We start from the raw sequence: 69065 nt of genomic DNA, 5'->3' as shown, positions 1-69065 counted from the left end.
ATATACATTCTTCTCAGCACCACATCACACCTACTCTAAAATTGACCACATAATTGGAAGTAAATCACTCCTCAGCAAATGCAAAAGAATGGAAATCATAACAAACAGTCTCTCAGACCACAGTGCAATCAAGTTAGAACTCAGAATTCAGAAACCAACCCAGAACCGTACAGCTTCATGGAAACTGAACAACTGGCTCTTGAATGTTGACTGGATAAACAATGAAATGAAGGCAGAAATAAAGATGTTCTTCAAAACCAATAAGAACAAAGACACAGCACACCAAAATCTCTGGGACACATTTAAAGCAGTCTCTACAGGAAAATATATAGCAATAAGTGCCCACAAGAGAAGCAAGGAAAGATCTAAAATTGACACCCTATTATCAAAACTGAAAGAGCTAGAGGAGCAAGAGCAAAAAAACTCAAAACCTAGCAGAAGACAAGAAATAACTAAGATCAGAGAAGAACTGAAGGAGATAGAGACACAAAAAAACCCTTCAAAAAATCAATAAATCCAGGAGCTGGTTTTTCAAAAAGGTCAACAAAATAGACAGACCACTAGCCAGATTAATAAAAAAGAAAAGAGAGAATAACCAAATAGATGCAATAAAATACAATAAAGGGGATATCACCACAGATTCCACAGAAATTCAAACGATCATCAGAGATTATTACAAACAACTCTATATGCATAAACTAGTAAACCTGGAAGAAATGGATAAATTCCTGGACACTTGCCTGAGTCCCAAGCCTAAACCAGGAAGAAGCCAAAACCCTGAATAGACCAATAACAAGGTCTGAAGTTGAGGCAGCAATTAAGAGCCTACCACCCAAAAAAGCCCAGGTCCAGATGGGTTCACAGCCGAATTCTACCAGACATACAAAGAGGAGCTAGTACCATTCCTTCTGAAACTATTCCAAATAATCCAAAAAGAGGGAGTCCTTCCCAAATCATTTTATGAGACCAACATCATCCTGATACCAAAACCCAGCAGAGACTCAACAAGAAAAAAAAACTTCAGGCCAATATCCATGATGAAGACAGATGCAAAACTCTTCAATAAAATACTGGCAAGCCGATTGCAACAGTACATCAAAAAGCTTATCCACCATGATCAAGTAGGATTCATCCCAGGGATGCAAGTCTGGTTCAACATACACAAGTCTATAAACATAATTCACCATGTAAACAGAATCAAAGACAAAAATCACATGATTATCTCAATTGATGCAGAGAAGGCCTTTGACAAAATTCAACAGCCCTTTATGCTAAAAACCCTCATAAAACTAGGTATTGATGGAACGCATCTCAAAAAAATAAAAGCTATTTATAACAAACCAACAGCCAATATCATACGGAATGGGCAAAAACTGGAAGCATTCCCTTTGAAATCTGGCACTAAACAAAGATGCCCTCTCTCACCACTTCTATTCAATATAGTACTGGAAGTTCTAGCCAGAGCAATCAGGCAAGAAAAAGAAATAAAGGGTATTCAAATAGGAAAGGAGGAAGTCAAATTGCCTCTATTTGCAGATGACATGATTGTATATCTACCCCATCATCTCAGCCCAAAATCTCCTGAAACTGATAAGCAAATTCAGTAAAGCCTCAGGATACAAAATCAATGTGCAAAATCACAAGCATTCCTATACACCAATAACAGACTTAAAAAGAACCAAATCAAGAACAAACTGCCATTCATAATTGCTACAAAGAGAATAAAATACCTAGGAATACAACTAACAAGGAACATAAAGGACCTCTTCAAGGAGAACTACAAACCACTGCTCAACGAAATAAGAGAGGACACAAACAGATGGAGAAACATTCCATGTTCATGGTTAGGAAGAATCAATATCGTGAAAATGGCCATACTCCCCAAAATGATTTACAGATTGAATGCTATCCCCATCAAGCAACCAGTGACCTCCTTCACAGAACTGGAAAAAACCACCTTAAACTTCATATGGAACCAAAAGAGAGCCCGCATAGCCAAGTCAATTCTAAGCAAAAAGAACAAAGCGGGAGGCATCACACTACCGGACTTCAAGCTATACTACCAGGCTACAGTAATCAAAACAGCATGGTACTGGTACCAAAACAGAGATATAGACCAATGGAACAGAACAGAGGCCTCAGAGGCAATGTCACACATCTAACACCATCCAAACTTTGGCAAACCTGACAAAAATGGGGAAAGGATTCCCTATTTAATAAATGGTGTTGGGAAAACTGGCTAGCCATGTGCAGAAAGCAGAAACTGGACCCCTTCCTGACACCATACACTAAAATTAACTCCAGATGGATTAAAGACTTAAACATAAGACCTAACACCATCAAAACCCTAGAAGAAAATCTAGGCAAAACCATTCAGTACATAGGCATAGACAAGGACTTCATGACCAAAACACCAAAAGCATTGATAACAAAAGCGAAAATAGACAAATGGGACCTAATCAAACTCCACAGCTTCTGCACAGCAAAAGAAACAGTCAATAGAGTGAATCAGCCACCAACAGAATGGGAAAAAATTTTTGCAGTTTACCCATCTGACAAAGGGCTGATATCCAGAATTTACCACTAACTAAAGCAGATTTACAAGAAAAAAACAAACAAGCCCATTCAAAAGTGGGCAAAGGATATGAACAGACACTTTACAAAAGAAGACATACATGAGGCCAACAAACATGAAAAAATGCTAATCATCACTGGTCATTAGAGAAATGCAAATCAAAACTACATTGAGATACCATCTCACGCCAGTTAGAATGGTGATCATTAAAAAATCTGGAGATAACAGATGCTGTAAAGGATGTGGAGAAATAGGAACACTTTTACACTGTTGGTGGAAATGTAAATTAGTTCAACCATTGTGGAAGACAGTGTGGTGATTCCTCAAGGATGTAGAAATAGAAATTCCACTTGACCCAGCAATCCCATTACTGGGTATATATCCAAAGGATTATAAATCATTCTACTATAAGGACACATGCACACGAATGTTCATTGCAGCACAGTTTACAATAGTAAAGACCTGGTACCAATCTAAATGCCCATTGATGATAGACTGGACAGGGAAAATGTGGCATATATACACCATGTAATATTATGCATCTATCAAAAATGATGAGTTCATGTCCTTTGTAGGGACGTGGATGAACCTGGAAACCATCATTCTCAGCAAACTGACACAAGAACAGAAAATCAAACACCACATGTTCTCACTCATAGGCAGATGTTGAAGAATGAGAACACATGGACACAGGGAGGGAAGCACTACACACTGGGGCCTGTTGGGGGGAAATAGGGGAGGTGACACTGGGGGGTGGGAAGTGGGGTAGAGATATCATGGGGAGAAATGCCAGATATAGGTGAAGGGGAGGAAGGCAGCAAATTACACTGCCACGTGTGTACCTATGCAACAATCTTGCACGTTCTTCACATGTACCCCAAAACCTAAAATACAATTAAAAAAAAAAGAATGCAAAAAAATGCAGTTAAGCCATTTAAAAAATGTATATATAGACTTCAAAGGAAATAAATAATGTCAAACATTTAATTTGTTATGTTGCACTTTGTGTATCCATCTTCCCACCTCCACCTAGGCTGTGCTATCCATGTGGTCCAAGGAAATTTCATTCTTTTTTCTGAAACTGGTCCATAGAGAACAGTACCCAGAATAAGACAGGTGCTTGATGAATCTTTACCAAATGAATACATTACCTGGAAATAATTGGCAGACCAGGAATTGTGATGCATATGCACAACTCAAAAGCAGCTGAGGGAAGTGACAGCAGAGAATGTGGTGGCATAGGGAGCTCCAAGGGCCACTACTCTACAGAGACCATGTGCTCATCAAACATCAGCACACACACAGAAATCTCAGGGAGCTTTTAAAGCACAGATTCCTGGACTTCATGTAGGGCTGTGGAGGCCCCACAGTGTCTTGGGGTGTCCCTAATGCTGTGGTGAGGTACAGGATCCAAGAATTAAAGAGACAGGACACTGAAGAACTGGTCAAGAGCATCTGGACTCAGGGAGTCACACCCCCCTTAGTGGAGATCAGCGGAGGCCTCCAAATGCCCAAGAGCATCTGTATTTATTAGATACAAGCAGGAGGCAGGGTCGTGAGTGAGGTCATCATCTATAGGCTTAATAATAGAGCATACATAATCACATGAGTTACAAGCAAGGGCGCTACCCCATTATGTCATCTGGGCAGAGAGGTGGGCCGTGCACAGCAGGAGGCTGTGCCATGCACAGTAGTAGATGGTCATGTACAGAAAAGGGGTCCACCCCCATTAGGTTACCGAGGCAAGGAGGTGGGCTGCGTGCACCAGGTGTCCTGTGCAACACTTCTTATCTGGGGGCTGGAGACTTCAAAGGATTTCTAATAGAAGGATACTGTAAGCTTAATGCAGTGGGAGCTGACAGACTTGTGCTCTTCTCTTAAGATATTTATAGGAGGATGATTTGAGCTAGCACAGAAGCGAGAAAAGACTGACAGGGTGTCCAGCCGCCATGACTGGTCACACCAGTGGGATTCTTCTCCCTCAGTTACTTCCAGGATCTCAGGCCTGAGGCCTACTTTCCATGGGAAGTGGATGCAAGGTACTACAACTCCTTTATCAGGAGGAGAGGCACTTGCTCCAAGCCTGCCTTTCCAGGCAGGGACGCCACTGCCTAGATCTTTGGTTCTCGTCCTGGTCTGGCTGTTTTCCAATGTACTGTTTCTCTTCTGTGACTGCTCTAGGCATTCCTCCTACTACAAACTACTCTATGGTTATATAGAAGGATTATATAAATCAGCACTAAATGTGTCAGTACAGCTCCGAAAACATTACCTATAAGACTATATAGAAAGATTATATAGAACTAAGTATGCTAGGTATATGTAAGCAGTAAGTTATATTTCAAGCACTAATTCTATAAACTAATATCTAATTATATATGAAGGATTATGTAAAGGAAACAGCTGAGCAATAACACTATAAACTGAGATATTTTTCAGGCACTAGTTGTGCCTGGGGTCTGGACAGTTCTCCTTCATCGGTGCCCATGGGGGTGTTACCCACACTGCACCAGCAGATGTTCTGATTGTGTTGACCAACAATTAATTGCTGACAAGTTGAAAAATACATTCCAAAATCTTTTGCATGGTAAGCTCCTGAGTTATCTTAGGAATCTGTCCCTCTGTCTTTTATCCTTCAAACAGAGCTCACCCTTGATCCTCTGCAAGTAAAAAGTCTCCTTTTAAAAGACAGTCCCAGATCTGCCAGGTTCAAACCCCAAAATGACTTTCTGTCTTGGATCCAACTGCTCAGATGCAACTCTGGGGCTAATTTCAGGGAGAGTTAGGAGATTACTTCATTAAGATGATTAGTAAGAGGGCCAATAGTTTACATTAATGTTAGGGAAGTCATGTTTGCATTTCTAAAATGAATCTGCCTTTTTGCATTTCTAAAAAGAATCTGCAATTCTGGAAAGAACTGCTTACCAGTGAGTATAGAGTTTTTTCTCTGTAGGGTAAAGTTCTCAGCAGAGGAACTAACAGTAGCTATAAGTTCCACCATACATGTCACATGTAGCTGACTGACCCCCTCAACTTCCTCCCCAGCTGAAGGAAAAAGCTGATCTCTAATGTCAGCCCATCCTTCAGCGGCATTCCACTGGGTGTGGACTCTCTACAAGTGTGAATGTTCCTGGATCTCAGTTGCTCCTTCTGCTGTTGTGGAGGCTCCATTGATGTGGTTTATGCCCAGGTGAACCTGCAGGAGGCTGAGCGTCCCCTAAGTCTCAAGGCCAACATTTTCAGCAATCCCAGACCAACTCTTCAGGTTCTCAGTGACTCAGCTTTTCATCTGTGGAAGGGAAGAATCCATCTCCCTCTCTAAGGTATGATGGGAATTATGTATATTTAAATAGTAATATATAAGTTGATGGCATTCTTCGGGTTGCATTGATTGCTCAGCTGAACTCCATAAAGAAAGGATGGAGCATGGAGTGTGGAGGAAGAATTCATTTCTTCTCTCTGAAGGACTCATCAATAAGATTTCTACCCTGTGGATTGCAAATGAGAAATTTGCTTTAGGAAGGTGTATGAAGGAGATCTGGACTTGCTTTTATTGTTATTATTACTTTACAGACGGGCCTTGCTATACTGTCCAGGCTGGAGAGCAGTAGCTATTCACAGACACAATCATAACATACTGCAGCTTCAACCTCCTGGCAGAAACCATCTTCATGCCTCAGCCTCCCAAATAGCTGGGACTACAGCCATGCACCACTGCCCCTGGCCACTTATCATTATTTTACTTCAAGTATTTTATTTTGAATGTTAAAAATATATGATTTTTAGAGTATAAGACTCAGAATCTATTTGTTCACAGAAGACCTGAAAATGGTCAGAAGAAAGACACAAATACCACTTAAATCTCCACTTAGAAAATCCCAGCAACCATACTCCTGAACTTTCTCAGACTGCAGTGTGAGTGGTGGTCCCTGGAGCGGTCCTATACAATGGTGCTGACTTTCATTCTGTTGTTTTCTATGTATATATACGTGCTGACAAAAAGAGTCAAACTCTGGAAAATATTTAAAGATATTTATTCTGAGCCAAATATGAGTGACCATGGCCCATGACACAGCCCTCAGGAGGTCCTGAGAATGTGTCCCCTAGATGGTTGGTGTGCAGTTTGGTTTTATACATTTTAGGGAGGCATGAGACATCAATCAAATATATTTAAGGAAGACATTGGTTTGTTCCAGAAAGATGGAACCACTTAAAGCAGGTGGGGAGTGGGCTTCTAGGTTATAGGTAAATTTGAACACTTTATGGTAGACAATCGAGTTTTTGCTAAGGACCTTGGATCGATAGAAAGGAAATTTTCAGCCAGGTGTAGTGGCTCATGTCTGTAATCCCAGCACTTTGGGAGGCTGGGGTGGGATTACTTGAGGTCAGGAGTTTGCAACCAGCCTGGCCAACATGGTGAAACCACATCTCTACAAACATACAAAAATTAGCTGGGCATGGTGGTGCATCCCTGTAATCCCAGGAAGGCTGAGGCAGGAGAATCGCTTGAACCCTGGAGGTAGAGTTTGCAGTGAGCCAAAATGGCACCACTGCACTCCAACCTGGTGACAGAACAAGACTCCATCTCAAATTTAAGAAAAAAAAGAAAGGAAATGTTCAAGTTATATAAAAGATTGTAGAGACCAACGTTCTTTTGAAGTCTCACAGCACTGCTCCTAGAGACAATAAATGACAAATGTTTCCTATTCAGACATTTTAAAAGATGCTAGACTCTCAGTTAATCTAGTCAGAATTGGAGGAGCCTGGAAGGAAATATTCTAACTATGTTTTATTTGTTTGTTTGTTTGTTTGTTGCTTTTTTGTTTTTTTGAGACAGAGTCTCACCCAGGCTGGAGTTCAATGGCATGATATTGGCTCACTGCAACCTCCGCCTCCCAGGTTCAAACAACTCTCCTGCCTCAGCCTTCCAAGTCGCTGGGATTACAGACACCTGCAACCATGTCCAGCTAATTTTTGTATTTTTGTAGAGATGGGGTTTCACCATGTTGCTCGGGCTGGTCTTGAACTCCTGACCTCAGGTGATCCAACTGCCTCCGCCTACCAAAGTGCTGGGATTACAGGCATGAGTCACCATGCCCAGCCATTCTAGCTATGTTAATAGGGATTCTTTGCAGATGTGAATTTTCTCCCACAAAGCACAGCTTGCAGAGCCATTTCAAAATGTGACAAAGGAACATGTTTTAAGGGTAAAAAAAAAATTATTTTCTTCCTTGTCTCACAATGTTATGCCAGAGGCAGGTTAGAAATTAAGTCACAATATATAGGGTTGAATAAAACCCATCTGATGAGAATGTATGGTTTATAGGGCATGACTTTCCAGGTCCCTTAGATAGGAATTTGGGCAAGATTAAAAAATCAGAGTTTCATCCTCATATTTTTATATATGCTTTCAATTTGCAAAGTTGCATTCATGTGTTATGGTTTGCCTTGAGTGATTCTTGTTGAGTGTATTATTACACAAGTAGTTTTCATGTTATAAAGTCTGAATAAAATTTGAACACTTTCACAAGCTACATCTCACTTCAAACAAAGAGACATAACTCAACTTTTATTGGATCCATCTGCTTTCATCGTGTCTTGTTGTAAAACAATGTTTTGAGAGCATATTTATACATAAATGTTCTTCTATGTTTGGGATTTGAAAATATTCATAGATTACTCAAATGATGAATATTGGGCCAAAGGCTGAACATGTTAAAGCCTTTTCATACACATTGCCAAACTGGTCTCTAAATTGTTTGTGCTCACTTGTTCATTCATTTACTAGATAAGTACTATTGAACCCGAATTCTTTACTAATGATGACATTGGGGATATAGGGACAAGATTCCTTGTTCAGAGAACATATGTAATACTAACTGTGATGGTTAATTTTTGGTGTCAACTTGACTGGATTAAGGGGTATGTAGATAGCTGGTAATACATTATTGATTGGTGCATCTGTGAGGGTGCTTCTGGAGGAGATTGATGTGTGAGTTGGTGGACTGAGTGGGGAAGATCCTCTCTCAACGTAGTAAGGCATCATCCAATCACCTGGTATTGCAAATAGAACAAAAGAGCAGAGGAAAGTCTCATTGACTCCTTCACTCTGGAGCTGGGACACCCTTCTTCTCCTGCTCTTGGACATCACAACTCCAGGTTCTACGGTTTTGGACTCTGACACCTGCACCACGGGGCCCCCTTACCCTCTAACTATGCTACTGTCTTCCCTGGTTCTTCAGGTTCCCGATGGCTTCTGACGGGACTTCACATCCTCCATAATTGTGTAATTCAGTTCTGCTAATAAATCCTCTCTCTTCTCTCTATGGTCTATCTATCTATCCAGTTGGTTGGGTCACCCTGAGAAACCCTGATACACCAATGGACAGTAACCAAATAAAATCTAGTATTACTGATAATTGCCATTGAGAAAAATATGCCTAGGTCAGAAGATTGATGGTGGTGGGAATAGCAGGGGATAGAGTTTAGCCAAAATCATTGAACAAGATATCTCTGAGAACTTGATCTCTGGTTATTTGAACAGAGACCTGAATCCTGTGAGGAGTGAGCCATGTGGATCCCTGGGGAGCAGGTACATATGGGAGTCACAGCAGGGGCAGGTGGCAGAGACAGGACAGAGCAGGGACAAGAGGCTGCTGTGAGTGGAGATGAGTGAGCTGTTGTTGAGAGGGGTGGGATGAGGCCAGAGTTGCCAGAGGGGCGCTTTGTTGAGGGGCTTTTAGGAAATGGTGAGAGAATGGAGTTTCATTGTGCTAAGAAGGGAAGAAGCTGGATTGTCTGTGGGATGTGGTGGTGAGGATGTGCTCTAATTCCCATTTGAAAGGCTCACTGTGCCTCTGTTGTGTGGGAAATGGCAGTGGTTTAAGAGGCAGCAGGCAGCCCAGCTGGAAGGCCCTTCCAGTTTACTATCCTAGGGATGATGGTTCTGGGGTGGAGGCCATAGAGGAATAAGAAGTGATTGGGTTTACTGTTGATATTTGTTTTTAATTTTGGTTAAACATACATAGCATAAAATTTAGTTTTTAATCATTTTTGAGGGTAAAATTCATTGGCATTAAGCACATTTTTGTAAGTGTGTTTACAAAGCACAACATTGTAAGTGTTCTAAAGCCACCACCACAAATATCCATTTCCAGAACTTTGTCATCATCCCAAGGAGAAACTCTGTACCCATTAAAATATCTCTCCTTCCTCCCCACCCTCAGACGCTGCTAACTTCCATTTACTTTCAGTTTCTATGAATTTGCCTATTCTGTGTATGTGAAATCATATAATATTTGTCCTTTTGTTTCTGGCTTATTTCACTGATCATAATGTTTTCAAGATTCATCTGTGTCATGGCGTCTGTCAGAATTTTGCTCATTTGAAGGCTGAGTAACAGTCCATGTGTATATACCATATTTCTTAATCCATTCATCCATTTATGGGCCCTTGGCTTGCTCCTGTCTTTTGGCTATTGAAAATAGTGCTGCTATGAGCCCGAGTGTGCAAATATCTGTTTGCGTACCTGAGTACCTGCTTTCAGTTCTTTTTGGTATATGACCAGAAGTGGAATTGCTGGATCATATGGTAATCCCATTGTTACTTTCTTGGGGAATTACTATACTGTTTTCCATGGTGGCTGCAACATTGTACATTCCCACCAGCAGTGTAGAGCATTTCAGTTTCTCCACCTCCTCACCAACAGTCAGCCTAGTGAAGCTGAGATGTTTCATGAGTCTATTGGCCATTTGTGTTTCTTCTTTGCTGACTTATCTCTTCATGTCCATTACCCATTTTTGAATGGATTTCTTTTTAATTGATGAGTTGTAGTTTTTATGTATTTTGAATACTAATTCCTCATCAGATATATAATTGGGATGAGGAAACAGACACAAAGTGGATGCAAAAAGAATTGAAAACAAGTACTCAGGAACTCAAACAGAGATTTGTACACTCAGGCTCATAGCAGCATTGTTCTCAATAGCCAAAAGGTGGAACTCTTCCCATTCTATGCATTTTCTTTCCACTCTCTTACTAATGTCCTTTGATGCATTTTAAAATTTAGAAACAGATTTTAAATTTTGATGAAGTTGCATTTTTCATTTTTCTTTTTCTTTTTTTTTCTTTTTCTTTTCTTTTTCTTTTTTTTTTTTTTTTTTTGAAATGGAGTCTTGCTCTGTCACCCAGGCTGGAGTGCAATGGTGCGATCTCAGCTCTGCCTCCCAGGTTCAAGTGATTCTCCTGCCTCAACATCCTGAGTACTGGGATTACAGGCCTGCACCACCATGCCTGGCTGATTTTTGTATTTTTAGTAGAGATGGGGTCTCACCATGTTGATCAGGCTGGTCTCAAACTCCTGACCTTTTGATCTGCCTGCCTCAGCCTCCCAAAGTGCTGAGATTACAGGCATGAACCACTGAGGCTGGTCTATCATTTTTCTTTTATTGCTTGTGCTTTGGGTCAACCAGCCAAGAATCTACTACCAAATCCAATGTCCACAAAACTTTTTTTAATGTTTTCTTCTAAGGGTTTTACAGGTTTGACTCTTAAGTTCAGTTGTTTGATCCATTCAGAGTGAATTGTTGAGTACGGTGTAGGGAAGGCTGTGAACTTTGTCCAAAATTATTCTTTTTCATGTGGATATCCAGTTCCTCAGCACCATTTGTTTAAGCACCATCTGTTGAAATGGGGCTGACACATTTGTAAGATGCAATGAGCGCCAGTACATGGAGCCCCATGAACGTGCTTTCTTTTCTCTATTCCATAGTTGTTATGAGGAGACTTCCAATAACAAGGCCAACAGAAATGAAAATATATGAATTCTGACCAAGTGCGGTGGCTCACGCCTGTAATCGCAGCACTTTGGGAGGCCGAGGTGGGTGGATCACAAGGTCAGGAGTTCGAGACCAGCCTGACCAACATGGTGAAACCCTGTCTCTATTAAAAACAGAAAAATTATCAGGACATGGTGGTGAGCACCTGTAATCTCAGCTACTCGGGAGGCTGAGGCAGGAGAATTGCTTGAACTCTGAAGGCCAAGGTTGCAGTGAGCCAAGATTGTACCATTGCACTACAACCCAGATGTTAGAGCAAAACTCCATCTCACAAAAACAACAACAACAAAAGATACATATATCTTTATATATTTCAAAATATATGTATTTTATATATAATTATATTTGAGATGGCATCCTGCTGTGTTGCCTGGATTGGTCTTGAGCTCCTAGCCTCAAGACATCCTCCCACCTAGTCTCCCAAAGTGCAGGAAATACAGGTGTGTGCCACCATGCTCAGTCTTTATTTACTTACTATTTAACAAAATTGTATATTTAAAATTTTTATATATTCATGAGGCACGAGTTAATTTTGCTACATTGATGTATTGCACTGTGGTGAAGTCAGGGCCTTCAGTGCCTTCATCACAGGAGCAAAGAATCCAACAAGCACCACTGTGTCCACCAAGCCACCTCCCATCATCCACCCGCCTCATCTACCTCAGCCCCTCCAAGTCTCCACTGTCCATCATCACACACTCTGCTTCCAGGTATCTAAAGAGATATTAAGCAAACATGGCCAATGACAACTGTTAGATTTCATTCCACTATTCTTTCAGCTTTTCTGCTCATTTGAACATTGATATAATTACCAGTTGGAAGAATGAGGGAAAGAGAGAAACAGCTGAATCTAAAGGTCCTAGGACCTATATCCCACTAGGAAACGGAGTTAATTTTTGCAGTTCTCAAAGTGTTGCTGTAGATTACTGAGATTCTTGAGTGCCTTTCAGAGGATCCAGGAGAGAAACCTGTTTTCACAATAAGACCAGGATGCAATCTGCCTGTTACGTTTTGTGGACATTACCATGGATGGCGCAAACACCACGGTAGTTAACACATCCAGCACCTTAACAAAAATCAAGGCAGTAGCACCAAACTGCATTCCTCCTTCAGAATATTTTTGATGGAGCAGTAAAAATTATCTTTTGTTCAATTTTGATCCCAAATACATGTCTTTTTAACATTCTTTTTAAGAAAATGGACAACGGGCATGGTGGGTCAGTCCTGTAATCCCAGCAGTTTGGGAGGCCAAGGCGGGTGGATCACGAGGTCAAGAGATCGAGACCATCCTGGCCAACATGGTGAAACCCCGTCTCTACTAAAAATACAAAAAAATTAGCTGAGCATTGTGGCACATGCCTGCAGTCCCAGCTACTCAGGAGGCTGAGGTGGGAGAATTGCTTGAACCCCGGAGGCAGAGGTTGCCAGTGAACCGAGGTCGTGCCACTGCACTCCAGCCTGGTGGCTGGTGATGGAGTGAGAATCTACCTCAAAAAAGAAAAAGAAAGAAAGAAAGAAAAATTAGAACTGAGACAAAGGCTATTTCAGCAATGCAGTTTATACTTTCTGGACTGCAGGAAGGATACTTTCCCTAGCCATTTTGCCACAAGAGTACAATGAACAAAGAAAGACACACAAATTTTTTACACATTTGGGATCATTCTTACTGCTGTGCCTGATCTCAGTTGGCTGGAGTCAGACCTTACAATCTAAACTAAAACCCAATTTGCTAATGACTTAAAACTTTTCTAAACAGGTAGAAGCAATGGAGAGCTGGGACATGCCTGTGAGCACGTACAGCACAAATATCTTGCTAAAGTACAAGGACATAGAATGTACTATGTGCCTGTAAGCAGGGCATGTTTAACAGCTACATAGGATAGGGCTTAACAAAGTTATTAGCACACTGATTCTTTAACAAGAAAGGAAACTTTAAAAAGGGAACTTTCCTACTTCCCACACAAGCAAATGTGCATGTCCCACTAGCCAGTTTGTTAGTATTGCCAATGCACCACAATGTAGCAGCCTCTGAGTCTCTCCTGGTGAGGTGTTACCTGGAGTTCTTTGTCTCACCACCAAGAAAAGTAAGGAGCATGGACACAAAGGGTGAGGTTGGAGCAAAAGTTCAATAAGCAAAAGAAAAACGCTCTCCCTGGTGGAGCAGGGGCTTGGAAGAGGGTTGCCATTGTTACAGTTGAATGCAAAGACTTTTATAGAAACTGATGAGGGCTGGGTGTTTCATTTGCATAAGGAGCAAATTTCTGGTAGCTCCACCCCATCCTCCTAGTGCCCATGTGAGCTGTTAGCTTAAATTATTCCATATTGCTATGTTCCCCTTACTACGCATGTGTCGGAGGACAGAATTTTCCATTGTGGGCATATCTGGGCAAGTCTCCTATGTAGCCTTTCTGATCTGTGCAACCATGGGCATGTCTTAGGCAAGCCCTCCTGTGGTAGTTCCCTTCTCTGTGCCTGCAGGCTGTTCTTTTGTTTGAAATACTTCAAATGAAGACCCACCACAACTGCCTGCCTGACTAGTTTCTTCCTTTTCCTCTTTCAATTTGTGTTATAATGTCCTTACTGATTTCTGCCTGACCAAGACTGGCTACACCTTGAGGGTGAGGAAGGTCTATTTCCCCTTATCTCAGTCCCAGCTTGTGGGGAACGTTCCCATGTAAGGCCCCTCGGAATTAGGCCTTGCCATATGGTGAGCTTGAGCCTGGACACAGTTTCCCGTTGGAGGCAGTCGAGCTATGGGAAAGGCTGAACCGAAATCAAAGGATATATGAAAATAACTTTACTAGACGTTCATGTGATGCCTATGTGGTCTGAGAAGTCATTGTGTCTATTTTCTGTCCCTGCATTTATGACTTTGTTTACCTGCTATTGTTGGGTCCTGTGCTTGTTCTTGTGACTGCTGTTTGCAAAGATAATAGGTTTGCTGCCTCTCTGTGCCTTGTATAGATCGTTAAATTCTTAACTATAGGTTTCCCCACCCTGATAATGAGACCCACCTGCATGACTTGATCGTACCTGATTATGTATCTGATTTTACTATTGTGTTATCTGCTGCCTAAGCTTGTACCCTGAGGACTTTCTCTTCCCTTTCATGTATAAGATAATGGTATCTGTTCCTGTAAATGAGGTGGGACAAAGATATATATACTAACTATGTGCAAAATAAAGTTGCTGTTTAAGCAACTGCTTACTCACTCCTCCAGAGCCTGCTTTCTGTCTCTCTTTTCTTCCGCACACCGCCCTGTTCCAGTTGGAACCCTGTTGCTGGCCAAGAGTCCTTGGCAGACGTGCCGGCCTCACGGGAACCCAGACCAGCTCCTCTTAAAATAGTACCCAGCACACAGCAGGTGTTTGATAAATGTTTACCAAATGAAGGGATTGCCTGCAGTGACCTGGCAGACAGGAAAGTGGAATGAAAAACCACAAGCCAACATGGCTGGGAGATTTTCCAAATGCTGGTGCTGGGCAGAAGGCCACTGAAGTTCATTTTTGGAACATTCTCATCTGTCTTGTTCCTGCTGATCAGGGACATTCATTCCCCTCAGAACCCTCCTAGTCACATACTGCCTTTCAGGACCACCTTCCAGATTGGCCAGGTACAAGCCTCACAGACTTCCTGCCTGTGGCTCCAAATGCTCAGCTGAAATTCTGAGACTAATTTCAGTAGCATTAGAGGCTTATCCCTTTGGGGTGTAACCAGGAGTGACAATGGCTGGCTTTAAGATTCGGAAAGTTCACTGGACACAATGACTCACCTGCAATTTCAGCACTTTAGAAGGCTGAGGTGGGTGGGTCACAAGGTCAGGAGTTCAAGACCAGCCTGGCCAATATGGTGAAACCCTGTCTCTACTAAAAATACAAAAAAATTAGCCAGGTGGGGTGGCACATGCTTATAATCCCAGCTACTCAGGAGGCTGAGGCAGGATTATCACTTGAAACTGGGAGGCAGAGATTGCAGTGAGCCAGGATTGAGCCACTGCATTTCACCCTGAGTGACAGATCAAAACTCCATCTCAAAAAAAAAAAACAATTCAGAAGTAGTGTATACATCTCAAAAGAGAAGCCTGCTCCACGAAAAATAAAGAGTTTTGGTATGTGCAGGTCTGGAATATTCAGGAGATAAACAATGATAGTTCCAGGAGCACTGGGACCCACAGGCAGCCCACCTGTCACCACAGCCTAGGCAGGGGTTGGGCTCTCACTTTGTCCCCTCCCCTGCACACCCTGGATGTGGATGGTCCCTGAGTGCGAACTTCCCTGGGCTCTGACCCTGGGTGCTGCTCCCGCTGTTGTGGAGCCTCTGTGTGTGAGGTGCATGCACAGGGGACTTCACAGGACACCCGGGGCCGTTTAGAGTCTGAAGGCCAACAGTTTTGGAGAATCCATATCAGGCGTTTAGGCTCTCAGGGACTCAGATGCTCAAACTATGAAAATGAGAGAATCTATCCCATTCCGATGGGTGTGATGAGACTCATATTACGTGACAACGGGTAATCTATACATGGATCGTACTCTCAGCGTTGCCTTTATCAGTCAGCTGATGCCTAAAACCCAAAGATGGGTCAGGCATGGTGGAGGAAGAGTTCCTTTCTTACCTTCTAAAGGTGCCATCAACAGGAATTTCTGTCCTGTGGAGTCGAGAGGAGACTTTCCTTCAAGCTGAGTTGGGAATGAACATTTGGACTTCTTTAAAATTTTATTTCAAATTTTAAAAACTTTCTAATAGATATGTTATCTTCTTAGAAAGTAAAACCTCCTCAAATACAGAAAATGTAAAAAAGTGTAAAGAAGCAGAAGGATGGAAACTGCCTGTGTCTCCACTGGGAGGGTCAGTATGAACCTTCACCCGGCAGAGCCTCAGACTTTAGAGGGAAGGGGCCCTGGAGCTGCGCTCTGCATCCACCCCTGAGTCTCCGCCCCTGGTTCCCGTGCATGTGGTGTCTGTGCAGGACTACGTAGTGTCATCACACTTATGAGTTATTGTGAATCTTGCTTTTCAAAACTTCATTTTTAACAAGCAACTTTATATATATTACAAAATCTTCTCACATGCCGCTTTCACCAGCTGTAGGTTATTTCCAAAGGACCTAGCCACTCTTCTTTTATATGTTTTTTCGCTATGATAATTAATATCCTTATACCTAAATGTCTTTCTATATTTTGGATTTTGTTTTAAAATCACAGATTTCTCAAATAGAAGTTATTAGATCAAAGGGCATGAACATTTTTAAGCCTTCTCATACATATTATCTAATTGCTCCTCAAGAGCTGTGTGACAATTCTATTCACCCATTTATTCAACCCCTTCTCTGTACTTGGACTTCTAGATGCTGGAAATCCAAGTGGTGACTAGACAAGGTCCCTGCCTCAAAGAACATGTTGCAGTGATACAAACCATAAATGAAACAATAGTAATATTGGTGATAATTTTTATGGAGAAACATGCTTGGTCTAGAAGACTGTTGGTGGTGAGGATGGTAGGAGATACATTTTGTTGATGAAGACGTGCCTGAGAGGTTGACCACTGGATGTTTGAGCAGAGACCTGACTGGTGTGAGGGGCGAGCCGGTTGGATCCCTGGGGAACAGGTGCACATGGGGAGTTCCAGGGGGAGGTGCCTGAGACAGGATTGAGCAGTGTTAGTGGAGATGAGTTAGCTGGGCTGAGAAGGGTGGGATGAGGCCAAAGTGGCCAGAGGGACCCTGTAAGGAGGGGCTGACAGGAAATAGTGAGAGACTGTGATTTCACTGTGCTAAGAAGGGAAGAGGCTGGAGTGTCTCTGGGACATGGTGGTGAGGATGAGCTCTAATTCCCATTTGAAAGGCTCACTCTGCCTGTTGTGTGGGTGATGGACAGCTGAGTGAGAGGCAGCAGGCAGCCCAGCTGGGAGGCCCTCTGGTTTTCTGTCTTGGAGAGGATGGCTCCAGAGAGGAGGCAGTAGAGGACTCAGAAGTGATTGGATTTGGGTTAATCAGTTTTTAAGATGGTGTCAGCAGTAACTCCATGGAGAACCACACATTTATTTGCTTGCTTTAATTCTACAGCAACATTCGAAGTGGCTTACTACAACAAACCCAGTGTAGTAAATACATTTGAATTCTTTAAAAATCAACACCAAGGAAAATATACATTTGAAAATATTAAGGCTGGAGTAAAGCTAGAACACTACTAGGCAAGAAGGAACATCTGAAACATTTGCTGAAATGGAGTTTACTGTTCCCCTAGCCATAGATTTATCAGCTCATGATTTCATTGCATGAGAGCACCACGGAGGGGGTGACAGTGCAGGTCACTGGTCCCTTGTTTCCCACTTCAGGAACCGCTGCCTGTTCTACACTGACATTCAAAGCAAATTACATCACCGTAAGATATTTAATGATGACGTCAAAGTACACAGAGTCAGCAAGTAAGTGTCAAAACCTCAGGAGTCCAAGGAGAGTCTACATTTCTCCCCAGAAATGGCCTCACTGTGCAATGTTGAAGGGAGAGGTTCCCCTCATGGGGCCCCAAGATGCAGGAGCATTTGGGCTGCAGCTCTAAATAAAGATGCCCTTTCCACCTGCAGGTTCCACGACACCTCACAGGCAACTTGGGTGATCTCACCTGAGCTAGGAGTTCAGTTTTATGATGTTGATTCTCTTTGAGCCATTGCATGAGCTTTAAAACATGATGTGGAGACTTTGCTATACTGCTGCTTCTTTGCTGGAATTTGACATCCACAGTGGCTCTGGCTTCCCTGTCTGGTCCCAGAAGGAAGTGGAGTGTCCTGCACTTTTTGTCGGCATCCCTTTGAGTTGGAAGGATCAGGAGACTTGGAGTGAGGGACTCCTGCAATCTCACCTCCTCCATAAAACAGTGTCCCTTAAGCTTTCCAGGAGTAAGGGCCTTGGCACTGTGCTGTTCTGATTAACATAATTGTCCCAGCTCCTGAAATAAAAGCACAGATGCACAAAATACCAACTCTTGCAAGCAAGGCCAAGGTGGGGATGTTTCTAGGTGCCAGGTTTAGCACTTTGACTTTCTGTGTACACACACAGGGGCCAGGCGTTGTGGTTTATGCCTGTAATCTCAGCACTTCGAGAGGCTGAGGCATGAGAATCACTTGAAGCCAGGAGTTCAAGACCAGCCTGGGTAACAAAGCAAGACCCAGTCTCTACAAAAAAATAAAAATAAAAAGAATACACTGGGTGTGGTGGTTCCAGTCTGCAGTCCCAACTACTGGAGAAGCTGAAGTGGGAGGATTGCCTGAGTCCAGGAGTTGGAGCCGGCAATGAGCTGTGATGGGGCCACTGCCCTAGCTTGACCGTCAGAGTAAGACCCTGCCTCAAAAACAAGCAAACAAAACAAAAGAACAAATGCACACACAGTCAGAGCTAGCGCTGAGGGAGAGGCTGACCTCAGGGGTGGGGTCACAGGCATCCCTCAAGTCCCTCTCAGTGACCTTTGTCTCTTTTTCCTGGAGGCACGGAGTCTGTACTCCATGAAGAGAAAGTCCCCTGGAGCTGGAGCAGGAGGTACTCAGGTCCAGAGAGAGGAAAGGATGAGAAAGTGGAGACAAAGCAGAGGGGGCAGAACAAGAAGGGAGCACATGAGGAATGGGGAGCGGAGGACCTTCCCGCTGTCAGAAAAGTCACAGGCAGAATTTGGCTCTTGGTTTTCGTGCTTCATCAGGATAGATTTGAGGAATCAGCCAGAGTGTGAGCTAAGGCGTCTACTTTACAAAGAACATGTCTGAGTCTCCTCCAAGTTGGAACTCATCAGTAGCAGCTGAGAGCCGGGCCCTTGTGTGGGGCGCTTGATGCCCCTCTGCAACCAGGGTGTTTTCTGCAACTGACGGGCCGCCCCACCTGGGACCACACTGGTCCCCTCCAACCCTAACAGGGAGGGAAGGAAGGAGAGATCTGGAGGCTTTGACTCCTCCCTTGTGCTCCTTATTCTCTGAGTGTCCTCGCTTCCCCTCCGCTGCCCCGACCCCGCTACAGCAAAGCACATCCTGCACACTGGCATGGACTCCCTTTGTAACAGCCCAATGGGTTCACCTTGCCGGCTGTCTAGACAAAGCCAATTTATCAAGACAGTGAAATTGCAATAAAGAAAGAGTAATTCATGCAGAGACGGCTGTGCGGGAAGCCAGAGTTTTATTATTACTCAAATCAGTGTCCCAGAATCCTCTGATCAGTTTTTAAAAGTAATTTGGTGGATAGGAGGGCCAATGACACTCTAGAAGTCAACTCCAGAAAGCGGTTAAAAAAAATACATATATATATATATAAAGAAAGAAAAAAAAAGAAAAAGGAAAAGGGAGGGCCAGTGAATCGGGAGTGCTGATTGGTTGGCTCCAGTGTGAAATCATAGTGAGTGGGGGCTATTCTCTTAAGCTGACTCAGTTCCTGTGTGGGGGGCACAGAACTGGTTGGCAGGTCCAGATGGGGCCCTCCAGTTGTTAGAAATGCAAAAACCTGAAAAGACATCTTAAAAGGCCGATCTGAGGTTCACAATAGTAATGTTACCTTCAAGAGTAACTGAGGAAGTTGCAAAATTTATGACCTCCGAAATAATGGCTGGTAATATTTAGAATTCCAGCCCCTCTCATTTAACTTAATGGCTGGTGGCCTTTCATTTGTTTTACAAGAACAGTTTCCCACCAGGCACGGTGGCTCACGCCTGTAATCCCAGCACTTTGGGAGGCCGAGGCGGGCAGATCACCTGAGATCAAGAGTCAGAGACCAGCCTGACCAACATGGAGAAACCCATCTCTACTAAAATTACAAAATTAGCCAGGCCTGATGGCGCATGCCTGAAATCCCATCTACTAGGGAGGCTGAGGCAGGAGAATTGCTTGAACCCGGGAGGCGGAGGTTTCCGAGAGATGAGCTCACACCATAGCACTTAAGCCTAGGCAACAACAGTAAAACTCCATCTAAAAAAAAAAGTTTCCCTTTAAACTATAAATTCCTTCCCAAGGCTAGTTTGGCCTACTCCCAAAAATGAACAAGGGCCGCTTAGAGTTTAGAAGCAAGATGGGGTCAGTTAGGTTTGATATCTTTCACTGTCATCATTTCCTTAACGATGATTTTGCAAAGGCGATTTCACCTTGGCTTCAGACCCACCCCGGCGGTTTCACTGCGCCCTGTCCTTCCAGTCACTGCCACTAGGTGGAAGCAGAGACAGCACCGTCTAGATGGGCGGGATTATTACGGGCTCACTGTCAGAGAGAACATTCTTGAGGCTTAAATCCTGAAAGTCAGCCTGACTTCCAAAAGTCTTTGAAAAGCGTTTGCAAAATCAAATCAATACTCCAATAACAAGATCCACCTCAACTTTGTCTCCACCCAAGGATGCTATGGCAACGCAGGTTTCAAACGTGCTTTGAGAATAAATGGAACAGGTTCCCCCGTGTCCCCACTCGATTTGCGTTTTCCTTTTTATTACAGTCAACCCCTTTTGTAAATATTGTGACACATCTCTCTATTCCACTGAAAATATCTCTTTCAAAGGCACGTTAGGAAAGATTCAATGCCAGGAAAATATGAAGGATCCTCCTGAAACAGTTTCTCATGTTGGGTTTTAATGAACATTTTGATTTTTAAAATCCTGGAACTCTTTCGGTGTGGGCTTAGCTTCCCATTTTCCGAACTGAAATATTCTCTTCCTTAACCTTCGCATAAATCCAAGTTTATAGGTTTTCTTACTTTAAATTTTTATTTAGTTTTCTGTTTTGGTGACAGGGTCTCCTCCTGTCACCCAGGCTGGAGTGCAATGGCACAATCATAGTTCACTGAAGCTTGGAACTCCTGGGCTCAAGAGATCCTCCTGCCTCGGATTCCCAAAGAGCTGGGATTGATTATAGGCACGAACCACTGCAACCCACCCAAATCTAAGTTTATACTAAAAGATAAAATGCCAACATTTCAGAGAAAATGAAAGTCACAAAGTTATCGCAGTCTCGAGTCACTGTCAAAACTTTGGTGAGGAATCTTCCAGGTTTTCCCCTATTTAAAATACATATTAACATTATGTAAGTGATATTAGGGGCACTTTCGCCCAGGCTGGAGTGCAGTGTAAGGATCTCAGCTCACTGCAACCGCTGCATCCTGGTTTCAAGTGATTCTCCTGCCTCAGCATCCGCAGTAGCTGGGACTACGGGCGCCTGCCACCACACCCAGTTAATTTTTGTATTTTCAATAGAGATGAGGCCTCACCACGTTGGCCAGGCTGGTCTCGAACTTCTGACCTCAGGTGATCCACCTGCCTTGGCCTCCCAAACTGCTGCAATTACAGGCGTCAGCCACCTAACCTTTTAGAAAAGGTTAAAAGTATGTTGGGCACATCTTTTCACAGCAATACTTACAATGGATCTTACTCTTTTTAATGACTGCATAGTGTGTAGCTGTTCTTTGGGAGACGATTGAAATATGCTTTAACCACCGGGTGCTGTGGCTCACGCCTGTAATCCCAGCACTTTGGGAGGCTGAGGCTGGGAGGATCGCGAGGCGGGAGGATCACTAGGAGTTTGAGACCAGCGTGGCCACTATGGTGAAACCTGTCTCTATTAAAAAGACAAAAATTAGCCTAGTGTGGTGGCGGGCGCCTGTAGTCCCATCTCCTCTGGAGGCCAAGGCAGGAGAATAGCTTGAACCTGGGAGGCAGAGGTTGCAGTGAGCCGAGACCGCCCCATTGCATTCCAGCCTGGGTGACAGACTGAAACTCCGTCTCAAAAATAAAAGTAGTATCCTTCTGGAGATTTATACTTTGTGTAAAACAAAGCAAAACAAAAACCCTGTTCTTGGGCCCAGGAGACACACCCTGACACATCTGGAGGAAGAGGATCATGCTGTCTGCCACTCACCCTGACAGGCTCTGAAATAACAATAATAGCCGTATATTTACAGACTCAGAGAGAGAGAAATCTATGGTAAAAATGTTCAGAAGTAAAACTAGACAAACGGCAAAATTAAGAGAAATAATAAAACTACGTATTTTAAATTTTAATCTCTCCTTTACTTCTTCTCTCCCCTTTTCTTTCTATCTCTTCCCTCCTTTCTTCAACACACCCCTTCACCCTTCACTCCGTTTTTCACTCTCTTCACTTGAACTCGGTGTATTCCAGCCTGGAGGCCAACACACGTGACCGCGTCCTCCTGGGGCAGGTCAGGGAAGGGACGCGAGGCGGCGCTGTCTCCGCATTCTGTGAGCCGAGCGCCCTGGGCCCCGCGGGTCTTGTATCATTTCAGTGAAGGTCACTGCAGTCTTTGATGGAGGGTGTAAATTAGGATCCTCACTGAAGTGGCGAGACCCTGAGAGGCTTTTTCCTGGTCCCTTAGTTGTGGGTTTTTCCTGCGGGCGATGAAGCCTGTTTTCATCAGAACAGCCTAAAGGCGGGCGATGCCTTCCTGGGGTGACAGAGCAGCAGGAAGCGTTTTCGGATTCTAGAATACGTGGGCGCCCGTGGGAGGGGCTGAGGTGCATTTCCCTACTCACCCGCATCCGAATCCACCGCGGTGCTGTTTCAAGCGAGTGAGATTCCAGATCTCGCTCCACACCGGACTCGGAATTCCTGCTTCAGAGTCTGCATTTTACAGCGACTGGTGTGAGTGCCCCAAAGCTAGAGACCAGAAGCCTAAAGGCTCGGCCCTCCCCAGCCCAGAGCTCCGTTATTTCATTTCTTTCTTTCTTTGTTTTTTGGTTGTTTTTTTTTTTTTTTCTTTTTCCTTTTTTCTTTTTTTGACGGAGTCTTGCTCTGTAGCCCATGATGGAGTGCAGTGGCACGATCTCGGCCCACTGCAACCTCCGCCTCCCAGATTCAAGTCATCCTCCTGCCTCAGCCTCCTGAGTAGCTGGCACTACAGGCGCCCGCCACCACGTCCGGCTAATCTGTGTCTTTTTAGTAAAGATGAGGTTTCACCATGTTGGCCAGGGTGGTCTCGAACTCCTGACTTCATGATCCGCCCGCCCCGACCTCCCAAAGAGCTGAAATAACAGTTGCGAGCCGCCAAGCCCGGCCTTTTTCGTTTGCATATTAGTAAACATTTGTCATTTTCCGTAGACCGGGGCGGGGCGAAAGGTGATCCTGGTTCTCGCAGTGAACTCTGGGCCGAATTATTCAAATCGCCTGCGGGCGCCAAGTGCAGCCCCGCCCTAGGTTTTGTGAGGAACCACCCTGGGCCGTTTCTCTTTCTTTTCCCGACCTGTCTCTTTAGCGGTTTCTCTTTCTCTAGCTGCTGTGGCGCCTAAAGTCGGCGAGGAGGAAGTCGCCTCTGTGCTCGTGAGTCCAGGGATCTAAGCCGGGTGCTAAGGGAGAAAACTTGGTTGATGGGGCAGAGCAGAAGGGGCTGGAAGTGGGGTGGAGGAGACTAGAGGTGGACAGAAGACCTGGGAGGCTTGGTGGGGGAGGAGATGCCAGGCCTGACCGCTGAGAAACTTACCTGGAACTCAAGACCATCTTGGCCTCCCCTGACCCTGGAGAGGACTGGATTTATGTTTCCCCGCAACCACTTCTAAATGCCTTGGAACAAACTTTGCATATTTATTATTATTATTGAACTGCGAAAAGTCTTTTGGTGGGTGAGCTGAATGAGACGCTTTGCTGGAGATGGCACACAGAGGAAGTCCTGGAGGGAGGGTAGACACCGAGGAGGGAAGGACTTAGGACCTGCGTCAGCAGAACTGGTTCCATCTCCCTCCCTACCTTTCACTAGGCTTATGATCTTTAGCAGTGAAAATAGTCTCCCTAAGGTGGAGACAGGACTCCAGTCCCCACTGTGCTCAATAAATTATAAGGATCAAAATAAATTATCGGGGAATGTGGATGGGAAAACTAAGAAATTGTTAAAATTCTTAAATACATTACATTTTCATCCACAGAAAAGTGTAGGCTAGGGATCATAGGATAATAGTAATGACAGGTATAGTTCAACTTAAAAAGATGTTTGGGAGGCTGACAAAGAGGAAATGGACACAGTTCCTGATCCTGGAGGATTCATAGTCTAATGGGGGAGGGTAGAAGATGGCAGATGACAGCTGGGTGTGCTGGCGCTTGTCTGTAGTCCTAGCTACTCAGAAGGCTGTGGTGGGAGGATTGCTTGAGCCCAGGCATTGGAGGCTGCAGTGAGCTAGAATCATGTCACTGCAATCCACCTGGGTGACAGAGCAAGACTCTTCTCTTAAAAAGAAAAAAGAAAAGAAAAAAAGATTCAACACAGGGCACTATCTGTACCATGAGAAAGTTGAAACCAGGGCCTAGATCAGGAGTTCCAAAGCTTGACTACACACTGGAATCACCTAGGGAACTTTAAAAGATACTAAGGTTTAGGTCCAACCTAGGTTTACTGATTTCACTGGTTTGGGCTGTGGCCTGGGAACATGGATATTAAAACTCTCCATGTGGTTCTCTGCAGTAGCTAGGTTTGAAGACCACTGGCTAGACGCCCCAAAGACTAAGAGATACGAGCTGGAGACAAGGCAATTCTCTTAGTAGAAAGAGGCTTTCCGGACAGCATTATTATTATTGAGAATTGAGAATTCATATGCCACATAATTTATCCTTTTACAGTGTACAGCTCAGTGGCTTTTAGCATAATCCCAAGGTTGTGCCACCATCACCACTAACTACTTGAAAAACTTTTCTTCCTTTTTTTTTTTTTTTTTTTAAGGCTAGTCAAGTGAAATAGTGGGAGTGAGTAAGAAACAAAGACATCCATAACTGGTTGTGATGAATTAGTTGTAAACACCACTACACTCAGACCAGCCTAACTGGGAAGATTTTGAGGATATGGTGTGCTCTGATGGGTTTTAAGGCAGAGGTGACAATGACCTGGAAGAGGGACGCGGCTTAGGCAGTGGCATCCTGGTGGGATAGGGTGAGGAGATCCCAGAGCCCACTTTTACTGCAACCCTGGGGAGATGTCACCAGACAAATGGGGGTGGTGCCAGACAGCAGGTTTTGGCAGCTGTGGTTTCCATGGTAGAGTGGAAGCATCATGTGTGACATTCAGCAGATGGGGCGCTGTGGGTGGCTTGGGGCACTCTGGTTACAACTGGGGCAGGCACAGTGTTTAGGAAGCCGGTGCAGTAATCTAGGCTGAAGGGAGGGAAAAGCCTAGACTAAGGCAGTCGCTGTGGGATTGAAACAGGGTTGGAGGAGCTGCCTTTGACTCCTGGAGATGAAGGGGAAAGAGGAGATCAGAAAGGACCAAGGATGGTGATGCTCTTAAGAGAAACGGAGTGATGTGGTGGGAGACATGTAGAGAGTCCTTGTGGATCTGTCACATTGGAGGGGACTATGGTCCCGGAAGTACAGATCTCCTAAGGCAGGCTAGAAAAGGGAGTCTGGAGAGAGCTTGGTGCTATAGTGAACCATGGGGAGCTGCGTTCTTGGCCCTGTAATCACCCAGGGACTGAATAGAGAGGCGGCCCTGCGAGACCTCAGACAGAGGATATTAGGAGGTGAAAGGGGACCTGGCTTCGAGTCTAAGGGAGGAGAAGGAGATTCTAAAGCTGAAACGTCTAAGAGAGTTTGTCGTCTGAGCGGTTCTCCTGGGGCAGGTGCTTCTGAGAGGCAGAGGTGGCTGAGATCTGGAAACAAGTCTGCAAATCTGGTCACTGGTCTCATGACCAGTAACGCTGTGCGCGGCTGAGGGAGTGTGTTGGGAGAATAACTAGGCGTTGTCTGTCCTGGAAGGAACAAGCCAGTGAGAGCCGGCCTGATGGGGCGACCGGCGAAAGGGGTTTGGTGAGGCGCGCGCTCCTTGGGGTGGGGGTGCGGGGATGGGTGGTGGCGATGCAGGGAGGGCGGCAGGGCCCTGGCCGTGCTCATCAGGTTGGAGCTGTACTCTCAGCTACTCGCAGCTGGTCCCCGCTTTTAGCTGCGCTTCCGCGCGCGCTCCCACTTTTCAGGACCCCAGTTCTCCCTGGCTACACTTCCGCACGTCTCACGCCGCCCGCTGAGCGCGGCCCCGCCCGCCCCTCTCGTGATTGGCCCTAAGTTCCGGGCCTCAGTTTCATTGGATAAGCGGTCGCTAGGGGGCGGGGCAGGTGGCTAAATTTCCGCGCGGCCCTCTCCCGCCCTCGATTTTGCCGGCCGCTGTTTAAACTGCTGAGAGGGTGGCGACGTCGGGGCTATGAGGCTGGGTCCGGTCCTGCTGTTTCTGGCCGGCGCCTTCCCTTTTGCACCCCTGAGAGCTGCCGCTGGTGAGTGGGGTTCCTGGCGGTCCTCGGCGGTGCGGGAGCGGCGGGGCGTTTCCGGAGGTCCCAGTGGGTCGCAGCGAGCGCGGTGCGGTCCGGGCGGGACTCAGGTGCGGGGTCGGGGGTGCGGGGAGCTGGACTCGGCCCGTGGCGGCCACACCTCGGCCCTGCTTTCCCGTCTCTTTTCTTTCTTCCTCCGGACCGCGCATCACCCGCGCCTGCCTTTTCCTGTCCTGCACTTGCTCTCCTCGCCTCGTCTCGGCCTCCTCTCACTTTTTGGACAAACCAGCCCTTCTGAGACCCCTGGGGTCCCAGGCTATACCCCCACCCCGGGCTGCTCCTGCGAATGGCATTTGAGAGCCCTCCCAGCTCAGCCCCTAGGGCAGCCACATCTCCCGGTGCTGGGGGTGGCTCTCAGGTCCCTGAAGGCCCGTCCTCTCCCCGGAGCCGGTGGGTTCTCAGCCGGTGGAGGGGGAGGGTCCTCTCCTCTCTCACAGCCCATCCCTACTAATGACCAATGATCTAAGGACCACAGATTCCCTGCCCCTCCTCCCTGTTCATCTCAGGGCCCCCTGGGTCCTGTTGCCCTCCCAGCTTCCTGCTACCCCTTCCTGTCTGCAGTTCTCTGATCCATTTCTAGGGTGTCTTCTGCCCTCATCCCCTACCCCCGCCACAGCAGGTCCCTCCTGCCTCCCTTACTGGTTTTTCCTACAAGCACCCTTCACCCATTGCTGTTCCTATGCCTCCCACTCCCAGCTGTCCCTGACCCTAAGTTTCTGGTGCTGCCTTTTGTCCGGGAGTCTTCCCTCCATCCCACTCCCCTCCAGACCACCCAAGGGGAGCCCTGGTGCCAATGACAGTTGAGTCTTAGGCAGGACGCAGAGCAGCGCAGATGCCCCCTCCCCTCCAGTGCAGGTGCCTGCTCTGGGCCCTGCCTCACGGTGGCCCCTTCCCCTCTCCTTTATCCTCAGCCTCACCCTCTTGAGAACCCCACCCTCCAGCCCACAGGTGCTGGACCATACCTCCCTGGTCCCTCCGCCCCTCTCCACCTGGGGATCTTGTGTTGCTCCTACCTCTTGCTCACCTGCCTTGGGCCCTCAGCAAGTTCTCATCTTTCCCAAACCCCACCCCCGACAGAGCACCCTCCCCTCCTGTCCTCACCCCAACCCAAGTTCCTCCACAGTCACTCCTGCCCCACGCTCACGCTGCCCTCCAGTTCTTGCTCTGCCCATCTCCCCTCCCAACCCAGATCTAAAACAGGCTTTTGGTCCAACTGTTCCTTGACCTTCATTCTTTTCTTTTGGTTCCTTGACCCCAGTGGACTCTCACTCCCTACCTAAAATCACATACCTAAAATCTTTGTTTTACCTTCTCTGGGGTGACTGTTTCCCCTCCAGCACTACTTTTGGCAGGCCCTTCCTCAGGCTGGGAGACTCCCCATCTACCTTGGATTTCACTCTCTGGCCAGCACCCCTACCCCTTCCTTTTTTTTTAATTTTTAACTTTTGTTTGGGTATGTAGTACATATATATGTATATATTTATGGAGTACGTGAAATAGTTTAACACAGGCATACAATATGTAATCATCACATTAGGGTAAATGGGGTATCTATCACAACAAGCATTTATCTTTTCTTTGTGCTACAAACAATCCCAATCCCATTATGCTCTTTCAGTTATTTTTACATGTACAGTAAATTATTGTTGACTTATCCTGCTGTGCTATCAACGAGATCTTATTCATTCTAACTATATTTTTGTACCCATTAACCATCCCACTCCCCCACTCCCCCACTCCCCACTACCCTTCTCAGCATCTGGTAGTCATCATTCCATTCTCTCTCCCCGTGAGTTCAATTGTTTTCACTTTTGGCTGCTGCAAATAAGAAAGAACGCGCAAAGTTTGTCTGTCTGTTCCTGGCTTATTTCTCGTAACATAATGATCTCTGGGTCTTTGCGAATGACAGGACGGCTGAATAGTACTCCACATACACATGTGCGCCACATTTTCTTTATCCATTCGCCTGTTGTTGGACACTTAGGTTGCTTGCAGGTCTTGGCTATTTTGAATAGTGCCTCAATAAACATGGAAAAGTAAATAGCTCTTTAATATCCCAGTTTCCTTTCTTTGAGGTATATGCCTAACAGTGGGAGTGCTGCAGCATATGGCAGTTCTATTATGTTTTCAGTTTTTGGGAACCTCCACATTGTTTCCCATAGTGGTGTACTAGTTTACACTCCCACCAACAGTGTTCAGGGGTTCTCTACATCCTCGCCGCATTCCTTATTGCCTGTCTTCTGGATAACAGCCATTTTATCTGGGGTGGGATGACATCTCATGGTAGTTTTGCTGCATTTATCTGATGACCAGTAATGCTGAGCACCTGTCCATATACCTGTTTGCCATTTGGAAGTTTTCCTTTTGAGAAATTACTATTCCGATCTTTGACTCATTTTTAAATTGGATTCTTAGATTTTTTTTTTTCCTATAGAGTTGTTTGAGCTCCTTATATGTTTCTGTTACTAATCCTTTGTAAGATGAATAGTTTGAAAATATTTTCTCCCATTCTTGGATGGTCTCTTCACTTTGTTTATTGTTTTCTTTGCTGTGCAGGAGGGTTTTTTTCCTTTCTTTTTTTCTTTTTTCTTCTTTTGGGAGACAGAGTCTTCCTCTGTGGCCCAGGCTGGAGTGCAGTGGTGCAGTCTTGGCTCACTTGCAACCTCCACCTCCCGAGTTCAAGCAGTTCTCCTGCCTCAGGCTCCTGAGTAGCTGAGACTACAGCTGCACATAGCCATGCCTGGCTAATTTTTGTATTTTTAGTAAATATGAAACCGTGTTGCCCACCTGGTCTCGAACTCCTGAACTCGGGCAATCCACCTGCCTCAGCCTCCCAAAGCGCTAGGATTACAGGCGTGAGCCACCATGCCCAGCCTATTTCCTTTGCTGTGCAGAAGCAGTATCTGATTGTGGTTTTGATTTGCATTTTCCTAATGACTACTGATATTGAGCATCTTTTCATGTGTTTATTGATCCTTTGTATATTTTCTTTGAAGAATTGGCCATTCAAGCGTTTTGCCCATTTTTCCCCCACAAAGCCTCTCTTGGCTACTTTGCCCATTTTTGAGTGGGTTGACTGTTTTGTTGTTTTTGTCAGACTACTTTATGTATTCTGGAAACTAATCTCTTATCAGATGTATGATTTGCAGTATTTCTTTCATTTCAGGGGTTGATTGCTTTTTCGCTCTACTCGTGCCCTTTAATGCATAGATGTTTTAATTTTCGTGAGTCCAGTTTGTCAGTTCTTTCTATTCTGCCTGTGCTTTGGTGTCATATCCACGAAAGCTCTGTCAAATCCTGTGTCATGAAGATTATCCCCAATGTTTTCTTCTAAGAAATTTTTAAATTTTAGTTCTCAAGTTTAGAGTTTAGGTGTTTCATTCATTTTTGAGTTAATTTTTGTATAGAGTGCAAATTAAAGATGCCATTTTATTTTATTTGAACATCCAGACCCCCAGCACTATTTGCTGAAAAGATGGACTGTTTGAGACCCTGCCACCTGCCCGCCCCAGTGGACACTAGCTGGTCCATGCACTTGCTGTCCTGGGGCCTTGTCATGCTGTCATGCCACTCTTCCACTTGGACCCAAGCCCACACCATTGCTTCCCTCTGGGATACTGACCCCACTATAAACTTCCCTGGGGCTACAACCTTCTTGCCCCTTGTGCCTCATGACCACCCCCTCCCTTGCCCCACCATGCCCATGATGAGTCTTTTCTCGAGGCAGCTCCCCTTGTCTCCATCTCACTGTCACCTGTGCACCACAGCCACACTGGACATGGATTGCTCTGAGCCTGAGTCCCTTCCCATTCCACGCCTCCCCTCTGGCAAGACCTTCCTTCCACCACTGCCTTTATGTTCCTTCATTACCCCTGCAGAAGAACCTCTCCCTGTGGCCCCTTATACCCTTAGGGGGCCTGTGGCCACCCAGCCCTGGAACCTGGCCTACGAGTTTGCTATCTCCATTCCCCCTTCTTCCAATCCTCAGTCCCCTCCTCTATCCTCCCAGCTTCCCAGTTTTCCTTGTATATGAAACTCTCATTCTTGTCCCTTTGCCCGTGTGCATTTCCTGCCTCCTCAGGAAGGTCGGGACAGCAGACCTGTGTGTTACGCATCGATGTGAAGTTACTTCCAGGTAGAAGTTTCATCTATGATTTTCTCTTCCCCAGAGCCCCACAGACTTCATTATAATCTCACAGTGCTGTCCCGGGATGGATCTGTGCAGTCAGAATTTCTCGCTGAGATACATCTGGATGGTCAGCTCTTCCTGCACTGTGACAGGCAGAAATGCCCTGCAGGGCCCCAGGGACACTGGGCAGAAGCAGTCCTGAGAGCTGAGACCTCAAACACAGAGATCGAGGACTTGAGAGAGAATGAGAAGGACCTCAAGATGATCCTGTCTTATAAAAAGGGGCAGAAAGGAGGTGAGAATGGGCAGGGAGGGGCAAGAGTGACGGGAGAGGCCTTTTCCAGAAAATTTAGGGGCAGAGAGCAGGGACCTGTCTCTTGCCACTGGATCTGGCTGGGGCTGGAGGTGGGAAAGGGGGATCAGTGGAGCTAAGCAGGAAGGTGAGCCAGCACTCAGCCAGCACAGGGAGGCACAGAGGAGAGCCAGGGAGGGGTCCCCGCTAGACTGAGTTCCTCACTTGGGCGCGAAGGTGAGGGGTTCAGGAATGGAGAAGTCACTGCTGGGTGGGGGCAGTCTTGCATTCCCTCCAGGAGATTAGACGCTGTGAGATACATGAAGACGGCAGAACCAGGGACTTCCGGCATTTTTACTATGATGGGGAGCTCTTCCTCTCCCAAAACCTGAACACTCAGAAATGGAAAGTGCCCCAGTCCTCTGGAGCTCAGATCTTCCCTATAAACATCACAAATGTCTTGAAGGAAAATGCAAAGAAAGCTGACACTGTGCTGGCAGACTGCCGGCAGAAACTACAGGGATATCTGGAATCCCGGGTGTGCGTCGGGAGAACAGGTACCGACCCTGGGCAGGGGCTCTCCTCTCCCTACAGTTCTGCTAGAGTTGCCTCACTCCCCAGCTCTGAACAGGAAAACCTGCCCAGTGCTATGGATGCAGGCGTTTCCTGTTGGCATATTGTGTCCTGATTTTCCTCTCCTGTCAGAGCCAGTGGGTCTGGGACTGAACCATCCAGTGTTGGAATCTGGGAAAGCAGGAGGTCCTCCGACAGAATCCTGAGCCTGGGATGGGTGGCAGGCAGGAGAGGAAGCCTTCAGGGACAGGGCTGCCCCATCTGCCTCCCACCCTGCCCATCCCGAAGAGTTCCCTCCCTCCTGGCCCCAGACCCAGGAGTCCACCCCTAACATCCCCCTCCTCAGCATCATTGTGGGGATCCCAGAACTTAAGTCTGCAGTCCCAAGGCCCATCCTCCTGCCAGCCCTAGAGGAATTGGGCCCCAGTGTGCGGACAGGCGTACAGAAGGTCCAGGGTCTGTGAGTGCTTCAGCCAGAGCAGAAACAATGGAGAGGACCAGCCCTGTTCCCTGCATCTCCCTTAGAGGGGAGCAGGGCTTCACCGACTCTGCGCTTTCTTCTCCAGTGCCCCCCATGGTGAATGTCCCCTGCAGTGAGGATTCAGAGGGCAGCATCAACATGACATGCTGGGCTTCCGGCTTCTATCCCCAGAATATCACACTGACCTGGCGTCAGGATGGGGAATCTTTGAGCCATGACGCCCAGCATTCGGAGGGCGTCCTGCCTGATGGGAATGGAACCTACCAGACCTGGGTGACCATCAGGATTCGCCAAGAAGAGGAGCAGAGGCTCACCTGCTACATGGAACACAGTGGGAATCACAGCACACACCCTGTGCCACCTGGTGAGCCTTGGGTGACCATGGAGAGGGTCAACTGTGGCTCTGCCCAGTGTATAACAAGTGCCTTTTTTCAGGGAAGGGGCTTGTGCTCGATAGTCAGTGGACAACCAATCCATATGTTCCTGCTGCTGCTGTTTCTGCTATTATTGCTGTTGTTATTGTTGCTGCTATTATTCATCTCTGTGTCCGTCATTGCAAGAAGAGAACATCACCTGCAGAGGGTCCAGGTGAGAAAAGGGGCAGTGGCTGGAGATAGGAGGGCTCCTGTGTGGGCACTATGGTCCCCTCATTGCTCCTGCACAGATAGGCATTTAGGTTACCAGGCTTCTGGAACAGGCGTTGGAAGTTGAGGTATTTGGGAGGGGAACAGGAGCCACATCTCCATCTACACCCCTAAATCCTTCCCAAGTTTGGGCCAGGGAATGCCCTCGAATGTCTAGCTGTGGCCTCTTCCTGCTGCAGGTGAGCAGTGGGCAGCAGGATGGTGCCTGCTCTGTCCTCATCCCAGTCTCTCTGTCTCTAGGGCTCACTAGGGCACATCCAGGAGGGGTGAGTTGGGAATCACATGCGGAGTGCTGAGGGCCTGGATGATCACAGCCTCAGAGGGAGCAAATAGTAAAGACAGCTGTGATCTGGGGAGGGCTAGAAACTGGAGAGGAATCTGAGGGGAGGCGGTGCCCCTAGTCCCTTCCTCTCTGCATCCCTCTCCCCAGTTTCTCCAGCTATTTGTGTGGGGAGACACCAAGGAAAAGATACATGAGGCCCAGACTGGGGGCCCTGCCTGTGCAGGCCCTTGGAGGCCCTCTTGTAACATGGAGGGTCCTGGTCGCACACAGCCATCTCTGTCCACTTTGCAGCTCCCCGTGCGCCGCCTCCAGGAGCTGCATCGGGGCTGTCATGTACTCTGGGTCACTCGAGGCCATGCTCTTTCGAAGTTCCCACCACCTGGACTCCCTGAGTTTCCATGCAGATGATATAGACAAGTAGATAAGCAGATGTCTGTGGGCGATTTGAGGAGCAGGGCCCAGCCCCTCATCAGGGCAGCTGCGGTCCCTGTTCTCATCCTACCTCAAGTGTTTTCTTCTCCATTCCTGGGGACCATGTTTCTGGGGCTTTGGTCTGTGCTCTGTGGCCTGACCTTGCCCTCCCTGAGGCTATATCCCTTTCTCAAGGTGGTCACTGCCTGGTAAGTTTGGAGTAAGGGACGGTCAGAATCATTTCCCCCACAGTCAGGTTGTTTGACAGGAGATGAAAAGAGAAAGCAGGAAGTTTTGTGTTTTTGCAAAAACTGAGGCAGTGCAGGGGACAGTGAGGGGCTGGGGCGTCCAGGAGACCTGGGTCTTTCTGTCATTTCCCCACTTCTGTGTAGCTTGTGGTAGGCGTGGTGGTTTCTCATCGTTCAACCTAATTGCACTGTCTGCCCCTCAGCCCTGGGCAGATGGGAAGGTTCATGCCCTGCCCTGCAAGAGGGCCCTGTCCAGGAGGCACCCGCAGCAGGGGCAGAGCAGGTGTGTGGTGGCTCCTGCTCTCACCTGTGTTGTCTCCTGTAGAGGGATTGTCAGTTCTGGTTTTCTGTGAGCTTAATTGGTTTCCTCAAAGGTCATTGGGGGTTTGGCCAGGAAAAGGGTATGAAAGTCATGTGCTAATGTCTCAAAATTCCTGCTTTCAATGTTGATGTCCCATAAAGATGTTCATAATTTCAGCTCTATGATTGTGATAGAATTTCCTCTAATATTGATGTTGTAAAGCATATTAAATGAAACAGGAACTCAAATTTGGAGCTCCCTCTCCAGGAGGGTCTGTGTGGGAGATGGTGGCTGTGGCAGTGGCAGTTCCCAGGTGCAGCGGGTGGACAGAGGCAACCTCAGGCTAAGGGGTCCCCCCTACTCCACATGGAGAAAATCCCTTGCGGGTTGCAAGGGCAGTGTCCTGGGTGGAATCCCTGCTAGAGACAGAGCAGGAAGGCCTCACAGCCTCACCAAGCAGCAGCTATGGGGTGGAGCTGCATTTCCAGGGGTAAGTGGACCAGGCAGGAGCAGTGGTGACTCAAGAGTAGGTCATAGGCCTGGGTGGTGCTGAGGGTCAGGGGAGGCCGGGCCTCCTGAAGCAAGTTGGGGGTCCCAGGGTCAGGTGCAGATCCTGTGGCAGCCATGTCTTTCCATGCTGAGCCTGCTGGGCACCCCCAGGCTTCTTGATGAGGTCCCCAGTTAAGAGCTGCCAGCTCTGGGCTGGGAGGGAAGGAACGCCGAGCCGCAGGTATAGGGCAGAGCCCACGGTGAGCAGGCTGGTGTGCAGGTGCCTCTGCAGGTAAAGAGGGCCTGGGGACTGACGGCAAGGGTCAGGGCTTCTCTTTGGGGAGGCCTCTCACTCTGACAGGACTGGTCAGGCCTGAGAGGAGGGGAGGGCACTGAGTTCCCTCTTGCATCTTGTCCTTTAGTCTTGGGGCCCTTTCACTCCCTGCCCGATGGGTGCTGATGTTGATGGAGTTACGTGAGGGAATTTGCAGGGACTGGGAAAAGCTAGTTGGGAGGAAGAAATATGTAAGGGCCTAATTTTCCCTCTGAGAAAGGTAGAATCTGATTTTGGAGCAACTGAAGAGAGAAAAGTCGTCAGGGAAGAAACACAATGGAGCATTCACTGGTTTCTCTCTTTTCTCCAGAGCTCGTGAGTCTGCAGGTCCTGGATCAACACGTGGTTGGGACAGGAGACCACAGGGATGCCGCACAGCTGGGATTTCAGCCTCTGATGTCAGCTCCTGGGCCCACTGGCTGCACTGAGGGCGCCGAGACTCTGCAGCCAGGCGGCTGCGATTGAACTCCCTGCCTGGATCTCACCAGCACTTTCCCTCTTGGTGCCTCAGTTTCCTGACCTATGAAGCAGAGAACATAACACCATTTATTTCTTGTTGTCGGAGGGCACAAACTGTTAGTAGGCATGAGGTGCTTGCAGCTGTGCCATATTAGTTGGTATCATCATTTCCGTTGTTTTTCTATTATTATAATTTTTTTTTTTGAGAGGAAGTCTCACTCTGTCACCCAGGTTGGAGTTCAGTGGCGTGATCTCGGCTCACTGCAACCTCTGCCTCCCCAGCTCAAGCAATTCTTGTGCCTCAACCTCCCAAGTAGCTGGGATTACAGACGCACACCCCCACATCCAACTAATTATAGTATTTTTCATAGAGACCGGGTTTCGCCATGTTAGCCAGGCTGGTCTCAAACTCCCCACCTCAGGTGATCTGCCTACCTCAGCCTCTCAAAGTGCTGGGATTACAAGCAGGAGCCACCAGGCCCAGCCTATTTTATTATATTTTAATATATTACATGTACAGTAATTAGAATGTCATAGGTGAACTTTATGAGTGTCTTGGTGATGACTCCTCCTGACCAGCCTAGGACCAGCTTTCTTGTCACCTTGAGGTCCCCTCACCCCCCATCACAGTCTTATGCATTATTCCACGTCTACTATGTGTGCAAAATTTTATGCTATACACGTTAATGTTTAAATAGACATTTCTGGTCTGTGTTTTATTTCATGCGTCTGGGAGTGGATAAAGCATGAGGTTCAGGGGAGAAGGAGAGGTCTGTCTCAACGCCTTGACACAGCGTGAAAACAGTCTCCCGTCCTTATCCCCTGTCCCTGCTAGTTTCCAATGACCCACAGATTCACAGCAGAACAGAAAGGGCTGTGAAATGATGGAGGTGGGACATCTGGCGCCAACATTCAGGGGCAGACCCTGTGGAGGAACATCTGCCCTGAAGAGCTGGAGCCTTCATGTGATGACACAGAGCTGAAGTGTGACATCAGGGAGGGGATAGAGAGTGCTTCCAGGTTTTCTGACTTTGAAGAATTTGGGTCAGTCAGGTTCTGGTGTAAAGTGACTGCTGGGGAGGTGTGGACTGAATTAATGAAGAATAAATGAACCAGGAAAGTAGATGAGTAAGAGGTGGGGTATTCCCCACCCTGTTTCTTGATGCCTCCTGACTGCTGGTCTTGGGGCTCACAGATGAGTGCTGCACTTGTTGCTCAAGGCAACCTCAGACCCACCCACGTAAGGCCGTCCTGGCAGAGAGTGTAAGGGTGACGCCTGTGAAACAGACTCAACGTAGAGATGGGCGTCCTCCTTGCAGCAGGAGTGGATCCAAGACCTGCCTGGAAGCAAGAGAAGGATGAGGGACTCTAATTGGTCCTGTTTCCTCCCACTGCCTGGGTTCCCAAGGTAACCAGTAAGGGAGCTGGGGTAGGGAATTCATTCATGTGCTATTTATCCAGAGATGTGTTTATTGACATTTTCTTCTATGTTTTTATTCAGGGTTGATGTCATTCACACATTTATGCATTTATGACATATAATTAATAGTCGTATATTTTAATTAACTCTTACACATCACATGTCGAATTCAGTTCTCACTGGGTATAAATTTTCATATTCATTCCAGTTTTTGTTAATCAAAGTTTAATTGCCCATAATTTAAAACGTCAAATATTTGCAAAGGATTTCTCTAGAGAAATGATTCTTCTCTGCATCTTCTCAATTTCTGCCTTCCTAGAGGCAACCATTTTCCACCTTTTTAGCTAAGTCTTCCAACTTTTACTTCCATATGTCTAAATACAACTCCTTCATTAACACTGCTTGGTTTTCAGTTGCAGCCATTGACTGTTGCACAGCACAGTGGCGAATGCAGTAGTTCGTCGCACCTGTTCCCTTGCACTCTTCCCGTGCTTTCATCTTCCCGATGTATTTCTATAGGAATCATGTTTAGTTCAGCCATTCCTTGTTTCTTTTTCCACGACTACTTTTCTCATGTCCGCTTCACCACTTTTCACTTCCTGAACAACAATTTGTTCTTCCTGTAGTTAAGACTTGCCTTTGTTTTTGTTTATTTTATAGACAGCACTCATTAAACCTGATATTTCTTCTATGCGTATTACTCTTTTAAGAAGTTACAGACTTTGGATATTCCACTTTACCTTCTTGGAAATGTCCCTCCTGGGCCTTCCGGCAGCTCCCATCTGGACTGGAGGCTTCTACCTATGGAACATAGTCACCATCCTAGGATCTCCCTCCACCACCATCTGGGGTGGTGCTTTACATGCAGTGGAGCCACCTGGGGTCCTGCCAAATGCAGACTAATTCAAGATGTCAAGCTGGGGCGTATGAGTCTTTTGTGCAGTTTCAGGAGGTGCTGATTTTGCTGCTTCATGGATGTGTGTGTGTGTGTGTTTGTGTGTGTGTTTGTTTGTTTGTTGTTGTTACTGTTGTTTTTTATATAGAAACAGGGTTTCATCATGTTAGCCAGGTTGTTCTCAAACTCCAGACCTCAGGTGATCCACCCGCCTCAGCCTCTCAAAGTGCTGGGATTACAGGTGTGAACCACCACACCCGGCCATGTGTATGTGTTTAGAGAGAGAGAGAAAGAGAGAGAATCTTGCTTTCTAAGCCAGGCTGGAGTGCAGTGATGCCATCATGGCTTACTGCAGGCTCCACCTCATAGGTTCAAGTGACCCTCCCACCGCATCCTCTTAGGTAGCAAGGACCTGGGGCCACATCCTAACTTATTTGTAATTAACTGATGCACTTTTTTTCTAAATTAGTAACAGGGCTAAGCATTTTTTCATTGTGGCAAAAAATACATCACATAAAATTTACTATCATAACCCTTTTTAAGCATACAGTACCATAGGCCAGATGTGGTGGCTCATGTCTGTAATCTCAGCAATTTTGGAGACTGAGGCAAGAGGATCACTGGAGGCCTGGAGTTCAAGACCAGCCTGGGGGAAGTAGTGAGACGTCGTCTAAACCAAAAAAATAAATAAATAAAATATACAGTAATATAACAGTATTAACTGTAAGCACATTGTGGTGCAACAGATCTCTAGAACATTTCACCTTGAAAACTGAAACTCGGTGCCCATGACACAAAAACGCCTCATTGCCTATAGAAGTTTTCCCTGGCAACCACCATTCTACTTTCATGTTCATCAAGTCAGACTGTTTCAGACACCTCACATAAATGGAAATATGCAGTATTTGGAGGCTTTATTGATTGGCATATTCCACTTAGCAATGACCTCAAGGTTAACATATGTTGCAGCATATAACAAAATGTTCTTGTGTTTAATGTTGAATAATGTGCCATTGTCTGTGTATAGTCACATTTTCTTGATCTAGTCATCTATTGATAGACATTTAGGTTGCTTCCATATCTTGCCTGTTGTGAATAACGCCGCTATGAACATGGACATGCAATCTTTCTTTTTACTTTTGTATCCCTCCTCATTTTGGGGCAATTAATCTTTCAGTAGCTTTTTCTGAAAGCACATGCTGAAAGTACATTTGTGTGTTTCAACATATCTACTATTATGTTGCCTCTCTCCAGGAAGAGAAAAAAAAATGTATTCAGGTGCTCGTTGACATAGCGTTTAATGGTAAAGAAAGAAACAGTGTAACTGTCCAGTGCTGAGTCTCAGCATCCTGCAAGTTCAGAACTACGGTGAATACAAAATAAAAAAAGGTCCTTCCCAGAATGAGAGTCACTCCTGTATGTGGTGGCCCTGGGACCACAGACCTTCCCTGTCACACCTCTTCCATGAGGGTCCTTTCTGCAGTGACTGTGGTGGTTTCCTATTTCACTTGACCCAGTGTCCTGACCCAAGAGACAAGGTGTGTCTGCAGCTGTGCCCACACTTGGAGGAAACCTCGATGGTGTCCGTACATGAGAGACATTTACTCATTACAGGTTATTTTATTATTTATTAAATATGTATTTTGATTGTGTTTTATTGGCAGCACAATAAACCAGAACACAGTGAACCTAGAAATCACATCCACTTCCTTGTGTCCAAAAGTCCTTCCCAGGGAGTTGGCAAAATGACAGTCCCTGTTAGAATTGAGGATCCAGGGAGAACCAGACAGGCTGGCAGAATGGTTTTTATTTGGAACCTGGAGGATAAGCAATAACCTCTCTCCACCCTGAGGCGGAGCCCCAGCACCCACCTCCTGGGTGCAAGGGCAGCATGGTCCATCCTCTCCCTGTCCCAAATCAAATACAGCCCTGAGATCTGCCCATCTTTCCTATCTGGGATTTCTGCATTGCACATCACCCTGAGTCAACTTTCCAGTAAAGCAGAAAAACGTGAAGTTGGACCATGTTGGAGGAAGAATGGTGTCATCGTCACCTCTGGAGAGATCTCTGTCACTGTGTTCAGGGAAAGGACCAGCCTCACTCCCCGTGCAGAGAGGAGGCTCTGGCTGTGATCGGACCTGTAACCAGGTGGGCCAGATGTGTTGATGGATGATGCCACTCAGCTGCACAGGGCTTGGTCGTAGAGTCCCTGTACAAAGTGACCACGGTGGCTGGGGTGGACACTGCATGAGCACAGCAATTGACTCGCCATTCACCAAGGCTGACCTGGCAGCTGCCACTGCTGAAGACCCAGCCTACCAAAGGCAGCTGTTTCTTTGAACAGGGGAAAAAAGCAGGCAATGTCAATTAGGAGCAAGACAGTGTTATGACAGATAAATATGTTATGACAAAACACACTAATAAATACACATGATAAACATATGTTATGACAAAATAGTGTTATGACAGATAAATATGCCACTGCAGCTATAGTGGAGACGTAAACAATTTTGAATTTATAAAAACAAATTATGTCAAAGGAAAATACTTTCTACAAACAAAGAAGTTAAAACAGTTGTAAAATCCTATTACTGTTCAGCCATATCAAGACTGTTTCACAGGGAATTTCTACTAAACCTTCAGGGAAGGTTATTGGACTTATTTAACATATTCAAGAGAATGGGCCAATATATGGAAAGCTAGAAAACTCACTTTATTAGATATGAATAGTGCTCATTCTAAAGCCAGTTAGGGAACAAATAACAAAGAAACATAATAGAAAAATCACTATTAATAATTAGGTGAAAATAGATGAGAAAAACAGTAGACTGTGTCCATCAGTGTGCTATAAACTAATTAAATTTCTTGACCAAGTTATGTATCCCAAGATTGCAAGAATATTTAAATCTTTTAATGCATTTTAGCACTTAATCCAATAATTTAAAAAGAGACTATCATATTTCCCTAGATCAGAAATCGCTGCAGATGAAATTCCCCAGAAGATGCCCCTCAACAGTGGACTGGATCAAGAAAATGTGGTACGTGTACACCGTGGTGTGCTACCCAGCCACAACAAGTACAAAATCATGTCCTTCATACCAACGTGGGTGGAGCTGGAGACCATTATTCTAAGCAAATAATGCAGGAACTGAAAGCCAAATCCCACATATTCTCACCTATAAGTGGGAGCTAGACATTGTGTACACACGGACACAAAGAAGGGAACAGCTGACACTGGGGCCTACTTTAGCAGGGAGGGTGGGAGGAGGGGAGGATTAAAAAACTACCCATCGGGTATTGTGCTGATTACCTGAGTAACAAAATTATCTGCACACCAAACACCCGTGATACGCAATTTACCCATGTAACAAACCTGAATGTGTATCCCCTGAACCTAAAATAAAAGTCGAGAAGACAAAAGAAAAAAGATTTCCGGATCAGATTGAGCCCACCTAAATAATCCAGGATAATCTCCCCTCTCAGTGTCTGTGGGGATCGCTCCAGCGTTGAGACCACTCAGTGTCCCCGCCATAATGGAGCTTGAGCCCAGACACGTTTCCCACCCCCTGGACGCAGTCGAGACCAGTGAAAGAGAGATTTAATAGAAGTTTGAGTTTGCAGAAGCCTATTTCTGGTCCACTGACCTAAAGGCTGGGTGAAGGCTGTGTGGTTTTACTAGGCATTGTTTCTTGAAGTACCTGCTCTGGGCTAGTTTTATGACTTTGTTTACCCTCTATTGATGGGTCCCCTGCTTGTTCCTGTGACTGCTATTTGCAAAGTTAATGGGTCTATTGCCTCTCTGATGACTTGCATAGATCATTAACATTTTAACTATAGGTTTCCTTACCCTGACAATGAGACCCACCTGTGTGACTTGATTGTACCCATTGTGTGTTTTCCACTGCCTAAGCTTGTAGCCGGATGGCTCTCTCTTCCCTTTATTAAGATAATAGCATCTGTTCTGATAATTGAGATGGGACTAAGAATGCTTATGTAAATGAGGTGGGGCAAAGAATGTTCCTGTAAAATGAGGTAGGAAAAGATATATACACTAACTCAGTGTACAATAAAGTTGCCGGTTTTAGGCATTGCTAATTGGGAACTGCCTGGCCAGCCCTCCAGACTCCAGCTGTCCTGTCTTTTCTTTTCTTCCGCGCACTCTCTCTTCCAGGTATTGGGACCCTCTTGCAGGCCAAGAGACCCCGGCACACGTGCCGCTCTCACCGGCCCCGAAAAGTGTCCACACCCTAACCATATCTGCAGTTCCTTTTGTTATGTAAGATTATGCAACCAAAGGTTCTGGAGCTTAGAGTTTGAATATATTTGTGGGGCCATTATTCTGCCTACTACAATTATATGGTGGCTGAATGAGGTTTAATAGTCTAATTAAACTCCTAGAAGATGAAAGGAGAGTGACTAAAAGGAGGTATTTAACGAGGTGATGGCAAACGATTAACTAAAGGTCTACACAGCCCGTGAATGAAAGGAGATCCACATCAGCTCAGACTGCACTGGAACTTCAGATGGTAAAGACAAACAGTGATCTTGAAAGCAGCCATGGAAGAAACATAGGTCGTTTAAAATGCATCTGGATTGGAACGTAGCTGACATCTCTCCCTGTCAGCCACAGTAGCCAGAAGAAACATCAGCATTCAGCAGCTGAGGAAAAAATCAACATCAAACTGGGAATCTGTGGCTAGCAAACCCACCTTTCAACAATAAAACAAAAGGCCAGGCACGGTGGTCACGTCTGTATTCCCAGCACTTTGGGAGGCCGAGACGGGTGGATCACTTGAGGTCAGGGGTTTGAGACCAGAGCGGCCAAGATGGTGAAACTCTGTCTCTACTTAAAATACAAAAGTTAGCCAGGCATGGTGGCGGGCTCATGGAATACCAGCTCCTCAGGAGGCTGAAGCAGGAGAATCTCTTGAACCCGGGAGGCAGAGATTGCAGTGAGCAGAGATGGCACCACTGCATTCCAGCCTGGGCTACAGAGCAAGACTCTATCTCAAAAACAAAAACAAAGCAAAAAAAGAATCAAACAAAGACTTTTTATATAAATAAAATTGTTGGTTTTTCAGCAAAATACTTCCTCTACAAATATTTAGAATGTCACTAAGATATATTAAAAAAGAAATAAAGCCTGGCTCGGTGGCTCACGCCTATAATCCCAGCACTTCTGGTGGCCGAAGCAGTCAGATCACCTGAGGTCAGGAGTTGGAGACCAGCCTGACCAACATGGAGAAACCCCTTCTCTACTAAAAATACAAAAAATTAGCTGGGCGTGGTGACATATGCCTGTCATCCCAGCTACTCGGGAGACTGAGGTAGGAGAATTGTTTGAACCCAGGAGGCAGAGGTTGCAGTGAGCTGAGATCATGCCATCACACTCCAGCCTGGGCAACAAGAGCGAAACTCCCTCTCAAAAAAAATATAAAAAGGAAGAAAGGAAAACCAAAAAATGAAAGGAAGAAAAACAGAAAAATTAATTGGTAATCATAGATATATGGAAATTAATACCATTATTATAAAATATTAATAATATAGACTTCAAAGGAAATAAATAATGTCAAATACTTAATTTGTTATGTTGCACTTTGCTTATTCATCTTCCCACCTCCACCTAGGCTGTGCCATCCATGAGGTCCAAGGAAGTTTCATTCTTTTTTCTGAAACTGGTCCATAGAGAACAGTACCCAGAATAAGACAGGTGCTTGATGAATCTTTACCAAATGAATACATTTCCTGGAAATAATTGGCAGACCAGGAATTGTGATGTATATGCACAACTCAAAAGCAGCTGAGGGAAGTGACAGCAGAGAATGTGGTGGCATAGGGAGCTCCAAGGGCCACTACTCTACAGAGACCGTATGCTCATCAAACATCAGCACAAACACAGAAATCTCAGAGAGCTTTTAAAGCACAGATTCCTGGACTGCATGTAGGGCTGTGGAGGCCCCACAGGGTCGTGGGGAGTCCTTTATGCTGTGGTGAGGTACAGGATCCAAGAAGTAAAGAGACAGGACACTGAAGAACTGGTGAAGAGCATCTGGACTCGGGGGGCCACACCACCTGTGAGTGGAGATCAGCGGAGGCCTCCAAATGCCCAAGAGCATCTGTATTTATTAGATACAAGCAGGAGGCAGGGCTGTGAGTGAGGTCATCATCTATAGGCTCGGTAATAGGGCGTACATAATTACATGAGTTACAAGCGAGGGGTCCACCCCATTATGTCATTTGGGCAGAGAGGTGGGCTGTGCACAGCAGGAGGCTGGGCCATGCACAGTAGTAGAGGGTTGTGTACAAAAAAGGGGTCCACCCCCATTAGGTCACTGAGGCAAGGAGGTGGGCTGTGTGCAACAGGTTTCATGCGCAACAGTTCTTATCTGGGGGCTGGCGACTTGAAAGGATTTCCAATAGAAGGATACTGTAAGCTTAATGCAGTGGGAGCTGACAGACTTGTGCTCTTCTCTTAAGATATTTATGGGAGGATGATTTGAGCTAGCACAGAAGCGAGAAAAGACTGACAGGGTGTCCAGCCGCCATGACTGGTCACACCAGTGGGGTTCTTCTCCCTCAGTTACTTCCAGGATCTCAGGCCTGAGGCCTACTTTCCACGGGAAGTGGATGCAAGGCACTACAACTCCTTTATCAGGAGGAGAGGCTCTTGCTCCAAGCCTGCCTTTCCAGGCAGGGATGCCACTGCCTTGATCTTTGGTTCTCGTCCTGGTCTGGCTGTTTTCCAATGTACTGCTTCACTCCTGTGACTGCTCTAGGCATTCCTCCTACTACAAACTACTCTATGGTTATATAGAAGGATTATATAAATCAGCACTAAATGTGTCAGTACAGCTCCAAAAACATTACCTATAAGACTATATAGAAAGATTATATAGAACTAAGTATGCTAGGTATATGTAAGCAGTACGTTATATTTCAAGCACTAATTCTATAAACTAATATATGATTATATATGAAGGATTATGTAAAGGAAACAACTGAGCAATAACACTATAAACTAAGATATTTTTCAGGCACTAGTTGTGCCTGGGGTCTGGACAATTCTCCTTCCTCGGTGCCCATGGTGGGTGTTACCCACACTGCACCAGCAGATGTTCTCATTGGGTTGCCCAACAATTAACTGCTGACAAGTTGAAAAATATATTCCAAAATCTTTTACGTGGTAAGCTCCTGAGTTTTCTTGGGAATCTGTCCTTCTGTCTTTTCTCCTCCAAATAGAGCTCACCCTTGTTCCTCTGCAAGTAAAAAGCCTCCTTTTAAAAGACAGTCCCAGATCAGCCGGGTTCAAACCCCAAAATGACTTTCTGTCTTGGATCCAACTGCTCAGATGCAACTCTGGGGCTAATTTCAGTGGGAGTTAGGAGATTACTTCATTAAGATGATTAGTAAGAGGGCCAATAGTGGACATTAATGTTAGGGAAGTCATGTTTGCATTTCTAAAATGAATCTGCCTTTTTGCATTTCTAAAAAGAATCTGCAATTCTAGAAAGAACTGCTTACCAGTGAGTATAGAGTTTTTTCTCTGTAGGGTAAAGTTCTCAGCAGAGGAACTAACAGTAGCTCTAGGTTCCACCATACATGTCACATGTAGCTGACTGACCCCCTCAACTTCCTCCCCAGCTGAAGGAAAAAGCTGATCTCTAATCTCAGCCCATCCTTCAGCTGCATTCCACTGGGTGTGGACTCTCTACAAGTGTGAATGTTCCTGGATCTCAGTTGCTCCTTCTGCTGTTGTGGAGGCTCCATTGATGTGGTTTATGCCCAGGTGGACCTGCAGGAGGCTGAGTGTCCCCTAAGTCTCAAGGCCAACATTTTCAGCAATCCCAGACCAACTCTTCAGGTTCTCAGTGACTCAACTTTTCATCTGTGGAAGGGAAGAGTCCATCTCCCTCTCTCAGGTATGATGGGAATTATGTATATTTAAATAGTAATATATAAGTTGATGGCATTCTTCGGGTTGCATTGATTGCTCAGCTGAACTCCATAAAGAAAGGATGGAGCATGGAGTGTGGAGGAAGAATTCATTTCTTCTCTCTGAAGGACTCATCAATAAGCATTTCTGCCCTGTGGATTGCAAATGAGAAATTTGCTTTAGGAAGGTGTAGGAAGGAGATCTGGACTTGCTTTTATTGTTATTATTACTTTACAGACGGGCCTTGCTATACTGTCCGGGCTGGAGAGCAGTAGCTATTCACAGACACAATCATAACATACTGCAGCTTCAACCTCCTGGCAGAAACCATCTTCATGCCTCAGCCTCCCAAATAGCTGGGACTACAGCCATGCACCACTGCCCCTGGCCACTTATCGTTATTTTACTTCAAGTATTTTATTTTGAATGTTAAAAATATATGATTTTTAGAGTATTATACTCAGAATCTATTTGGACACAGAAGACCTGAAAATGGTCAGAAGAAAGACACAAATACCACTTAAATCTCCACTTAGAAAATGCCAGCAACCATGCTACTGAACATTCTCAGACTGCAGTGTGAGTGGTGGTCCCTGGAGCTGTCCTATACAATGGTGTTGACTTTCATTCTGTTGTTTTCTATGTATATATATGTGTTGACAAAAAGAGTCAAACTCTGGAAAATATTTAAAGATATTTTTTCTGAGCCAAATATGAGTGACCATGGCCCATGACACAGCCCTCAGGAGGTCCTGAGAACGTGTGCCCAAGATGGTTGCTGTGCAGTTTGGTTTTATACATTTTAGGGAGGCATGAGACATCTATCAAATATATTTAAGGAAGACATTGGTTTGTTCCAGAGAGATGGGACCACTTAAAGCAGGTGGGGAGTGGGCTTCCAGGTTATAGGTAAATTTGAACACTTTCTGGTAGACAATCGAGTTTTTGCTAAGGACCTTGGATAGATACAAAGGAAATGTTCAGCCAGGTGTAGTGGCTCGTGTCTGTAATCCCAGCACTTTGGGAGGCTGGGGTGGGAGGATTACTTGAGGTCAGCAGTTTGCAACCAGCCTGGCCAACATGGTGAAACCACATCTCTACAAACATACAAAAATTAGCTGGGCATGGTGGTGCATCCCTGTAATCCCAGGAAGGCTGAGGCAGGAGAATCACTTGAACCCTGGAGGTAGAGGTTGCAGTGAACCAAAATGGCACCACTGCACTCCAACCTGGTGACAGAACAAGACTCCATCTCAAATTTAAGAAAAAAAAGAAAGGAAATGTTCAAGTTATATAAAAGATTGTAGAGACCAAGGTTCTTTTGAAGTCTCACAGCATTGCTCCTAGAGACAATAAATGACAAATGTTTCCTATTCAGACATTTTAAAAGATGCTAGACTCTCAGTTAATCTAGTCAGAATTGGAGGAGCCTGGAAGGAAATATTCTAACTATGTTTTATTTGTTTGTTTGTTTGTTTGTGGCTTTTTTGTTTTTTTGAGACAGAGTCTCACCCAGGCTGGAGTATAAAGGCACAATATTGGCTCACTGCAACCTCCACCTCCCTGGTTCAAGCAACTCTCCTGCCTCAGCCTTCCAAGTAGCTGGGATTACAGACACCTGCAACCATGTCCAGCTAATTTTTGTATTTTTGTAGAGATGGGGTTTCACCATGTTGCTCGGGCTGGTCTTGAACTCCTGACCTCAGGTGATCCAACTGCCTCCGCCTACCAAAGTGCTGGGATTACAGGCATGAGTCACCATGCTCAGCCAGTCTAGCTATGTTAATAGGGATTCTTTGCAGATGTGAATTTTCTCCCACAAAGCACAGCTTGCAGGGCCATTTCAAAACGTGACAAAGGAACATGTTTTAAGGGTAAAAAAAATTTATTTTCTTCCTTGTCTCACAATGTTAATGCAGATGCAGGTTAGAAACTAAGTCACAATATATAGGGTTGAATAAAACCCATCTGATGAGAATGTATGGTTTGTAGGGCATGACTCCCCAGGTCCCTTAGATAGGAATTTGGGCAAGATTAAAAAATCAGAGTTTCATCCTCATATTCTTATATATGCTTTCAATTTACAAAGTTGCATTCATGTGTTATGGTTTGTCTTGAATGATTCTTGTTGAGTGTGTTATTAAACAAGTAGTTTTCATGTTATAAAGTCTGCATAAAATTTGAACACTTTCACAAGCTGCATATCACTTCAAACAAAGAGACATAACTCAACTTCTCTTGGATCCATCTGCTTTCATCGTGTCTTGTTGTAAAACAATGTTTTGAGAGCATATTTATACATAAAAGTTCTTCTATGTTTGGGATTTGAAAATATTCATAGATTACTCAAATGATGAATATTGGGCCAAAGGCTGAACATGTTAAAGCCTTTTCATACACATTGCCAAACTGGTCTCTAAGTTGTGCTGACCTGTTCATTCATTTAATAGATAAGTACTATTGAACCCTAATTCTTTACTAATGATGACATTGGGGATATAGGGACAAGATTCCTTGTTCAAAGAACATATATAATACTAACTGTGATGGTTAATTTTTGGTGTCAACTTGACTGGATTAAGGGATATGTAGATAGCTGGTAATACATTATTGATTGGTGCATCTGTGAGGGTGCTTCTGGAGGAGATTGATGTGTGAGTTGGTGGACTGAGTGGGGAAGATCCTCTCTCAACGTAGTAAGGCATCATCCAATCACCTGGTGTTGCAAATAGAACAAAAAAGCAGAGGAAAGTCTCATTGACTCCTTCACTCTGGAGCTGGGACACCCTTCTTCTCCTGCTCTTGGACATCACAACTCCAGGTTCTATGGTTTTGGACTCTGACACCTGCACCACGGGGCCTCCTTACCCTCTAACTATGCTACTGTCTTCCCTGGTTCTTCAGGTTCCCGATGGCTTCTGTCGGAACTTCACATCCTCCATAATTGTGTAATTCAGTTCCACTAATAAATCCTCTCTCTTCTCTCTATGGTCTATCTATCTATCCAGTTGGTTGGGTCACCCTGAGAAACCCTGATACACCAATGGACAGTAACCAAATAAAATCTAGTATTACTGATAATTGCCATTGAGAAAAATATGCCTAGGTCAGAAGATTGATGGTGGTGGGAATAGCAGGGGATAGAGTTTAGCCAAAATCATTGAACAAGATGTCTCTGAGAACTTGATCACTGGTTATTTGAACAGAGACCTGAATCCTGTGAGGAGTGAGCCATGTGGATCCCTGGGGAGCAGGTACATATGGGAGTCACAGCAGGGGCAGGTGGCAGAGACAGGACAGAGCAGTGACAAGAGGCTGCTGTGAGTGGAGATGAGTGAGCTGTTGCTGAGAGGGGTGGGATGAGGCCAGAGTTGCCAGAGGGGCGCTTTGTTGAGGGGCTTTTAGGAAATGGTGAGAGAATGGAGTTTCATTGTGCTAAGAAGGGAAGAAGCTGGAGTGTCTGTGGGATGTGGTGGTGAGGATGTGCTCTAATTCCCATTTGAAAGGCTCACTGTGCCTTTGTCCTGTGGGTAATGGCAGTGGTGTAAGAGGCAGAAGGCAGCCCAGCTGGAAGGCCCTTCCGGTTTGCTATCCTAGGGAGGATGGTTCTGGGGTGGAGGCCATAGAGGAATGAGAGGTGATTGGGTTTACTGTTGATACTTGTTTTTAATTTTGGTTAAACATACACAGCATAAAATTTACTTTTTAATCATTTTTGAGGGTACAATTCATTGGCATTAAGCACATTTTTGTAAGTGTGTTTACACAGTACAACATTGTAAGTGTTCTAAAGCCACCACCACAAATATCCATTTCCAGAACTTTGTCATCATCCCAAGAAGGAACTGTACCCATTAAAATATCTCTCCCTTACCACCCTCAGACCCTGGTAACTTCCATTTACTTTCCATTTCTATGAATTTGCCTATTCTGTGTATGTGAAATCACATAATATTTGTCCTTTTGTTTCTGGCTTATTTCATTAATCATAATGTTTTCAAGATTCATCTGTGTCATGGCATGTGTCAGAATTTTACTCATTTTAAGGCTGAGTAATAGTCCATGTGTATATACCATATTTCTTAATCCATTCATCCACTTATGGACCCTTGGCTTGCTTCTGTCTTTTGGCTATTGAAAATAGTGCTACTATGAGCCCGAGTGTACAAATATCTGTTTGAGTACCTGAGTACCCGCTTTCAGTTCTTTTTGGTATATGACCAGAAGTGGAATTGCTGGATCATATGGTAATCCCATTGTTACTTTCTTGAGGAATTACTATACTGTTTTCCATGGTGGCTGCAACATTGTACATTCCCACCAGCAGTGTAGAGGATTTCAGTTTCTCCACCTCCTCATCAACAGTCAGCCTAGTGAAGCTGAGATGCTTCATGAGTCTATTGGCCATTTGTGTTTCTTCTTTGCTGACTTGTCTCTTCATGTCCATTACCCATTTTTGAATGGGTTTCTTTTTAATTGATGAGTTGTAGTTTTTATGTATTTTAAATACTAATTCCTCATCAGATATATAATTGGGATGAGGAAACAGACAGAAAGTGGATGCAAAAGAATTGAAAACAAGTACTCAGGAACTCAAACAGAGATTTGTACACTCAGGCTCATAGCAGCATTGTTCTCAGTAGCCAAAAGGTGGAACTCTTCCCATTCTATGCATTTTCTTTCCACTCTCTTACTAATGTCCTTTGATGCATTTTAAAATTTAAAAACAGATTTTAAATTTTGATGAAGTTTCATTTTTCATTTTTCTTTTTCTTTTTTTTTTTTTTTTTTGAGATGGAGTCTTGCTCTGTCACCCAGGCTGGAGTGCAGTGGTGCAATCTCAGCTCCGCCTCCCAGGTTCAAGTGATTCTCCTGCCTCAGCATCCTGAGTACTGGGATTACAGGCCTGCACCACCATGCCTGGCTGATTTTTGTATTTTTAGTAGAGACGGGGTCTCACCATGTTGGTCAGGCTTGTCTCAAACTCTTGACCTTGTGATCTGCCTGCCTCAGCCTCCCAAAGTGCTGGCATTACAGGCATGAGCCACTGAGCCCGGCCTATCATTTTTCTTTTTTTGCTTGTGCTTTGGGTCATCCAGCCATGAATCTACTACTGAATCCAATGTCCACAAAACTTTTAATGTTTTCTTCTAAGGGTTTTACAGGTTTGACTCTTAAGCTTAGTTGTTTGATGCATTCTGAGTGAATTGTTGAGTACGGTGTAGGGAAGGCTGTGAACTTTGTCCAAAATCATTCTTTTGCATGTGGATATCCAGTTCCTCAGCACTGTTTCTTGAAGCACCATCTGTTGAAGTGGGGCTGACACATTTGTAAGATGCAACGAGTGCCAGTACATGGAGGCCCATGAATTTACTTTCTTTTCTTTATTCCATAGTTGTTTTGAGGAAACTTCCAATAACAAGGCCAATAGAAATGAAAATATATGAATTCTGACCAAGTGCGGTGGCTCACGCCTGTAATCCCAGAACTTTGGGATGCTGAGGTGGGTGGATCACAAGGTCAGGAGTTCGAGACCAGCCTGACCACCATGGTGAAACCCTTTCTCTATTAAAAACACAAAAATTATCAGGGCATGGTGGTGAGTGTCTGTAATCTCAGCTACTCAGGAGGCTGAGGCAGGAGAATTGCTTCAACTCTGGAGGCCAAGGTTGCAGTGAGCTGAGATTGTACCATTGCACTACAACCCAGGCGATAGAGTGAAACTCCATCTCACAAAAACAACAACAAAAGATACATATCTCTTTATAATATATATTTGAGATGGCATCCTGCTGTGTTGCCTGGGCTGGTTTTGAACTCCTAGCCTCAAGGCATCCTCCCACCTGGCCTCCCAAAGTGCAGACAATACAGGTGTGTGCCACCATGCTCAGTCTTTATTTACTTACTATTTAACAAAATTGTATATTTAAAATTTTTATATATTCGTGAGGCATGAGTGAATTTTGCTACGTTGATGTATTGCACTGTGGTGAAGTCAGGGCCTTCAGGGCCTTCATCACAGGAGCAAAGAATCCAACAAGCACTGCTGTGTCCACCAGGCCACCTCCCATCATCCACCCCCCTCATCTACCTCAGCCCCTCCGAGTCTCCACTGTCCATCATCACACACTCTGCTTCCAGGTATCTAAAGAGATATTAAGCAAACATGGCCAATGACAACTGTTAGATTTCATTCCACTATTCTTTCAGCTTTTCTGCTCATTTGAACATTGATATAATTACCAGTTGGAAGAATGAGGGAAAGAGAGAAAGAGCTGAATCTAAAGGTCCTAGGACTTGTATCCTACTAGGAAACAGAGTTAATTTTTGTGGTTCTCAAAGTGTTGCTGTAGATTACTGAGATTCTTGAGTGCCTTTCAGAGGATCCAGGAGAGAAACTTGTTTTCACAATAAGAACAGGATGCAATCTGCCTGTTACATTTTGTGGACGTTTCCATGGATGGTGCAAACACCACGGTAGTTAACACATCCAGCACCTTAACAAAAATCAAGGCAGTGGCACCAAACTGCATTCCTGCTTCAGAATATTTTTGATGGAGCAGTAAAAATTATCTTTTGTTCAATTTTGATCCCAAATACATGTCTTTTTAATATTCTTTTTAAGAAAGTGGAGGCCAGGCGTGGTAGCTCACTCCTGTAATCCCAGCACTTTGGGAGGCCGAGGCAGGCAGATCACAAGGTCAAGAGATTGAGACCATCCTGGCCAACAAGGTGAAACCCCATCTCTACTACAAATACAAAAAAATAAGCTGAGCATGGTGGGGCGTGCCTGCAGTCCCAGCTACTCAGGAGGCTGAGGCAGAAGAATTGCTTGAACCCCGGAGGCGGAGGTTGTCAGTGAGCCAAGGTTGTGCCACGGCACTCCAGCCTGGAGGCTGATGACGGAGTGAGACTCTATCTTAAAAAAAAGAAAGAAAGAAAGAAAGAAAGAAAGAAAGAAAGAAAGAAAGAAAGAAAGAAAGAAAGAAAGAAAGAAAGAAAGAAAGAAAGAAAGAAAGAAAAAGAAAGAAGAAAGAAAGATTAGAACTGAGGCAAAGGACATTTCAGCAATGCAGTTTTTGCTTTCTGGACTGCAGGAAGGATACTTTCCGTAGCCATTTTGCCACAAGAATACAATGAACAAAGAAAAACACACAAATTTTTTACACATTAGGGGTCGTTCTTACTGCTGTGTCTGATCTCAGTTGGCTGGAGTCAGACCTTACAATCTAAACTAAAACCTGATTAGCTAATGACTTAAAACTTTTCTAAACTGGTAAAAGCAATGGAGAGCTGGGACATGCCTGTGAGTTCGTACAGCATGGATATCTTGGTTAAAGTACAAGGACATAGAATGTACTATGTGCCTGTAAGCACGGCATGTTTAACAGCTACACAGTATAGGGCTTAACAAAGTTATTAGCACACTTATTCTTTAACAAGAAAGGAAACTTTAAAAGGGAACTTTCCTACTTCCCACACAAGCAAATGTGCATGTCCCACTAGCCAGTTTGTTAGTATTACCAATGCACCACAATGTAGCAGCCTCTTAGTCTCTCCTGGTGAGGTGTTACCTGGAGTTATTTGTCTCACCACCAAGAAAAGTAAGGAGCATGGATACAAAGGGTGAGGTTGGAGCAAAAGTTCAATAAGCAAAAGAAAAATGCTCTCCCTGGTGGAGCAGGGGCTTGGAAGAGGGTTGCCATTGTCACAGTTGAATGCAAAGACTTTTATAAGAAACTGATGAGGGCTGGTTGTCTCATTTGCATAAGGAGCAAATTTCTGGTACCTCCACCCCATTCTCCTAGCGTCCATGTGGGCCCTTAGCTTAAATTATTTCATATTGCTTTGTTCCCCTTACTACGCATGTGTCGGATGACAGAATTTTCCATTGTGGGCATATCTGGGCAAGTCTCCTATGTAGCCTTTCTGATCTGTGCAGCCATGGGCATGTCTTAGGCAAGCCCCCCTGTGGTAGTTCCCTTCTCTGTGCCTACTGGCTGTTCTTTTGTTTGAAATACTTCAACTGAGGACCCACCACAACTGCCTACCTGACTAGTTTCTTCCTTTTCCTCTCTCAATTTGTGTTACAGTGTCCTTACTGATTTCTGCCTGAGCAAGACTGGGCACACCTTGAGGGCAAGGAGGGTTTCTTTCCTCTTATCTCAGTCCCAGCTCCTCTTAAAACAATACCTGACACATAGCAGGTGTTTGATAAATGTTTACCAAATGAAGGGATTGCCTGCAGTGACCTGGCAGACAGGAAAGTGGAATGCAAAACCACAAGTCAACGTGGCTGGGAGATTTTCCAAATGCTGGTGCTGGGCAGAAGGCCACTGAAGTTCATTTTTGGAACCTTCCCATCTGTCTTGTTCCCCTCTGATCAGGGACATTCATGCCCCTCAGAGCCCACCTAGTCACATACTGCCTTTCAGGACCACCTTCCAAATCAGCCAGGTACAAGCCCCACAGACTTCCTGCCTGTGGCTCCAAATGCTCAGCTGAAATTCTGAGATTAATTACAGTCACATTAGAGGCTTATCCCTTTGGGGTATAACTAGGAGTGACGATGGCTGGCTTTAAGATTCTGAAAGTTGCCTGGGCACAGTGACTCACCTGCAATTTCAGCACTTTAGAAGGCTGAGGTGAGTGGGTCACAAGGTCAGGAGTTCAGGACCAGCCTGGCCAATATGGTGAAACCCTGTCTCTACTAAAAATGCAAGAAAATTAGCCAGGTGTGGTGGCACATGCCTATAATCCCAGCTACTCAGGAGGCTGAGGCAGGAGTATCACTTGAAACTGGGAGGCAGAGATTGCAGTGAGCCAGGATTGAGCCACTGCACTTCAGCCTGGGTGACAGATCAAAACTCCATCTCAAAAAAAAAAAAAAAATCTTTCAGGAAGTAATGTATGCATCTCAAAGGAGAAGGCTGATCCATGAAAAATAAAGAGTTTTGGTATGTGCAGGTCTGGAATCTTCAGGAGATAAACAATGATAGCTCTAGGAGCACTGGGACCCACAGGCAACCCACCTGTCACCATAGCCTAGGCAGGTGTTGGGCTCTCACTTTGTCCCCTCCTCTGCACACCCTGGATGTGGATAGTCCCTGAGTGCAAACTTCCCTGGACTCTGACCCTGGGTGCTGCTCCCGCTGTTGTGGAGCCTCTGTGGGTGAGGTGCATGCACAGGGGGCTTCACAGGACACCTGGGGCCCTTTAGAGTTTCAAGGCCAACAGTTTTGGAGAATCCTTATCAGGTGTCCAGGCTCTCAGGGACTCAGATGCCCAAACTATGAAAATGAGAGAATCTATCCCACTCCGTCGGGTGTGATGAGATTCATATTACGTGACAATGGGGAATCTATACATGGATCGTACTCTCAGCGTTGCCTTTATCAGTCAGCTGGTGCCTAAAACCCAAAGATGGGTCAGGCATGGTGGAGGAGGAGCTCCTTTCTTACCTTCTAAAGGTGCCATCAACAGGAATTTCTGTCCTGTGGAGTCGAGAGGAGAGTTTCCTTCAAGCTGAGTTGGGAATGAACATTTGGACTTCTTTAAAATTTTATTTCAAATTTTAAAAACTTTCTAATAGATATGCTATCTTCTTAGAAAGTAAAACCTCCTCAAATACAGAAAATGTAAAAAATGTGTAAAGAAGCAGAAGGATGGAAACTGCCTGTGTCTCCACTGGGTGGGTCAGGATGAACCTTCGCCCGGCAGAGACTCAGACTTCAGAGGGAAGGGGCCCTGGAGCTGCGCTCTGCATCCACCCCTGAGTGTCCGCCCCTGGTTCCCGTGTGTGCAGTGTCTGTGCAGGACTACTTCGTGTCATCACGCTTATGAGTTATTGTGAATCTTGCTTTTCAAAACTTCATTATTAACAAGCAACTTTATATCATATTACCAAATCTCACATGCCGCTTTCACGAGCTGGAAGCTATTTCCAAAGGACCTAGCCACTCTTCTTTTGTATGTTTTTTCATCATGATAATTAATATCCTATACCTGAAGATCTTTCTATATTTTGGATTTTGTTTAAAAATCACAGATTTCTCAAATAGAAGTCATTAGGTCAAAGGGCGTGAACATTTTTAAGCCTTCTCACACATATTATCTAATTGCTCCTCAAAAGCTGTGTGCCAATTCTATTCACCCATTTATTCAGCCCCTTCTCTGTACTTGGAATTCTAGATGCTGGAAATCCACGTGATGTTGAGACAAGGTCCCTGCCTCAAAGAACATGTTGCAGTGATACAGATCACAAAGGAAACAATAGTAATATCCATGATCATTTTTATGGAGAAACATGCTTGGTCTAGAAGACTGTTGGTGGTGAGGATGGTAGGAGATATATTTTGTTGATGAAGACATGCCTGAGAGCTTGATAACTGGTTGTTTAAGCAGAGACCTGACTGGTGTGAGGGGCAAGCCCTTTGGATCCCTGGGGAGCAGGTGCACATGGGGAGTTCCAGGGGGAGGTGCCTGAGACAGGATTGAGCAGTGTTAGTGGAGATGAGTTAGCTGGGCTGAGAGGGGTGGGATGAGGCCAGAGTGGCCAGAGGGACCCCGTGACGAGGAGCTGACAGGAAATAGTGAGAGACTGGGGTTTCACTGTGCTAAGAAGGGAAGAGGCTGGAGTGTCTGTGGGACATGGTGGTGAGGATGAGCTCTAATTCCCATTTGAAAGTCTCACTCTGCCTGTTGTGTGGGTGATGGACAGCTGAGTGAGAGGCAGCAGGCAGCCCAGCTGAGAGGCCCTCTGGTTTACTGTCTTGGAGAGGATGGCTCCAGAGAGGAGGCAGTAGAAGACTCAGAAGTGATTGGATTTGGGTTAATCAGTTTTTAAGATGGTGTCAGCAGTAACTCCATGGAGAACCACACATTTCTTTGCTTACTTTAATTCTACAGCAACATTCGAAGTGTCTTACTACAACAAACCCAGTGTAGTAAATATGTTTGAATTCTTTAAAAATCAACACCAAGGAAAATATACATTTGAAAATATTAAGGCTGGAGTAAAGCTAGAACACTACTAGGCAAGAAGGAACATCTGAAACATTTGCTGATATGGAGTTTACTGTTCACCTAGCCATAGATTTGTCAGCTCACGATTTCATTGCATGAGAACACCACAGAGGAGGTGACAGTGAAGGTCACCGGTCCCTTGTTTCTTGCTTCAGGAAGAGCTGCCCATTCTACATTGATGTTCAAAGCAAATTACATCACTGTAAGACGTTTAATGATGATGTCAAAGTCCACAAAGTCCACAAAGTGTCAAAACCTCAGGAGTCCAAGGAGAGTCTACATTTCTCCCCAGAAATGGCCTCACTGTGCAATGTTGAAGGGAGAGCGTCGCTTCATGGGGCCCCAAGATGCAGGAGCATTTGGGCTGCAGCTCTAAATAAAGATGCCCTTTCCACCTGCAGGTTCCATGACACCTCACAGGCAACTTGGGTGATCTCACCTGAGCTAGGAGTTCAGTTTTTTGATGTTGATTCTCTTTGAGCCGTTGCATGAGCTTTAAAATGTGATGTGGCGACTTTGCTATACTGCTGTTTCTTTGCTGGAATTGACATCCACAGTGGCTCTGGCTTCCCTGTCTGGTCCCAGGAGGAAGTGGAGTGTCCTGCACTTTTTGTCAGCATCCCTTTGTGTAGGAAGGATCAGGAGACTTGGAGTGAGGGGCTCCTGCAATCTCACCTCCTCCATAAAACAGTGTCCCTTAAGCTTTCTGGGAGTACGGGCCTGGGCACTGTGCTGTTCTGATTAACATAATTGTCCCAGCTCCTGGAAAAAACGCTCAGATGCACAAAATATACCAACTCTTGTAAGCAAGGCCAAGGTGGGGATGTTTCTAGGTGCCAGGTTTAGCACTTTGACTTTCTGTGTACACACAGGGGCCAGGTGTTGTGGTTTATGCCTGTAATCTCAGCACTTGAGAGACTGAGGCATGAGAATCACTTGAAGCCAGAAGTTCGAGACCAGCCTGGGTAACAAGTAAGACCCAGTCTCTACAAAAAAATAAAAAAGAATACACTGTGTATTGTGGCTCCAGTCTGTAGTCCCAACTACTCAAGAAGCTCAGTTGGGAGGATTGCCTGAGTCCAGGATTTGGAGCCTGCAATGGGCTGTGATGGGGCCACTGCTCTAGCTTGACCTTCACACTGAGACCCTGCCTCAAAAACAAGCAAACCAAACAAAACAAAAAACCAAATACACACACACAGCCAGAGCTAGCATTGAGGGAGAGGCTGACCTCAGGGGTGGGGTCACAGGCATCCCTCAAGTCCCTCTCAATGGCCTTCATCTCTGTTTCCTGGAGGTGAGGAGTCTGTACTTCATGAGCGGAAAGTCCTCTGGAGCGGAGCAGAAGGTATGCAGGAGCTGGGATCAGAGAGGGGAAAGGATGAGGAAGTGGAGACAAAGCGGAGGGGGTGGGACAAGGGAGTAGGTGAGGAACGGGAAGGGGAGGACCTTCCAGCTGTCAGAAAAGTCACAGGCAGAATTTGGCTCTTGGTTTTCGTGCTTCATCAGGATGGATTTGAGGAATCAGCCAGAGTGTGAGCTAAGGAATGTACTTTGCAAAGAACATTTCTGAGTCTCCTCCGAGTTTGAACTCATCAGTAGCAGCTGAGAGCCAGGACCCTTGTGCGAGAAGCTTGATGCCCCTTTGCAACCAGGGCATTTTCTGCACCCCACGGGCTGCCCCACCTGGGACTACGCTGGTCCCCTCCAACCCTAACAGGGAGGGAATGAAGGAGAGATCTGGAGGCTTTGAGTCCTCCCTTGTGCTACTTCTTCCTCTGCCATTTATTCTCTGAGTGTCCTCGCCTCCCCTCCGCTGCCCCAACCCCGCTACAGCAAAGCGCATCCTGCACACTGGCCTGGACTCCCGCTGTAGCAGCCCAATGGGTTCATCTTGCCGGCTGCCTAGACAAAGCCGATTTATCAAGGCAGGGGAATTGCCACAGACAAAGAGTAATTCATGCAGAGCCGGCTGTGCAGGATGCCAGAGTTTTATTATTACTCAAATCAGTCTCCTAGAAAACTCTGATCAGGTTTTTTTTTTTTTTTTTTTTTTTTTTTTTTTGAGACGGAGTTTTTGCTCGTTACCCAGGCTGGAGTGCAATGGCGCGATCTCGGCTCACCGCAACCTCCGCCTCCCGGGTTCAGGCAATTCTCCTGCCTCAGCCTCCTGAGTAGCTGGTATTACAGGCACGCGCCACCATGCCCAGCTAATTTTTTGTATTAGTAGAGACGGGGTTTCACCATGTTGACCAGGATGGTCTCGATCTCTTGACCTCGTGATCCACCCGCCTCGGCCTCCCAAAGTGCTGGGATTACAGGCTTGAGCCACCGCACCCGGCCTTCTGATCAGTTTTTAAGCACAACTTGGTGGATAAAAGGGTCAGTGAATCGGGAGTGCTGATTGGTTGGCTCCGGTATGAAATTATAGTGAGTGGGGGCTATTCTCTTAAGCTGACTCAGTTCCTGCGTGGGGGCCACAGAACTGGTTGGCAGGTCCAGATGGGGCCCTCCAGTTGTTAGAAATGCAAAAACCTGAAAAGACATCTTAAAAGGCCCATCTGAGGTTCACAATAGTAATGTTACCTTCAAGAGTAACAGAGGAAGTTGTAAAATTTATGACCTCCGAAATAATGGCTGGTAATATTTAGAATACCAGCCCCTCTCATCTAACTTAATGGCTGGTGGCCTTTCATTTGTTTTACAAGAACAGTTTCCCACCAGGCACGGTGGCTCACGCCTGTAATCCCAGCACTTTGGGAGGCCAAGGCGGGCAGATCACCTGAGATCAGGAGTTCGAGACCAGCCTGACCAGCATGGAGAAACCCCGTCTCTACTAAAAATACAAAATTAGCCAGGCTTGGTGGCACATGCCTGCAATTCCCGCTGCTGGGAGGGTGAGGCAGGAGAATCGCTTGAACCCAGGAGGCGGAGGTTTCCGAGAGCTGAGATTGCACCATTGCACTTCAACCTGGACAACAAGAATGAAACTCCTCTCAAAAAAAAAGTTTCTCTTTAAACTATAAATTCCTTCCCAAGGCTAGTTCGGCCTACTCCCAAAAATGAACAAGGGCAGCTTAGAGGTTAGAAGCAAGATGGGGTCAGTCAGGTTTGATATCTTTCACTGTCATCATTTCCTTAATGATGATTTTGCAAAGGCGGTTTCACCTTGGCTTCAGACCCACCAGTGCGATATCACTGTGTCCTGTCCTTCCAGCCACTGCCACTAGGTGGAAGAAGAGACAGCATCGTCCAGATGGCCTGGATTCTTACAGACTCCCTGCCAGAGTGAACATTCTTGAGACTTTCAATCAGAAAGTCAGACTGATTTCCGAAAGCTTTTGGCTGTTTGCAAAATCAAGTCAATACTCCAAGAACAAGATCTGCCTCGACTGTCTCCAGCCAAGGACACTATGGCAACACAGGTTTCAAACGTGCTTTGAGAATAAATGGAAGAGGGTCCCATATCCCCACCCGATTTGCATTTTCCTTTTGTTACAACCAACCTCTTTTGTAAATATTGTGACACATGTCTCCATTCCACTGAAAATATCTCTTCCAAAGGCACTTCAAGACAGATTCAATGCCATGAAAATGTGAAGGATCCTCTTGAAACAGAGTTTCTGATGCTGCGTTTTAATGAACATTTTTTTTGTGTGTGTGTATGTGTGCGTGTGTGTAATTTTTTTTTCAATGGAAGAGCGCTCTCTACGCTACACAGGCTGGACTCCAAAGCATTTGCCTCACTTCCTCAAGCACCAGGACACTTGACCTGAGCCACCACGGCTCGAACATTTTGGTTTTTAAAACTCTGTAACTGGCCAGGCATGGTGGCTCATGCCTGTAATCCCAGCCCTTTGGGAGGCTGAGGTGGGCAGATCACTAGGTCAGGAGATCAAGACCATCCTGGCCAACATGGTGAAACCCCGTCTCTACTAAAACTACAAACAGATTAGCTGGGCTTGGTGGTGCAGGCATGTAGTCCCAGCTACTCGGGACGCTGAGGGAGGCTGAGGCAGGAGAATTGCTTGAACCCAGGAGGCAGAGATTGCAGTGAGCCAAGATCCTGTCACTGCACTCCAGCCTGGGCAACAGTGCAAGACTCCACCAAAAAAAAAAAACAAACCTCTAACTATTTCAGTGTGGGCTTAGCTTCATATTTTTAAACTGAAATATTCTCTTCCTTAACCTTCGCATAAATCGAAATTTATAGTTTTTATTATTTTAAACTTTTATTTATTTTTCTGTTTTGGGGACAGGGTCTCCTCCTGTCACCCAAGCTGGAGTGCAATGGCACAATCATAGTTCACTGCAGCCTGGAACTCCTGGGCTCAAGCAATCCTCCTCCCTCTGATCCTAAAGAGCTGGGATTATAGGCATGAACCACTGCAACCCACCCAAATCTAAGTTTATACTAAAAGATAAAATGCCAACATTTCAGAGAAAGTGAGAGGCACAAAGTTATCCCAGTCTCTGGAGTCACTGTGCAAACTTTGGTGAGGAATCTTCCAGGTTTTCCCTACTTAAAATATACATTAACATTTTATAAGTGATTATATATAACATTATATAAGTGATTAATGTGGCACTTTCACCCAGGCTGGAGTGCAGTGGGACCATCTAAACTCACTGCAACCTCCGACTCCTGGTTTCAAGAGATTCTCCTGCCTCAGAGTCGTGAGTAGCTGGAACTACAGGTGCCTGCCACCACACCCAACTAATTTTTGTATTTTCAGTAGAGACAGGGTTTCACCATGTTGGCCAGGCTGGTCTTGAACTCCTGACCTCAGGTGATCCGCCCACCTTGGCCTTCCAAAGTGCTGGGATTACAGGCCTGAGCCACAGCACCGGCCTCCTTAACCTTTTAGAAAAGGTTAAAGGTATGTTGTGCACATCTTTTCATAGCAATACTTAAAATGAATCTGACTCTTTTTCATGACTGCATAGAATTTTATTGTGTAGCTGTTATTTGGGAGAAGATTGAAATGTGCTTTACCCGCCGGGCGCTGCGGCTCATGCCTGTAATCCCAACATTTTGGGAGGCCAAGGTGGGCTGATCACGAAGTAAACATGGTGAAACCACATCTCTACTAAAATAAAATAAAATAAATTAGCGGGGGCTTGTAATCCCAGCTGCTTGGGAGGCTGAGGCAGGGGAATCACTTGAACCAGGGAGGCAGAGGATGCAGTAAGCCAGATGGCACCACTGCACTGCAGCCTGGCGATAGACCAAGACCCCATCTCAAAAAAAAAAAACAAAAAGAAATGCTCTTTATCTTCACTGTGGTAGTGGAGATGTGGGTGTGTACAACAGTTAAAATTCAACAAATTGAATATTTGAAATAGATGCAATTTATTGCATGCAAAGTATGTCCCAAAGATGATTTAAAAATATTATCCTTTGGCCAGGCGCGGTGGGTCATACCTGTAATCCCAGCACTTTGGGAGGCCGAGGCGGGAGGATCACGAGGTCAGAAGTTCGAGACCAGCCTGGCCAACATGGTGAAACCCCGTCTCTACTAAAAATACAAAACTTAGCCGAGTGTGCTGGCGGGCGCCTGTAATCCCAGCTACTCAGGAGGCTGAGGCAGGAGAATTGCTTGTACCTGGGAGGGGGAGGTTGCAGAGGACCAAGACCATGCCATTGCACTCCAGCCTGGGGTGATGGAGCAGCAGGAAGCGTTTTCGGATCCAAGAATCCGTGGGCGCCCGTGGGAGGGGCTGAGGTGCATTTTCCTACTGATCCGAATCCACCGGGTCAGAATTCAAGCGAGTCAGATTCCAGATCGCACTCCAGCCAGGACTCGGAATACCTGCTCCGCGGGTCTGCATTTTTCACAGCAGCAGGTGTGAGTTCCCCAAAGCTGGAAACCAGAACCCTAAAAGCAGCTCGGCCCTCCCCAGCCCACAGCGACATTAGTTCGTTTCTATATCAGCAGACACGCTTCATTTTCCATAGACCAGGGCGGGGTGACGGGTGATCCCAGTCTTCTCAGTGAACTGCGGGCAGCACAGTTCAAAAAGCTTACGGGCAAGGCCAGGCGCGGTGGCTCACGCCTGTAATCCCAGCACGTTTGGGAGGTCGAGGCGGGCGGATCACCTGAGGTCGGGAGTTGGAGGTCAGCCTGACCAACATGGAGAAACCCTGTCTCTCCTAGAAATACAAAATTAGCCGGGCATGGTGGCAACTCCCTGTAATCCCATCTATTCGGTAGACTGAGGCAGGAGAATCGCTTGAACCCGGGAGGCGAAGGTCGCGGTGAGCCGAGATCGCGCAATTGCAACAGAAGCGAAACTCCGTCCAAAAAAAAAAGCTTCCGGAGCGGAGTGCAGCCCCGCCCTGCCTAATGTAAGCGACAGGGCTGAGCCCTTTCTCTTTCTTTTCCGGACCCAGCAGTAGCGACTAAAGTCTACAAGAAGGAAGTCACTTCTGTGCTCATGAGTCCCGGGATCTAAGGTAAGTGCTGAGGAAGAAAACATAGTTGGTGGGGCAGAGCAGGGGGGGCTGGAGGGGGGAGTGAAAAGGGAGGGCTTAGGATAGCAGACCTGGGAGGCTTGGTGGGGTTGGGGCACCCAGGCCTGGGCGCTGAGAAGCAACTCACCTGGAGCTCGAGAACATCTCCGCCTCCCCTAGCCTGGGAGAGGACTGGCTTCATGTCTTCGAGCAACCACTTCTAAAAGCCTTGGAACAAACCTTGCATGTTTATTATTATTATTGAACTGTGAAAAGTCTTTTTGCGGGGGGATGAGCTGAATGAGACGCTTTGCTGGAGCTGGCACACAGAGGAAGTCCTGGGGGGAGGGTAGACACTGTGGAGGGAAGGGCTTGGGACCTGCATCATGAGAGCTGGGTCCATCTCCCTCTCTGTCTCTCACTAGGCCTATGATCTTTAGCAGTGAAAATAATCTCGATCTTTAGCAGTGAAAATAATCTCTCTAAGGTGAGGAAAGAACCCTGGTCCCTGCAGTGCTCAATAAATTATGAGGATCAAAATAAATTATTAGTGAATGTTAATGGGAAAACTAAGAAATTGTTAAAATTCTCTAATACATTGCATTTTCATCCACAGAAAAGTGTAGGCTAGGGATCATAGAGAAATAGTAATGACAGGTATAGTTCAACTTAAAAAGATGTTTGTGAGGCTGACAAAGAGGAAATGGACACAGTTCCTGATCCTGAAGGGTTCATAGTCTACTGGGGGAGGGTAGAAGATGGCAGATGACTGCTGGATGTTGTGGCACTCGCCTGCAGTCCCAGCTACTCAGAAGGCTGTGGTGGGAGGATTGCTTGAGCCCAGGCATTGGAGACTGCAGTGAACGGTAATCACGCCACTGCATTCCACCTGGGTAACAGAGACAAAAAAAAAAAAAAAAAAGATTCACCGCAGGGCACAGTCAGTACCATCAGAAAGGTTGAAACCATGAGCTACATCAGGAGTTCTAAAGCTTGACTACGCACTGGAATCACCTAGGGAACTTTAAAAGATACTAAAGTTTAGGTCCAACCTAGGTTTACTAATTTAACTGGTTTGGACTGTGGCCTGGAAACATGGATATTAAAACTCTCCAGGTGGTTCTATTCGGTGGCTCGGTTTGAAGACCACTGGCTAAATGTCCCAAAGACTAAGAGATGTGTGTTGGGGACAAGGCAATTCTCTTAGTAGAAAGAGGCTTTCCAGACAGCATTATTATTATTGAGAATTGAGAATTCATATGCCACATAATTTAACCTTTTAAAGTGTACAGCTCAGTGGCTTTTAGCATAATCACAAGGTTGTGCCACCATCACAACTATCTACTTGAAAAACTTTTCTTCCTTTTTTTTTTAAAGGCTAGTCAAGTGAAATAGTGGGAGTGAGTAAGAAACAAAGACATCCATAACTGGTTGTGATCAATTAGTTGTAAACACCACTGAACTCAGACCAGCCTAACTGGGGAGATTTTTGAGGATACGGTGTGCTCTGATGGGTTCCAAGGCAGAGGTGACAGTGACCTGGAAGAGGGACGCAGCTTAGGCAGTGGCATCCTGGTGGGATAGGGTGAGGAGATCCCAGGGCCCACTTTTACTGCAACCCTGGGGAGATGTCACCAGAGAAATGGGGGTGGTGTCAAACAGCAGGTTTTGACAGCTGTGGTTCCATGGTAGAGTGGAAGCATCATGTGTGACATTCAGCAGATGGGGTGCTGTGGGTGGCTTGGGGCACTCTGGTTACAACTGGGGCAGGCACAGTGTTTAGGAAGCCAGTGCAGTAATCTAGGCTGAAGGGAGGGAAAAGCCTAGACTAAGGCAGTGGCTGTGGGATTGAAATAGGGTTGGAGGAGCCGACTTTGACTCCTGGAGATGAAGGGGAAAGAGGAAATCAGAAGGGACCAAGGATGGTGATGCTCTTAAGAGAAACCGGGGAGGAAGAGAGGATGACATGGTGGGAGACGTGTAGAGAGTCCTTGTGGATCTGTCACATTGGAGGGGACTGTGGTCTTAGAGGTACAGATGTCCTAAGGCAGGCTGGAGAAGGGAGTCTGGAGAGAGCTTGGTGTTATAGCGAACCATGAGAAGCTGCCTCCTTGGCCCTGTGATCACCCAGGGACTGAATAGAGAGGCGGCCCTGAGAGACCTCAGACACATACAGGACATTAGGGAGTGAAAGGGGACCTGGCTTCGAGTTAAAAGGAAGAGAAGGAGATTCTAAAGCTGAAACGTCTAAGAGTTTGTCGTCTGAGCGGTTCTCCCGGGGCAGGTGCTGCTCAGAGGCAGAGGTGGCTGAGATCTGGAAACAGGTCTGCAAATCTGCTCATTGGTCTCATTGCTAGTAGCGCTGTGCGCGGCTGAGGTAGTGTGTTGGGAGAATAATCACGCGTCGTCTGTCCTGGAAGGAACAAGCCAATGAGAGCCGGTCGGATGAGGCGACCAGCGAAAGGGGCTTGGTGAGGCCCGCGTTCCTTAGGGTGGGGGTGCGGGGATGGGTGGTCGCGACGCAGGGAGGGCGGCAGGGCCCTGGCCGTGCTCATCAGGTTGGAGCTGTACTCTCAGCTACTCACAGCTGGTCCCCGCTTTTGGCTGCGCTCCCTTTCGCTCCCATCCGTCTGGGCCCCAGGTTCCGCCGGCTACAGTTCCCAAGTCTCAAGCCCTGGGAAATTTCCGAGCGTGGCCCCGCCCTCTCCGCCCACTTGTGGACAAAGCTGTGCCCAAGTTCCCGCCTTCATTTTCATTGGAGGAGCGGTTGTTGTGCTTAAATATCAGCGCGGCCTTCTCCCCAGCTCCGCTCAGTCACGTCTGCTTCAGCAGCTGAGAGGGTGGTGACGTCGGGGCCATGGGGTTGGGTCGGGTCCTGCTGTTTCTGGCCGCCGCCTTCCCTTTTGCACCCCCGGGAGCAGCGGCTGGTGAGTGGGGTTTCTGGCGGCCCTCCGCGGAGCGGGATTGGCGAGGCGTTTCCGGGGGTCCCGGTGAGTAGGCGCGAGTGCAGCGCGGTCCGGGCGGGGCTCAGGTGCGGGGAGCTGCACGCGGCCCGTGGCCGCCACACCTCGGCCCTGCTTTCCCGTCTCTTTTCTGTCCTCCTCGGGACCGGGCATCGCCCGCGCCTGCCTTTTCCTGTCCTGCACTCGCTGTCGTCTCCTCGCCTCCGCCTCCTCTCACTTCGGACAACCAGCCTTTCTGAGACCCCTGGGGCCTCGGGCTGCACCCCCCACCCCGGGCTGCTCCTTCGAATGGCATTTGAGAGTCTTCCCAGCTCGGCCACCGAGGCAGCCACATCTCCCGGTGCTGGGGGCGGCTCTCAGGTCCCTGAAGCCCTGTCCTCTCCCCGGAGCCGGCGGGTTCTCAGCTCCCGGGCCGTAGCTCCTGTATTTGGGGCCCTCCTTTCTCGGGACCTGGAGCTGGTGGTGCTTTCTGCTGCTGTGGGGACTGTGGGGGTGGCTGAGGGGAAAGAGGGTTTGAGGTTGCAGGCTCCGGGCAGAGGATTCTTCCCGCGACTTCTGTCATTCCCAGCTCATTCTCCCCTGGCCTTGTACTCCCGGGGAGGACGGGGCCGGGGTGAGGGGGTCTTCTCCACTCTGGCATCCCACCCCTACGAATGACCAGTGATCTAAGGACACCAGATTCCCTGCCCCTCCTCCCCTGCCCATCTCAGGGTCCCCTGGGTCCTGTTGCCCTCCCTGCTCTCTGCTACCCCTTCCTGTCTGCAGTTCTCTGATCCATTTCCACCACAGCAGGTTTCTCCTGCCTCCCTTATGGGCCTTTCCTACAAGCAGCCTTCACCCAGTGCTGCCCCTATGCTTCCCACTCCCAACTGTCCCTGACCCTCACTTTCTCGTGCTGCCTTTTGGCGAGAGGAGGGAGAGCGCGGGGGAGCAGGGGAGGCGGTGGGGAGGCGGATATGGAGGCAGGGGGGAGGGGGGAGGCGCGGGGGAAGCGGGGATGGAGGCGGGGGGAGGGGGGAGGCGGGGGCAGACGCGAGGAGGGAGGCGGGGGGAGGGGGGAAGGCGGGGGGAGAGGCGGGGTGTAGGCGGGCGGGTGGCGGGGGGGAGGGGGGGCCTTCCCTCCATCCCACTCCCTTCCAGACCACCCAAGAGGAGCCCTGGTGCCAATGACAGTTGAGTCTTAGGCAGGACGCAGAGCAGCGCAAATGCCCCCTCCCCTCCAGTGCAGGTGCCTGCTCTGGGCCCTGCCTCACGGTAGCCCCTTCCTCTCTCCTTTATCCTCAGCCTCACCCTCTGGAGGACACCACCCTCCAGCCCACAGGTGCTGGACCATCCTTCCCTGGTCCCTCCGCCCCTCTCCACCTGGGGACCTTGTGTTGCTCCTACCTCTTGCTCACCTGCTGTGGGGGCCCTCAGCAAGTTCTCATCTTTCCCAAACCCCACCCCCCACAGAGCACCTCCCCTCCTGTCCTCACCCCAACCCAAGTTCCTCCACAGTCACTCCTGCCCCACGCTCACGCTGCCCTCCAGTTCTTGCTCTGCCCATCTCCCCTCCCAACCCAGATCTAAAACAGGCTTTTGGTCCAACTGTTCCTTGACGTTCGTTCTTTTCTTTCAGTTCCTTGACCCCAGTGGGCTCTCACTCCCCACACCACATACCTAAAATCTTTGTTTTACCTGCTCTGGGGTGACTGTTTCCCCTCCAGCACTACTTTTGGCAGGCCCTTCCTCAGGCTGGGAGACTCCCCCTCTACCTTGGTTTTCTCTCTCTGGCCAGTACTCCCAACTTCTGCTTTTTTTTTTTTTTTAGTTTTTAACTTTTGTTTGAGTATGTAGTACATATATGTGTATATATTTATGAAGTACATGGGATGTTTTAACACAGGCATGCAATACGTAATCATCACATTAGGGTAAATGGGGTATCTATCACAACAAGCATTCATCCTTTCTTTGTGCTACAAACAATCCCAATCCCATTATGCTCTTTCAGTTATTTTTACATGTACAGTAAATTATTGTTGACTTACCCTGCTGTGCTATCAACGATATCTTATTCATTCTAACTATATTTTTGTACCCATTAACCATCCCACTCCCCCACTCCCCACTACCTTTCTCAGCATCTGGTAGTCATCATTCCATTCTCTTTCCCCATGAGTTCAATTGTTTTAGTTTTTGGCTCCCGAAAATAAGTGAAAACACTCAAAGTTTGTCTGTCTGTTCCTGGCTTATTTCACATAACATAATGATCTCCGCGTCTTTGCGAATGACAGGACGGCTGAATAGTACTCTGCATACACATGTACACCACGTTTTCTTTATCCATTCGCCTGTTGTTGGACACTTAGGTTGCTTGCAGATCTTGGCTATTTTGAATAGTGCCTCAATAAACATGGAAAAGCAGATAGCTCTTTAATATCCCAGTTTCCTTTCTTTGAGGTCTATGCCTTACAATGGGAGTGCTGCAGCATATGACAGTTCTATTATGTTAGTTTTTGGGAACCTCCACATTGTTTCCCATAGTGGTGTACTAGTTTACACTCCCACCAACAGTGTTCAGGGGTTCTCTTAAGGAATCCTTCCCAGCATTCCTTATTGCCTGTCTTCTGGATAACAGCCGTTTTATCTGGGGTGGGATGTCATCTCATGGTAGTTTTGATGCATTTACCTGATGACCAAGGATGTTGAGCACCTTTTCATATACCTGCTTGCCATTTGCATGTCTTCTTTTGAGAAATGACTATTCTGATTTTTTGCTCATTTTTAACTTGGATTATTAGATGTTTTTTTCCTATAGAGTTGTCTGAGCTCCTTATATGTTTCACTTACTAATCCTTTGTCAAATGAATAGTTTGAAAACATTTTCTCCCACTCTTGGATGGTCTTTTCACTTTGTTTATTGTTTTATTTGCTATGTAGGAGGTTTTTCTTCCTTTTTTTTCTTTTCTTTTCTTTTTTTTTTTTTTTGAGGAGGGTGACGGTGTCTTTCTCTGTGGCCTAGGCTGGACTGCAGTGGCACAGTCTCGGCTTACTGCAACCTCCTCCTCCCAGGTTC

The 69065-nt window shown here is 46.2% G+C and overlaps 1 protein-coding gene and 1 long non-coding RNA gene across 3 annotated transcripts; both read left to right on the top strand.

Moving 5' to 3' along the window:
• Nucleotides 1-30974: 30974 nt before the first annotated feature.
• Nucleotides 30975-37428, top strand: LOC105708305 (MHC class I polypeptide-related sequence B-like). Of its 2 annotated transcripts, XM_064380576.1 has the most exons (5): nt 30975-31097; nt 31376-31651; nt 32234-32512; nt 32584-32736; nt 35169-37428. In XM_064380576.1, the coding sequence occupies exons 1-5, from the start codon at nt 31064-31066 to the stop codon at nt 35321-35323; spliced, it is 897 nt and encodes a 298-aa protein (XP_064236646.1). In that variant the 5' UTR covers nt 30975-31063; the 3' UTR covers nt 35324-37428. The 2 variants fall into 2 exon arrangements, with proteins under 2 accessions (XP_064236646.1, XP_064236647.1); XM_064380577.1 differs by lacking the exon at nt 32584-32736.
• Nucleotides 37429-45312: 7884 nt separating this feature from the next.
• LOC135276612 (uncharacterized) lies at nt 45313-60057 on the top strand. The gene is made up of 2 exons (XR_010344154.1): nt 45313-45551; nt 59808-60057. It is a non-coding gene; the product is annotated as an uncharacterized LOC135276612 (long non-coding RNA).
• The last annotated feature ends 9008 nt before the right edge of the window (nt 60058-69065 follow it).

The sequence above is a fragment of the Aotus nancymaae genome, unplaced genomic scaffold, assembly GCF_030222135.1.
Source record: "Aotus nancymaae isolate 86718 unplaced genomic scaffold, 86718_ANA_hifiasm-v0.15.2.pri h1tg000027l, whole genome shotgun sequence".
NCBI lineage: Eukaryota > Metazoa > Chordata > Mammalia > Primates > Aotidae > Aotus > Aotus nancymaae.
This window is presented reverse-complemented; position numbering and strand designations above follow the sequence as displayed.

Coding starts and splice junctions, on each gene's coding strand:
- LOC105708305 (XM_064380576.1), top strand. CDS start 31,064: ATGATCCTGTCTTATAAAAAGGGGCAGAAAGGAG. Junction 31,098..31,375: donor TAAAAAGGGGCAGAAAGGAG/GTGAGAATGGGC, acceptor GGGTGGGGGCAG/TCTTGCATTCCCTCCAGGAG. Junction 32,513..32,583: donor CACACACCCTGTGCCACCTG/GTGAGCCTTGGG, acceptor GCCTTTTTTCAG/GGAAGGGGCTTGTGCTCGAT.